The sequence below is a fragment of the Amia ocellicauda genome, chromosome 12, assembly GCF_036373705.1.
Source record: "Amia ocellicauda isolate fAmiCal2 chromosome 12, fAmiCal2.hap1, whole genome shotgun sequence".
Classification (NCBI taxonomy): domain Eukaryota; kingdom Metazoa; phylum Chordata; class Actinopteri; order Amiiformes; family Amiidae; genus Amia; species Amia ocellicauda.
The window spans coordinates 40,306,822-40,368,449 of NC_089861.1; the positions used below are offsets into that span (position 1 = coordinate 40,306,822).

Sequence of the window (61,628 nt, forward strand, 5' to 3'; positions counted from 1 at the left end):
ATTGCCTCCTGTCCGCCTCCTAAGTCCAAAAAGGAAGTTCGGCAGTTTTTGGGGTTTTCCGGGTATTATCGCCAGTTTCTGCCGGACTTTGCCACCCTGGCTTACCCCCTGACCGAAGTGACGCGAAAAGGTGCTCCAGATACGGTCCAGTGGACGGAGCAGTGCCAGGTGGCTTTCCAGGCGATTAAGGACCGCCTCTGCCAACACCCTTTTTTTAAATGCCTTGACTTCTCTCTCCCTTTCATTCTACAGACCGACGCCTGAGAAGTTGGAGTGGGCACGGTCCTGTCCCAGAGTGTTGGGGGTCAGGAACACCCCGTCCTCTATCTAAGCAAACAATTATCGCCCAGGAGCGTAAATATAGCACCATTGAAAAGGAGTGTCTCGCTATAAAGTGGGCTGTGCCCTGTTTATTTAATCCCTCTCCCTCCCCGACGGAAGCAGCTAACCGACAAGAAGGTGGACTGAGTCTATTACCCCTGTCTGCCCGGAGCACCCCGATTGTGGACACTTTTTGCTTTTGCTTTTGATTTTGTTTTTGTTTTGTATCTCCGCCCTTTTTTGACATACCTGAACAAAATAAAGCCCGGACACAACCGAAACCGGAGACTCTCCCTCTCTCTCTCCCCGTTATTTGTGTCCGGCTTTCACAGTAGGCTATTCAAGAAGGGGGGCTCAAAGATGGCCAGATATAAATTTATCTATTTTATTTTATTTTATTTATTGTGCTTTGTTGGCACAGTGTTTAATGTTCAGTCTTAAATACATATTTTTTAATTGTAGTTTTGTAATTGATTTTGTCTTTGAAAAGCAAGACAAAATAATAAAAAGCACATTTTAGATTATTTAATTTATGCAATGGTGAAAAAATTGTCAAATTAACTGAAATGTAAAAAACAACAAACAAAAAAAACTATCAAAACAATCTGATGCATTTAAAAGAACAATAACGGTCAATGCATTTGACAAATAAAAAAAACATCAAAACATTCAAAAACAGTGAAACCAGTGCTATTTAGAAATAATTAATACAATCATTTCCATAATTTCTTTACGTACTGTTGGAAATATACCATCTGGCCCAGGTGATTTGTTTGTTTTTAATTCTGCTAGTCCCTTTACTACCTCCTCCTCATTTATCCTGATCTCTCTTAGGGTTTGACTGGACTGGTTGTTAACCTGTGGCATGTTATCTGTTTTTTCTTTAGTAAAAACCTCAATATCGTCAGCTCAGCATACCTTAGTATAACTTAATATAAGCAACAGAGACGCTGCTGTGAAGGAGCGCAATAGTCTCTATAGCCACTCTGTCACAGCCACCTCAATAAATACATCAATTCATTAATCACTGTATTGACTTCAACCATTTAAACACATGTAATGTTTTGCTTTATGCTAGGGGTGGCTAACCCTGGTCCTGGATTTGAGCCCCCACCTCCCCAGGGATCTGTATTGGCAAACTGCTGAGCTGATGATATTGACTGCAAAGGGGAATCTCTCTGGAATGGTCCATTATACAGGGGAGCTAAAGACCTCCAGGAAAGCACTAACCTGTGGCCCTGGGGCCCTGGGGTTTGTCTGCCTAACGCTCGTCCTCTGTTCTTTGGGTCTGCACTGGTTCTGGTCCTATCTGACCAACCTGTTCTGAATAGGGCAGTGGTTCTCGACCTGCGGCCCGTCACACATGGAAGTGCGGCCCACGATATGACACCCACATTTAACACTACAAGCGCAGAGCCGGTCAATTTGACCGTTTTGGTTATTCAAATTTGAATTATACTGTGTTCCAAAATACACTGCGCATATACCCATTCGTGACTATTCCTAACTATATGTATTAAACATGCCTACAGCGTTTTAGCTGCATAAACATGAAAATAAATAAGTTATAAACACATTTACCTAGAATAGCCAAAATCGGGTTATTTTGACTGGTCATTTAAATACATAATAACTCAAATATAACACATAATCCTGCCTTCCCTTTACAATAGAGTCAGTCTGGCACTCAAGTGGCGATCTCTACCTGTCTACAATCTTTCATGTGCTTGAAAAACACATGCATTTGTACAGCATTACAGGTGTTTTCTTACAACTGTAGTAAGATTGAGTGGATACAGTGATTACCCGCAAATCAACATGGATTTGAAACGGAGATTGAAGAGAGCTCGTTTTGGAAATTGGACAAGTAAAATCATGTTCTGTGAAATTGCAGTGTCTCACCACACAATAAGATGAGTTACAACAACCTCAACTTGAACAGAATTGTAAAACTTTAAATAACGTGCTCAGGTAACCACAAAACATATGTTCTATGAACGTTTTGTGTAATGCGCATGTGCCAAAACCATCACGTCATGATGACATACTACTTTACCGGAGTTGAGAAATTTTTTGTATTAATTAGCATGGGATAAAGTTGCTGATCATGCAAGAAAAGATGAAGTAGCCCGCGTTTGAATGATTATAGATGGACTTTGTGGATTGCAAATTATGAAATTAATAGTCATTCTTCCTCAACTTTCATTACTTACAGTGGGGGAAAAAAGTATTTGATCCCCTGCTGATTTTGTACGTTTGCCCACTGACAAATAAATGATCAGTCTATAGTTTTAATGGTAGGTGTATTTTAGCAGTGAGAGACAGAATAACAACAAAAAAATCCAGAAAAATGCATTTCAAAAGTTATAAATTGATTTGCATGTTAATGAGGGAAATAAGTATTTGACCCCTTCGACTTAGTACTTGGTGGCAAAACCCTTGTTGGCAATCACAGAGGTCAGACGTTTCTTGTAGTTGGCCACCAGGTTTGCACACATCTCAGGAGGGATTTTGTCCCACTCCTCTTTGCAGATCCTCTCCAAGTCATTAAGGTTTCGAGGCTGACGTTTGGCAACTCGAACCTTCAGCTCCCTCCACAGATTTTCTATGGGATTAAGGTCTGGAGACTGGCTAGGCCACTCCTTGACCTTAATGTGCTTCTTTTTGAGCCACTCCTGTGTGTTTTGGGTCATTGTCATGCTGGAATACCCATCCACGACCCATTTTCAATGCCCTGGCTGAGGGAAGGAGGTTCTCACCCAAGATTTGACGGTACATGGCCCCGTCCATTATCCCTTTGATGCGGTGCAGTTGTCCTGTCCCCTTAGCAGAAAAACACCCCCAAAGCATAATGTTTCCACCTTCATGTTTGATGGTGGGGATGGTGTTCTTGAGGTCATAGGCAGCATTGCTCCTCCTCCAAACACGGCGAGTTGAGTTGATGCCAAAGAGCTCGATTTTGGTCTCATCTGACCACAACACTTTCACCCAGTTCTCCTCTGAATCATTCAGATGTTCATTGGCAAACTTTAGACGGGCCTGTACATGTGCTTTCTTGAGAAGGGGGACCTTGCGGGCGCTGCAGGATTTCAGTCCTTCATGGCGTAGTGTGTTACCAATTGTTTTCTTGGTGACTATGGTCCCAGCTGCCTTGAGATCATTAACAAGATCCTCCCGTGTAGTTCTGGGCTGATTCCTCACCGTTCTCATGATCATTGAAACTCCACGAGGTGAGATCTTGCATGGAGCCCCAGACCGAGGAAGACTGACAGTTATTTTGTGTTTCTTCCATTTGCGAATAATCGCACCAACTGTTGTCACCTTCTCACCAAGCTGCTTGGCGATGGTCTTGTAGCCCATTCCAGCCTTGTGTAGGTCTACAATCTTGTCCCTGACATCCTTGGACAGCTCTTTGGTCTTGGCCATGGTGGAGAGTTTGGAATCTGATTGATTGATTGCTTCTGTGGACAGGTGTCTTTTATACAGGTAACGAGCTGAGATTTAGGAGCGCTCCTAATGTCAGCTCATTACCTGTATAAAAGACACCTGGGAGCCAGAAATCTTGCTGATTGATAGGAGATCAAATACTTCTTTCCCTAATTAACATGCAAATCAATTTATAACTTTTTTGAAATGAGTTTTTCTGGATTTTTTTGTTGTTATTCTGTCTCTCACTGTTAAAATACACCTACCATTAAAATTATAGACTGATCATTTCTTTGTCAGTGGGCAAACGTACAAAATCAGCAGGGGATCAAATACTTTTTTCCCTCACTGTAAGTAATGAAAGTTGAGGAAGAATGACTATTTTGTCAATTAGACTTGGTTTATAGTTGTGAAAACTTGAAAAATTAAGTTCAATTAATATGTTTTTCAGTTGACTTAACTAAAAATTCTAAATGCTTATTAATTGATAGAGTACGTTGGCTCAATTTACTGCATGTTATTTCAACAGTGAGTGAACTTAACACTTCATGTTTGCTAAACTGAGTCAAAGCAACAAGATGACTTGACTAAGTCACGTTGCGTCAACAAATAATTTTTACAGTGTAGCGGTTACATTTATGATTTTAAGAAATGTGGCTTCATTTTTAGTAATAGGCTCTACTGAGTGTAGGTCCTTGTTTTGTGAAAGTATGCCTCAAAGCTAACCATATTGTGACTGCAGTTCACCATTGGTCGTTTGAAAATATCAAATAGCATGTGCTCTCTCTGGTTGGTTCCCTGACTAATTGAGGTAGAAAGCAGTCGTTTGCCCTCTAAAACATTTCTACTACTGCTTCTGTAGTCTCAACTGGGCTTTCCCAGTCAATGTTAGGAAATCTAAAACCCCATTATAACAGCCACTATAGCCCAATTGAAAAATCGTTTAAAGTGGTAATGTTATCTCTGAATAACTAGTTGTGTGCAAGTTTCTATCAGCTACTTTCAGAGAACAAAAGTAGTGAGGGAGTTCAAGGGTGACGATCTCGAGTCATTGTACATTTTCCCTGCATGCTTTGAAGACACGCGATACTCATAATACACAATACTTCAGGTCCAAGTTCAGAACCGGACAGCCGTCTTTAGACTCTTTAATAAAGGCAACCTAAATTAATCAGTGGGCCGTAAGTCTGGGTGTCAAATAAGCAACTGGGCCACAACAGGAGCGTAGCCATGGGTGGGCCTGGGTGGGCCTGGGTGGGCCATGGCCCACCTACTTACCTCTCAGGTCCACCCAATCAGAGAGTGTAAAATTTCTCCCGCGTGTTAAAAAAACATTATAAATACAAGATTCTGAAGCAATAACGTGTTTCGGAAAATCACAGGCTTTATTCCAAAGCATGGGGGCTGGTTCTTTTCAAGTCTAATGGTTACATTTTGGCTAAGTTGTGCACAAGCAGGTTATAACTGGCTGTGGTAAATGTTTTTTTACGTAGTGCATCACACCATGACAACTGAACAAATGTAGTTGTGAACGGAGTTCCTACAAATGGTGAAACAAAATTATTTGTTGAATTATTTCAAAAGACGAGAAGAGAACTATCAGAACAGCACATTACACAACCTGATAAATCACCAACTGCATCGGAAGAAACCAATATAAGCACTGCTTTGCATCCACAGGCCAGTGTTGAATTCGGTAAGGAAACATTTTACTGTCCCTCGGATTTATAAGGAATAGATGAGTCACCTACACGGCCAAAATTGCAGGCATTTGCTTTAATTTGTGTTAAAGTTTTTCATCACAGCGGTGGTATGAGAAGTATCGCTGGATGGAATACAGCATAGCCAGAAATGCAATTATCTGTAGATATGCAGGCATTTGTTCTGATTCCCACACCGAAGAAACATTCACTAAAAATGGTTTTAAAGATTTTAAGCATTTGAATCAGAGCCGTTCAAAACATGAAGCAAGCAACTGGTACTGTCCATCCGAAGGTTACAGACAAAGCCACACAGAAACATTTTTAATTGGTTAAATCGGGATTCCAGGAAGGCTTATTTGAGAGGAATTGTGATTAAAGCTGTGACTGACATTCTGATGTACTGCACAAAGCAGTGAATTCCAATCAGGGGTCTCAGAGAAGCTCTAAATAAAGGACATTTCTCTGAGCTATTTAAAGTAAACATGATAGTGAAATACAAACCTGTGTTGAAGAACTCCGCAAAAATGCAACACTATGAGCCCTGATACTCCAAAAGAGCTACTGCTTTACCATCACGCACACCTCATCACAGGGTACATTTCATGACCAGCATCAGTTCAGTATAGACCAGTGTCTCTATGGTTACCTTGTCCCAGTACAGACCAGTGTGTCTCTATGGCTATTATTATTATTGTTATTATTATTATTATTATTATTATTATTATTATTATTATTATTATTATTATTATTATTATTATTATTATTATTATTATTATTATTATTTCTTGGCAGATGCCCTTATCCAGTGCTATACAAATTGCAAGAATACAGTTAAGGCATCAAATATTACAAATACAAATTTACATTGTACAAAGCAATTCAAAATATAATACATTTTACAACTTCCAATTTACACAGGTAAGTACAGTAAGTGAGGTCATACATCCTGGAACGTAAAAGCTAAGTGCTGTCAAGATGTAAGGTCACAGGAAAGGGAGCAAGGGGGAAATCAATCAATAATACAAGTATTAGTAACACAAGAAGCATGATCAAATGCTGTGAAGTGCTATCTTCCAGGGAATAAAAGGACTAATACGTAATATTACTAATGGTTACCTATGTAGAAGCCCCAGTATAGAACAGTGTCTCTATGGTTACCTATGTAGAAGCCCTAGTATAGAACAGTGTGTCTCTATGGTTACCTAATCCCAGTATAGACCAGTGTGTCTCTATGGTTAGCTATATAGAAGCCCCAGTACAGAACAGTGTGTCTCTGTGTGTAGAGTCACAAACACACAGAGGGAATTCTAGATGGGCAGGAACCAGAACCCTTGGATGATCTAGAGCTAGAGAGGGAGGATTCCCCTGTTGTGAGACGCTCCTAGAGATATAACAAGGGTACACTTCCAGTAAGCTTAATAGAAGGGTATTTACAAAAAATATGCAGTGTATTGTCATTATAGATCACAGACCCCTTAAAAGGTATCCTGAAATTGCCTTGAATGTTTTGATATATAACCTGTATTAATTCAGCAGGTTTTCAACAGGGGGGATACTGTAAGGGATACTACTTTGTTCAGAATACGGTATTGTTACATTAAGAACACCAGAGAGGTCTAATGTAATGGATGGCTTCGCAAACCAACTGAATTACTGAATCGCCTAACCTGCTGTCCAATCGGAATGTAGCTTTCTCGAGAAAAAGGGTGGGCTGTAGTTCGGGAAGAGTAGTCGCCATGATTAGTTGAGTGAGCAAATTGGAGCTGTGTAGTGTGCAGAGGAAATAAACATGTTTTTTATATGAAAACAATGAACTTTGTTTTTGAACACTGGCCTGGAATTGTGTTTCTTTTCAAGTTTTTTTTTAGAAGAGACTGTTCTAGGTGCAAAGTGAACGGGACCCGTGTGACACGCAGTTAAGGAGAGCCCGCGTTGAACTAAGATGACTACAGTGAGATTTCCTGGACAAAGCTCGGGCAAAGGATAGCGCAGGGTGCACCTGCACCTGAGTTTTTGTCAAAAAGCATTGTGATCAGAGAAGGTAAAAAGGGAAAAACGCAAGTAAGCAGCAATAGCATTTTCTTTCTTTGAAGCATAGCATGACCATAGTTTTTCTATTGTATAAGTATCTTGGTGTAGGGGTGTCTCGCCTGTCCTGTACGATTCGGGAGGGTAGGAATAGTTTAGTTATCCTCTCTGTTTACTTTTTGTGTGCCCCATTACTATTAGTTCAGGTAGCCATTGTGAATTTAAATCTTGAACCCTACTTTGCCAAATTAGGTCACAGCTATACTTCGGTATGTAAAAAAATATATAACGCAGGATGGGCACATACCTCAAATTTGGGGGGTATAGGGACAAACTGTGTTGGGGGCACGAACTTAGATCCTTTAGTTTCTCATCCATCCAAGATATCTAGCTTAGAACCCCTACAACAGCAGGACATTTACTAACTCCTCGTTACATATGGTTACCTATGTAGAAGCCCCAGTATAGACCTGATGCTGATGAAGTGAGGTCCGGGGGAGCTGGGGGGCTGTGAAAGTGAGGTCCGGTGGGGTCCAGGTTTCCTTCTTTGTTACCATCACTTAAGTTTACAAAGTGATCAAACACAAAGGCTTCTCTGACATTGTGAAAGTGTTTGTCCAAATCAGTAGGCAGTGGGTCCTCAGCCAGTCCAGGTTCAATCACAAAATTAGGGTTCTCAGTAAGAGTCCAAATCAAAAACGCAAGCAATCCTTAATATATATATATATATTAACACAGTCAAAACCACCACAATCTTTCTACCCAACAAACAAGGAGAGCGAGGTAGGTCCTTATATAGTAAGTTTTAGAACAGTGGGTAATTTAAGATGGTTCTTGTGATATATCCTTCCCAACAAGAGCGCAGGACTAGGACAGTGTCTTGTATGAGTGTCTGTTAGGTGGATGAGGAACTCATTGGCTGAGATTCAGATAATTATTACAAAATAAATTTTTCAGCACTTCCAAATCTCACAGCCACTGCAAATCTCGCAGCTGCTGTTTTATTTTTTCAGCAGTTGCACTTCAGGGCCACCGTAAGAAAGAAACTAGGTGTAACTCAAGTAACAGAAAGGTTGAGTACTTGTATGGTTTAAACGGGTCCACTGTGCCATCCTTAATGGACAAGTTTTCGGTCCAGAAATGTACCAGCTGAATGTCTCCATCCTGCCATCGGCTCCAGTGCGTCTCTTCAGTTTTCTGTGTCATTGTGCCCGCACCGTGTGAGTTCACCCGTGCACATGTTGCAGCAAACTCTCCAGTGTAAATTCAATGTAAAGTGCTCCTTTACTTTCCACGGGTGAAGCTGTTGCCTCTCTCAAGGTGGTTTTTTCTAGTACCTGCGCCCCAGGTAGACCCAAGTAATCGACGATTAATTACATTTTAAGATTTTATTCGATTTTAATCAACTTTATCGCTAAGTCATTGGCAGCCCCGCTGTCGCTGAGTACTACTGTATCTGTAAGTGTGTTTTAATGACGAGGCGGCTAACGCCAGATGGTAGGTGATTGGATGTCGTACCAAATGTACCGCTGCAGCACTGGGTCATGAACGTCATTCACGGTTCTTGTAGTTTTCATTGCCTTCTCGGTTAATTGCAACAATCCACAACCGAACTACATTTCCCACATTTTCTAACGTAATAATGATTAGTGTAAGATATAATTATTAACAAAATCCTGTCAATGTAGTATTTACTTATAGAGTTCAAATATTGTATACGCACTGTGCGCCCAAATTGTATTTCACACTCGCACAACATTATTTTCACTCACAAATTCGAGCATAACGCTCACACTGTAGAGCCCTGGGTTACCTATGTAGTAGCCCCATATAGACCAGTGTGTCTCTATGGTTACCTATGTAGTGGCCCCAGTATAGACCAGTGTGTCTCCATGGTTACCTATGTAGTAGCCCCAGTATAGACTAGTGTGTCTCTATAGTTACCTATGTAGTAGCCCCAGTATAGACCAGTGTGTCTCTATGTTTACCTATGTAGTAGCCCCAGTATAGACCAGTGTGTCTCCATGGTTACCTATGTAGTAGACCCAGTATAGACCAGTGTGTCAGGAAAAGAAAATTGTTGAAAATATTGTCAATTTGTATTATTTAAAACTGTAACAAACTTTGTTATTTCTTATTTAATTTGCACTCACTGTCACTCAATGTTTTGTCAATTTGCTGCATCATTCAGGCTTCTAAATGTGCTGTATTTGAACAATACCACTTAAAACACATGAAATACAGAGTATTGAAATTCCAGCTGCCATTTGGCCTGAACTGTAATACTCATTATTAAGAAGTCACACACATTGAGTGACATTGCCTTCAAGAATCAAAACATTTCATAAACATGGAACCATCGATCTTCATCGATTTTTACCAATCATTGTTTCATTATCAATTCACATCTGATTCATATACTCCTGAGCATTCTGAGGCACAACGTGAAAAGTAAATTTTAAAATCAAAAGTCTGAGAGTAGAACATCAACTGGACTAGAATCTGAGCCCTCATTAAAACAACAATCCATTCAACAATAGGCTAGTCATAGGCAGGACCATACTGGACTAGACCCAAAGAGAAACAGTTCCCACTGACTAGTGACTGACTAATGCAAGCCAGCTTGACTACTGTATAATTAACAGACTTCTCACTACGTTTGACACAACATTTGGCACAATGTGACAATTATAAGTCTAACTCTATAATACAGTCCATCTAATAGACCAGAGACACACTGGTCTATACTGGGGCTTCTACATAGGTAACCATAGAGACACACTGTTCTACTACAGGGGTCGATCTTAACGCGAGCCCGCTTGCCAATGGCTAGTGCAGCTCGCTGCGGGCCAGTACAGATTCTCTAGAACTAGTCCGTGTGGCTAGTGCATATTATCTTACGTTTTACAGCTGTTACGATTTAAATCCTCAGATTTTTCCTCGGTGCGCTATTCGGTGCGCTAGTTTCACGAATGCGTGCAACTGACAATGTGCCAGCGGTTGCGTTCGGTTTGTGTCCTCCAGCCTAACTCCGGTAGTATTTTATATAGAAATGTACTGGAAACGATCGCTACTAGCGCACGTCAAGATGTAATCGAATGTACCACTTGCAGCAGACAACAGAGGCAGTCTGTGGAGTGACCAGAGCATCATTAAACGTGAGTATAACCCTAAAACAAAGCCAAAAGACAAGAAAACGTGTGTATCAATCCTTAAATACAGTTGCATAGACCATAAATAAGCTACGTTAAAATACAAGTAAACGTATAGAGTGATATTGTGCAGTTAGGGATGGGCCATTTGGTATTGGGGGGGGGGTACTGGATTAAACTGAAGAAACCTTGTACATAAATCCTTTAACACAGTTGCATACACCATAAATAAGCAACACCGTATTTAAGTCAATATATAAGCAAACATATATGATATAGATAGTGATATTATGGAGCTAGGGATGGGCCATTTGGTTTGTTGGGCGCTCACTATGGGTCGACCCTGGAGAGCTGTGGTGCAGGTGAGCGTTTCTCTCTCCTTATTTCCCTTTCTTCCTTTTCACTCTCGTCCTTTCTTGTGTTTGGTTTCAGCGCAGGGCACACACCCTGATTTCCAGTAACCATTCTGAACCATTTTATTTTATTTCTCCAGGTATGGTGAGGACAATGACACTTTTAAAGTGGAGAGTTTCCCCAGCAGCGGCGATGATGACAATAACTAAGGAAGTGACGAGTGCCACAGAGAAGGTGACGTCAGACTACCACTCGGGCTCCACCTCGGTCTAAGACAGCAGCACCTGGGATGCCCAGCACGCCCCCCCCGCCACCCCACACACACACAGTGTACCGGTACTGAGCCAGCACTGTCCCAAGTCCCCTGGATCCAGCGATAATATAGAGAGCACAGAATTCAAGTGAGAAAAGTAAATTCGGATAATTGTGAAAGTCTACAGAAGCCCCCGCACTGCGACTGTCTGTTTACTCTGATGGTGCTCAATTCATGTTGCCGTTCTAGACAAGCGGCCTGTGTCATTAATGCTGGCTGAACACGGCTGATCGTGGCACAGAGCGCCAGCAATTGTGAAAAGGCACATTAAATGGTTATGGTTCCTTTCATCGCTTAGCTGGCTTGCCCTGTGTGATAAATGTCTGAGCTTTTATCGAGATCATGTATTCTACAATTTATGACAGTTGAGCAATAACATATAAACTGTTTTGCAGGCGCCTGATTTTGTGTGCCAGCCTGTTCCAGCATGGCAGCAGCTACCCAGGAATAAGTGTGTTCTGTACATAGCGTAGTGCTTTGCCAAACATAGTGCATTGTTTCTCTGACAGCAGATGGTGAAAGTTATCTAATATGTAAACATTGGTACAGGATTAAGTTAGTAACTCAAAGGTGTTGCCCTTTGGGTCAGATTGCAACACAAGTGCAGGATACGCACTAAATTGCAGCCTAGTATATAATTTCCTGGGGGATTGTACACACCTGGGGCTTATACCAATCAATTAGCAACAAACAAATGATCCGGAGGTCCGATATAGAGCAGAGGAACAGCTTTCCAAAGCCCAGTGGGTCATAGGGAACATGTTGCCTTTGTGATTGAAAGATGCTTCTTAAATAATGCTCAATTTGCTCTGCTTGTGCAACCAATGCATATATTGTTAGAAAGTGAAATTGATACGCGGGATACTCATTTTGCTGCCCTTATCCTTGTAGAATTTGTAATTCGTGTTCAGATCCTTTATGGAGAAAAAAATATGACATTCAATGTGCATCAATTTACTCCTCTGGCCTCAAATGTCAATAATTGGGGAGCCCTGTGAGCACATTCTGCTTCTTATTTTGAAAATGGAAATGGAAAGCTTGTTAAGCTGTTGAGGTGCACCACTACACAGTTCATATGTTTATGCTGTCAAAGACTCTCCATTTAGCAATCTACACAACATTACTGAGAGGGTATCGAATTTCTGTAGCAAATTAACTGAACCACCAGTTTTTTTTTAAAAAGGAAAATTAATAAAATCGTCTTGAATGGTTCAAAAACTGTACTCCTTGGTTTAAGTACATTTGAAGAAAGAAAAGAATGAAATTATTAGAAGGGAAACCACAAAACTTGAGACAGGGGTGACAGGTAGCGGTGATCTGGGGAATCCATGCAGCAGGTCCGACAACGAGACACTTGGCACCGGCAGCACATGCTTCAGTGCTCTGGGAGTGTTTACAGCCTGTGAGTTTAACACTTCATGACCGACAGCTGCCCTTCATGCCAACACAATACACATCAACAATGACTTTCATCACCATGTTCATCTGGACACTCTGCACTCAGGGTGGGAATTATTTTGATTTTATTATTTCCATTTTGTATGTATTTCTTTGTAATATCTAAACAGGCACACATCAAACTCATAGACCAAATCAGATTGTTTTCATGTATATTACATATATATGTAAGCATTATTTTTATTCTTCGTTTCCAGAATCCAGCGGACAGTATACTGTGACTCAGACTCCATCAGTGAAATCTGTTCAGCCAGGAGAGACACTCACTGTGACCTGTAAACCCAGCAGTGCAGTGTATATTAACAACATCCTACACTGAGACCAACAGAAAACTGATTTATTTTGCCACTACCCGTCAGTCTGGGATCCCCATTATAGTGTTGGGCTGTGGTGAATGAGGGCCCAGAGTGTGAGCCATCTCTGAGTGACTGTGCTACACTGCTCCACAATATCACAATATGTACTGCTGGTCATAGCAATACAACAATAACAATACCCTGCACACAACACATGCCCTTAATAAGCTCCTTCTCTGTCAGAGGGCAGCCTGAGACACGTCTTGGAATCCAGCATGACTTCACTATTGACAAATAGTACATAGATTAAAAAAAAAAAGTTTCTACCTACTTTAGTCAGCTAATGTGTCACCTCACCCCTTTCTAGAAAATAAAATGATATTTGTTACATCAGTAATACTTGCATATCATATGAAAGAGGGAGACTGGGACACAGATTAATCTGATTAGACATTAGTATTAAACTGGGATCTCTGACAGGGGTAAAAATAGAAGAAAACCAGGAAAGTGTCCCACCCCTATCAAGTCCCACCTGTGTTCACAGCTCCCAACGCATCTAACTTTCTGTGACAGGATTTGGATGAAGGAAGCTGCTCTGCATACCTGTCCTCCCCGAGGTAACTGGATTTAAACTGCATTTTAGGTAACTTTTGTTTAATCATGCTGACAATGGATTTTATGTATTTTTTTCTTTGTTTTTATCCATCTTTAAACTATTGTTATATTATGATTTGTAACGTACAATAGTTTTAAAAGTCATCTGTCTAATTGCCACTTGGTGAACGGGTAGTTGGGGTTTCTTATTTGAATGGTTTCTTTTTTGGAGTTGAGTTGTTACAATGATCACGATTTGTTTTCACATTTAGAGTTTGGTTTGTAGTGTGGTTTATTTGTTTATTTTACTTCACTAACCCCAGTTCACCTGTGGCATTTAAGATGAATAATTATTGAATCGTTTATTGCATATCCTGCTTTTATTCTTGGATTTTTGCTTGTAATAAACTGTTAAACATTTTGTACAATTTATTCCGGTCTCTGCTTACTTTTATTTGATTAAAAAGATCTTGTAGGGGGAAACCTGAGTTGTGCGCATTATATCTAAAACTATTTGGGCGAAACGAGTGGCATGGTCAGTAATTTAGCCAAGGGTAGAGTGTACACATCAGCCACCTGGTTACAATTATTATAATGCACAAGACAATATGAATTATTGTGAAAAAAAAAATATATAGAGAGAGTCTGCCCATGATGACATCTGTCTAGGTCACTCACAGCAATAATTGCCCTCATAGAAATCTTGCACAGCGTCAGGGGTGGCGGCGGGGTATGGCTTGGTTAGGCTACAGCCCCACTTTAGCACCACCATGGAACAACCAAGAATATCACCGAGCAGAATAAGTGCCAGCCAGTTCCATTTGTGTCACTGCGTCATTGCTGCGTGAGCATGCAGTGTAGTGATGCAGCGCATCACACATTACACTGATCTGAGTCAAATTAGTTAACGCTAGCTAGCTATGTAAGTTGGTAAATTGGAACATTGTTAGCATTATTATGGATCGATCCAACCACGACAACCGGCAGATTGTGCTCCTTTGAAAACGTAAATGCCGAGTTTGAATATATTTTAAATAATAGGGTCGATTTGGAAACTGTGCTGACTTTGTCGTGTTTTGTGTGGCCTCGGCGGCCACCTCTTGTGCTCCGTTAATTACTGTAGCGCTCTCTCTCTCTCTATCTGTCTCTCTCTGTGTCTCTCTATATCTTTCTTTGTGTGCGTCTGTGTGAGGGGAGTGTGATGCGTGATGTACAATCCGCTGGGTTTGCCAGACAATGTGAACGACTTTAAATAGCATGCATAATAATTATTGCCTGAACTCAGTAGTAGTGACCGTCCATGTCTGTTGCTCTCGATGTAATTTTGCGTGTGAAAAAAGGAGTCAGTGCAATCGTCTAACCCAGTGGTTTTCAAACCGGTCCTGGAGTACCCCCTGCCCTGCTGGTTTTTGTTCCAACTGCAGCGTACATTTTGTTGTCTCAAATTTGCATAGTAGTTATGCTAATCAAATATAATTTTGCTTAGCAACACGAGTTGCTTGATTAGCAACTTAAATTGGTCTACCAATTATCAAAAGTGGTGATTATTTGTTCTCACACAAACCCGCAGCGCAGCCAAGTACTCGGATATGGGCGTGTCTGGTGTAATTGGAAAGCTACAGCCCTGCCCTGTATGAGTGACAGACCCGCTGGCCAATGAGGGACGGGATTCGGGTAACAGGGCACGGAGTGCGGGCCGCCTCTCGGGCGTCACAATAAAATAAAAAAAATACGCGTATCTTAAAGGGGAGGTACCTCAGCATTGCTTATACGCATTTTCGATGCTTGATTTGGGACGGAAAAACGTATTTTAATGCATCGCAGAATCAGCGAATTGATGAAGAAAATACATCGCAAATGGAGGTGAATTTGTCTCACATTTTGCGATGTGAACCCTGACAAAATGTTCACTGCAACTGAGGTCTTAAATTGCTTAATTGAATCCTTAATTGACCTAACAAAGCAATATACCATTCAATTAAGTAATTAAAACCTAAATTGGAACAAAAACCAGCAGGGCAGGGGGTACTCCAGGACCGGTTTGAAAACCCATGATCTAACCCATAGCAGCCTAATGCGTGGTATTTCTAGCTACTGGGAAGGGTGCTATTTTATTGTGTATGTATTCACACTGAAATTCAGACGTTGCATTACGGGTTCGCCATCCCTGCCATAGTGTGTGTGTGTGTGTGTGTGTCAGTCCGACAGAGCAGAGCAGCGGCTGCAGCTGCGTGATTTCCAATGACACCGACACGTTCAAAAGAACCGTAACGTCGGAGCTCATCAATACTACAGTCTTTAATCATTTAGCACCGGGGCCCGTTTAATACCGGGTTGGTACACAGCCCTTCTCATGGCCAGTGAAGCAGTGTTTTTTTTTCTTATCTAGTGAAGTGAATGTGCTAACGTTACTTAAAGGTTAAGCTTTCTAGCTGACGTTTTATTTGCGAGTCTACCAGCTCCTCACTTTTGCCATGTTCAGCTTCGCCTATCATACCTGGTGTTCATGCCTTGCAAGAAATGTGGCCATTGCCTCTCTGCTTCTTTCGATTCCTTTTCCTCTCTGTCCCCTGATTTTTGCCTTTGGTGAGGCATTTTGACTCGCTAGTCAGTTTCCGCTTTGCTGAGCTGCAAAATGCACATCAGTGTGTTCCGCACATCTGACTGGCCAAGTGTTTCGACCGCACCATTTTCACAATAACAGCGGGGGAGTGGGGTATCAGATGTCCCGCTGCGTGAGGCTTCCTCTAGTTCAACTGCGTGTTGAGCTTTCTTTTCATACTTTCCCTACCATGGAAGATACTCTCAAAAAGTGGATACAAAATATTTGGTGTGAGCAGTTCAGCATAACCCCTCATACTATCGTCTGCAGTCGCCACTTTCAAGAGGAAGATATGAGTGAGCCTAAGCTCCAGGCTAAACGGTCCCGAATTAATAAATTGCACAGTTTACTGTACAACCATGATAATAAGAAATCAATTCTGTACAACATGAAAAACAGGACAAAAATCATTTCACTGATTCTAGGATTTTGAAAATGGGGCGGGGGCCATAAGGAGGCCATGATTATTACAGAGAGGTCTGCTAGGGGGGTCTGGGGGCATGCTTTTAAAATTGGTTTTAAAAACTCAGTTTGTAAGTCAAGATTGAAGCAAATTACAAGGATAAGCTGGGCTATTCATAACAATCCAGCATTAATGTACCACCATATTTGCTACCATTTGCTAGTGACAAATGTATTTTAAAATGAACACAATAGACAACGGTGATGCCTTCTTGCCATGAACACAAGACAATACAGACAACTTTTCCACCCGCCTCACCCCCAAAAGTGCTTCAATATGGACACATTCCTTGAGCATGTGTTCAGTGCAAGAGGGAATGGTATTAGTGAACAAAATAGGGTCCCCTTAATATGCAAAAATAAAGAAAATGCCTGACTGGAGAGAATGGGTACACAACTCCCCCCAACATCACTAGAATGCATCTTTAACACTGTATGTTAAGAAGTACCTTTTACAACAAAGTGTTGTAACGTCAAACAAGTATTTACATGCAAAACAAAATCTATGTATTAATGTCTGAACAATAAGTTATGAGTGTAACATTCAATCCCTGGACCCTTATGTAACATTATATACTGTGCAAATATATACAAATAGGTCAAATAAAAAACAGCACTTATTTGTTCAATACATGGCAAAAAGGTGCTAAAATGATTTACCAAGAAAAGAACACAAAAACTTGTGAGCTAAAACATATTTTTTTAAAAATCAATAACAAACAATAAATAACATTAACGATTAGTATTATTTTTACTAAAAAGAAAATCATATTTGTTTTAGTTAATATGATTAATGTATATAAAAAGTATTTACTTTGAAAAACCACACTATTAAATGAAAATACATTTTAACACTATAACAAGGTAATATAGTACAAATATAACTGAAGAAACAGTAACAGCTAAACACTCAAAGATAGAGGAGGAGCAACCTCCTCTGCCTCTGTGGACCAGCCTCCTCTGATGTATGGTAACCCTAAACTAGCTATCACCATTCATCAAATTGTCAGTGTCATAGCAGAAATAAAATCCAGCACAGCAAGAGTATTTCAATGGTCAACTTACTGCGCACTGTCTGGTCCTGAGACTGACCTGCAGTGCGCATTGGAGAGCAGAGCGCAGCAGCAGGTGTGTTTGATCCAGAACTGCTCTCTCGCACCTCTATGCACCAGCCTCCTCTGGTATGTAGGTAGGTAGCAGTGGCCACACTGAACACAGGGCCCGATCTGTAATCAATGTATACCAGTGATGGCACCAGTGACTTTTCTAGTCTTAAACCCCCCCCACCAAGAATTGGGTCTGAGTTCATGGTCATTATGCTTGTACATTAGTGTATGCGTACAGTTACAATTTACAGTATCCTTGTATGTGCTCGCTTTGCTTTATGGAATGATGTTCGTTGCTTTATTGTTGTGTGTTTCAGATGATCATTTTATCATTTTCAGAGTTAACATAACTATAGATTCAGCAATAATTTGGTGTTCATATGTGTGTAGTGTTATCGCTATTCAATATAGTGTGCCCAGTGTGCATAATGAGAAACATGTTCAGCTCATCTGCTCTGATGTTATGGATATCAAATATGTCAACCCTCCACAGACACACACACACAGAGACACAGACACAGACGCACTAATAGGGACAAATTTTACTCCCTCAATAAACAGGCGGACAAGGAATAATCAGGACCTGATTTAACTGAAATAATACCAAAAAAGTTTATTGAGCTACAACGAAGCGCTCCGGAGATGGTCACTGGGCAAGACACATCTAAAGTTTTTCTAAAGAACTTGCTATCATATACAAGAGGACTCCCTTTGGTTTCTGGGCAACTAGATGATGGTAATGAGGTACCTCAAACTTTAACACACACGTCTCCTGTGTCTTACATTATGTTCTTTCTATGTCCTTGGATGAAAATGTTTTTCTAAAAATCACCTGCACAGAACTACTGTACCTGTCCTCTCCGGAGCCATACACAAAGCTTAAATTCATATATGGGTTACACAATCTTGCTGCAACAATGGTGGGAATATAATATATTTGGCACTCAGACAGGGCACTGTCCCACATCACACACAGAGACACACACACACAAGCACAGACACACACAGACAGCCAGACAGACAAAGACAGTGTGCTTGACAAATACTTCCCCTCACAGTCAAGTCAACATGAGCCGCATTATCTAAAAGAAGAACCCATCATTTCCTTTTGTGTCAATATCAGCGAGACAGGGATTAAAAAACACATCTGAAAATGCTACTTCTACAAGCACGCTGAGATGCCCCGTCATCAGTAGGCGTGCAGAACAGTATGGTGACAAATGTCTTGCGTGGCTCTGTGGCGCAATGGATAGCGCGTTGGACTTCTAGTGAAAAGGGCAGTGGTCATTCAAAGGTTGTGGGTTCGAGTCCCACCAGAGTCAGTGCTCACTTCATGAAACTTAGAGCTTGCTGGGCTTCCTCGTGACAGCCAGAGGTATCTTGCAGTCAAGTGCCTCGCTGATGCCTTCACTTCTTACTTTTCTGGAATGCCAACTTTGTCCCAAATCCTTGCTTGACTATCAAGACCTCATACGCTGCTTCTTTTCCTAGCCACTGTCACTGTACCAGTCCCCCTCCGTGTCAGTTGCATCTCCGGGAACAGCTGGATCAGGTGGCCTTGTACTTAAGGCCATGGACTACTAAGCCGTTGTATTTTGCACCCGTGGCTTTCTATCCCACCATCGTTGTGGGCATTCCTTGTTTGACATTTCTTGACGACTGACGCCGTGTACGTCCAATGGACAGTTCCAAGATTCGCAAGACAGAGCTACTTGTGCATTATTGCCCGCTTAACCTGGCTGCCTCTCGAGTGAGCAAAGCCATTTTACCAAATAGAAGAACCCATCATTTCCATCCGTCTCAAAATCAGCGAGACAGGGATTTAAAAAACACAACTGTAAATGCTACTTGTCAAATCACGCTGAGACGCCCGGTCATCTGCAGGCATGCAGAAGAGTATCTTCGTCGTACAGTTTTGTGGTTCTGTGCCACAATGGATAGTGTGCTGGACTTCTAGTGACACACACACACACACACACACACACACACACACACACACACACAGACACTACAATTCAATATTCAATGTGCAAACAAGTTTAGCCAGAAGAAACAGAACTCTTTCAATCAATAAATCATGAATATACATTACAAATCGATTCAGAATATGCATAATACAATGTAAAAGCCAGACACAGGGATGGAGAGAATCTCTGGTTCCGTTGGTGTCCGGGCTTTATTGTGGTTCACAGGGTAAACGGGACAAAATACAAGGGGTAAAAACAACCAAAACGAAACATCCACACAAAACAGGGTGCTCCGGGCAGTCAGGGTTGGGAGTGTCAGTCCTCCTTCTCAGCGGGTTAGCTGCCTCCATCTGGGAAGGAGAGGGATTAAATAGAGAAGGCACAGCTGCCACTGACGTCACAATCGCCTCGGTGCTCATTGCCCGCAACCGTGAGTCCACAGCCTGTTAGCGAGGGAGTGACAACACAGCTGTGGCACATGAGCACCTCATCAGCAGACGTCAGCAGCAGCCGTGCCGTGACAGACAGCGGCCTGTCACATACAATTGTATATTTCCTGCGTTCCGTTCCTGCACTCTCTCATTCACCCATTCTAGCTGAGGCAGCCAGTGAGCCCACACACGTGCTATCCCTTCCTCTTCCTCTCACTTCACTGCTATATCAGCGATGACATCATAGAAATCTCTCACCTGACAGCAATGACATTACAGAGCACATACATTATGTCTCTCGCCACACTGTCAGTGTTGACTTTCTCGCTCAGTATGCCAGCTCTCCCGGAAACACTGCAATACGTGGATGAGTTTGTACCATTTTTGGATGCTCTACCCTGCTGGGGCGGAGCTGTGATCCAGCTGAAAAGCAGGTCAGGCATGTGGGCACCTGGGCAGCGAAAGATGTATTCGTAATGAAGAGAAACCCAGGTCCAACCCTCCGGTCCAGCCACAGACAGCCACAGAAGTAGTATAGATGGCGGCATCACTTATTTTGACAGCTGGAAGTCCCACCCTCCCTATGAACCTTTGAACGGGAACTCCTCTCTCCTTCCCAGCACCCCCCTTGGGTTACCATTTGACCCTCCCTTGTCAGCCATCTTGGATGATATCGGCTATTTTGGATGTCAGCCATCTTGGCTGATATCGGCCATTTGTAAGGTCATAGGTCATCTGGTAAGATGGTAGCCATTTTGTTAGGGTGACATCCATCATGGTGAGTGTCCAAGTGCACCTCACCCTGCTGGTGTGGAGATGTAACGTTTAATAGCGTAAACTGTGTTTTTAAGGTTATATTGTTTTCATGATACTGTGTTGGAAAATTAAGAAATAAGAAAATGAAAGTTTTATATATTTTAGGTTGTAATGTTTTATGATACTGTTTAAGTAAATAAAAAGAATAAGAAAAGTTATATATATATATATATATAGGTTATATTGTTTTATGAAACTGTTTTGGTAAATTAAAAAATAAGAAACATTTTAAATATATATATATATATATATATATATATATATATATATATATATAAGTTTATATAGAGAATAAGAAAATAGAAGTTTTAAATACATATATATATATATATATATATATATATATATATATATATATATATATAAGATTATATTGTTTTATGATACTATTTTAGTAAATAAAAAGAATAAGAAAAGTTATATATATATATTAGGTTATATTGTTTTATGAAACTGTTTTAGTAAATAAAAAAATAAGAAAAGTTTTAAATATATATATATATATATTTAAGGTTATATAGAGAATAAGATAATAAAAGTTTTATATTTTATTTTAGGTTAAAATGTTTTATGATTTGTTTTAGTAAATTAAAAAATAAGAAAAATAAAAGTTTTATATATATACAAGATTATATTGTATACATTTAAGAAAATAAACGTTTTATATATATTTAAGGTTACAATGTTTTATGATACTGTTTTAGTAAATTAAAAAGAAATATGAATATTTACTCAGAGTGGGATTTGAACCCACATGTGTTTTTAGTTTATATGTTTTATGATTAGGCTTAGGATGATACTGTGTTTGCAAAATAAAAAGGTAAGAAAAAATCAATTAAGAAATGTATAGACTTACATATATTGCATGTCATTACATATATATTTAAGCAAACACAGATAAACACACATACCTATAATCTCTTTAGTTTATATTTATCAATAGACAATAGAGAACAACAGTGAAATGTATAGAATTATATCTGTACATTTTGACCAGCACTGTACTTATTATATTTGTTACATTAGTGAATGCTCAAACGTAGCCTTAACATGTATCATATTTAAGAATATACTGCATTTCATTCAATTACACACACACACACACACACACACAAACATATATATATATCTTGTTAGGTTTTATTTATCAATAGACACTAAAGACATGCACACCACTTTTCTTAGAGAGACACAGTGAAGCACTATTTGTGAATACTCATATGTAATAAATAATATATGTATATATGATTTGTTTGTGCTTTAATGTATAGAATTAATAAAATACACACACACACACACACACACACACAATGGTGACTTTTATTGTGACAAACAAGCATTTTACAACATGGAACATAGTCAGAAGTAGAAAAAGATACTCCATGAAATGTTTTATAGATACTTGTAATCATTAATTTCTTGTTCACAACACCAACATTGGACAGAAAGAAACACTGACCTGTACAGAGTAATGTCATTTCCAGCATATTCCATATATATTCTATTCAGTCTTTCACTCTTGGCTTCTTTTTCAAAGTTATACCAGGTTCTGGTGACAAAGTACATCAGGTATCTATTGTAAATAAAGTGAGAAACACTTAAGTTTCTATTCCTTTGGAAATACCTTATTTTTCAAACCTACAAATACATGGTGACAACTGCAAGCATGACACACATACAAAACACAGAAATAGGGACCACATTGCAAGGATATAATAAGCACAAATAGTATTTTACTGCAAATTTTAAGTTTTGTAAAATTATTTATATAACTTCTAGGAGTAATCTGCAAACTACATAGTGAAAATGCAATCAGTCTTCAGGAAACACACACAGCAGACTGAAATAAGCACAACGTCATATTTATATGAACCAAAACTGCATTCTACTAAACCCTGAAACTCTGAAAAATCACTACAAACTCTGTGTTTTGTAAAATGGCTTATTTCACAGACACAGAAACAAATAGGCTCACCCTCAACATATTCCAACACTTGTTATGATGTAAACTTAAAGGTTTACCAGTAGTACAGGGGTATTATTAATCTATTCATGCAACTTTTAGACACTTGTCTACTACAGAGCTAACAACTGCATTGATAGCGGGTAGCAGGGCTTTGACAATGCTGTGCGGTGGGGTTTAAAATGACTTTGTAGGCCAGGGCTTCAAAACCTTACCCCATTTTAACATTTTCATATTAGCCTCCAACCCCTAAAATACTAAGACATGTTTTTTTGTATCATATGTATCATGTTGTATTACTATGTACATTAATGTGGTTTATAATTTTGATTTAATTTGACATAATTTTATCATATTTTTAATTACAAATTCATATATATAAATAACAAATACTATATAATAATAGTCATAATAATGCAAAAACATATTAAGCAATCATATTTTTACTTACAAAATAATATATATAAAATAACAATATCGAGCGTGGTATTGACGGTATGGAGAGACCCCGTTCCTCCTCCTCCCGTCCCCGCAATCAAGGACATATATATGACCAGGTCAGAGTTGTTGATGGTTGCATAGTGAATACACAGAGGGCACTTTGTGTTTCTCTCCAAACCAGCAGCCAAACCGATCATGCTGGATGATGTTGCAGACAGAATAACGTTCACCACGGTGCCTCCACACTCTTTCACGAATACCAATCGAGCTGCACGGTGCTGGGCTGTGAGCACAGGTCCCACTAGAGGATGACGGGCCCTCGTGCCACCCTCATAGAGTCTGTTTCTGACAGTTTAGTCAGAAACATGCACACCAGTAGACTGCTGGAGGTCATTTTGGAGGGCTCAGGCAATGCTCCTCCTGTTCCTCCTCGCACAAAAAAGCAGATACTGGTCCTTCTGGTTCTTCTGATAGCACGGATGAATGTGCCATACTGGAGGAGCTGGACTACCTGTGCAACCTGAATGGGCTGCAAGGAGCACCTCATAATTCCAGTAGTGACAAGGACACTAGCAAAAGGCAAAACTAGAGAAGAATCAGTCAGGAAGCATAAGGAGAGAGCAATCGTCTGTGGCCACTACCTGCAAAACCATTCCCTTTTTGGGGTTGTCTTGCTGTTGCCTATCTCCGGTGCACCTGCTGTCACTTTCATTTGCACCAAAACAAGAGACAGTGATTCACAACCGCTTAGGCTTCCTAACTGTACAGATTAATATGCCTGAACTGTAACTGACTTGGTATTATGCTGTGATGATTACTTGTTCCCTTATTTTTTTGAGAGGTGTATTATAGAAGATAGCCTTGAGAATGCGGCCACAGAATTGCGGGAATCCGTGACTTTCAACACTTATGCAACCGAGTCGAGGTGACCAACAGCTCAATGTCTGGTTGGCACCATGGCTTAGATGTGCCATTCATGAAACTTGCGTTGATTCTTGAAGCCACTGGCATTGCTTCCCTCTCCAAGTCTGTGTAATAAGGAATTGGCAGGAGCCCACGAGTTGAAACTATCAGAGGACAGAATGCAAATGAAGTGTTCTGAGAAAAGCAAAGCGGCGAAAGGACATTTTCCCGTGTGCATGTAGATGGCCGACTTTGACACGGCTTGATGAAGTCTTGTGGATCCTACCACTGCTTAAGTGCACTACTACGCTTGCCTTCAGGGAGTTTCATGTCAAACATTCAAAAAACAGGACTCCAACTAGACGGATGAGCACCTACGATCGGTCTTGGCCGATGTGGGGATCGAACCCAAGACCTTGGCGTTATTAGCACCACGCTCTAACCAACTGAGCTAACCGGCCATCAAAAGGAGTCTCTCTGCCAGGCATTTCCTCATGTTTATGTAATTTGGCTGCAAAATGCATTACACACAAGTGTGAAAAGAACACTTTTGCAATTCCTAGCATTGGTGATGCTATAAATCAATCTGTCAGTAGTGGGATTTGAACCCACGCCTCCATCAGGAGACCAGAAAACCCTTCTACACTCTTCAAGGGAACAACACCTTAAGTCTGGCAAATTAGACCACTCGGCCATTCTGAGAGGATGTATACGTCCACCGCGAGATTATATACTGATCAAGAAAACTGCGGGAACACTTAAATCACACATCGGATCTCCGTGATCAAAATCTAGGAAACCTCAAGATCTTCACCGTACATTGCATAATTCATAACTCTCCCACCTCCATGCTTTTGAGACTGTACTGGGAGACACAGCAAACTTTCTTCAGACGGCACGTATGGATGTGCCATACTGGAGGAGCTGGACTACCTGTGCAACCTGAATGGGCTGCAGGGAGCACCTCATAATTCCAGTAGTGACAAGGACACTAGCAAAAGGCAAAACTAGAGAAGAATCAGTCAGGAAGGATAAGGAGAGAGCAATCGTCTGTGGCCACCACCTGCAAAACCATTCCCTTTTTGGGGTTGTCTTGCTGTTGCCTATCTCCGGTGCACCTGCTGTCACTTTCATTTGCACCAAAACAAGAGACAGTGATTCACAACCGCTTAGGCTTCCTAACTGTACAGATTAATATGCCTGAACTGTAACTGACTTGGTATTATGCTGTGATGATTACTTGTTCCCTTATTTTTTTGAGAGGTGTATTATAGAAGATAGCCTTGAGAATGCGGCCACAGAATTGCGGGAATCCGTGACTTTCAACACTTATGCAACCGAGTCGAGGTGACCAACAGCTCAATGTCTGGTTGGCACCATGGCTTAGATGTGCCATTCATGAAACTTGCGTTGATTCTTGAAGCCACTGGCATTGCTTCCCTCTCCAAGTCTGTGTAATAAGGAATTGGCAGGAGCCCACGAGTTGAAACTATCAGAGGACAGAATGCAAATGAAGTGTTCTGAGAAAAGCAAAGCGGCGAAAGGACATTTTCCCGTGTGCATGTAGATGGCCGACTTTGACACGGCTTGATGAAGTCTTGTGGATCCTACCACTGCTTAAGTGCACTACTACGCTTGCCTTCAGGGAGTTTCATGTCAAACATTCAAAAAACAGGACTCGAACTAGACGGATGAGCACCTACGATCGGTCTTGGCCGATGTGGGGATCGAACCCAAGACCTTGGCGTTATTAGCACCACGCTCTAACCAACTGAGCTAACCGGCCATCAAAAGGAGTCTCTCTGCCAGGCATTTCCTCATGTTTATGTAATTTGGCTGCAAAATGCATTACACACAAGTGTGAAAAGAACACTTTTGCAATTCCTAGCATTGGTGATGCTATAAATCAATCTGTCAGAAGTGGGATTTGAACACACACCTCCATCAGGAGACCAGAAAACCCTTCTACACTCTTCAAGGGAACAACACCTTAAGTCTGGCAAATTAGACCACTCGGCCATTCTGAGAGGATGTATACGTCCACCGGGAGATTATATACTGATCAAGAAAACTGCGGGAACTCTTAAATCACACATCGGATCTCCGTGATCGAAGTCTAGGAAACCTCAAGATCTTCACCGTACATTGCATAATTCGTAACTCTCCCACCTCCATGCTTTTGAGACTGTACTGGGAGACACAGCAAACTTTCTTCAGACGGCACGTATGGATGTGCCATATTGGAGGAGCTGGACTACCTGTGCAACCTGAATGGGCTGCAGGGAGCGCCTCATAATACCAGTAGTGACAAGGACACTAGCAAAAGGCAAAACTAGAGAAGAATCAGTCAGGAAGGATAAGGAGAGAGCAATCGTCTGTGGCCACCACCTGCAAAACCATTCCCTTTTTGGGGTTGTCTTGCAGTTGCCTCTCTCCGGTGCACCTGCTGTCACTTTAATTTGCACCAAAAAAGGAGAGAGTGATTCACCACCGCTTTGGATTCTTAACTGTACAGATTGATATGCCTGAAGTGTAATTGACTTGGTGTTATGCTGTGATGATTACTTGTTCCCTTATTTTTTTGAGAGGTGTATTATAGAAGATAGCCTTGAGAATGAGGCCACAGAATTGCGGGAATCCGTGACTTTCAACACTTATGCAACCGAGTCGAGGTGACCAACAGCTTAGTGTCAGAAAATAAAAGAACACTTTTGCAATTCCTAGCATTGGTCATGCTATAAATCAGTCTGTCAGAAGTGGTATTTGAACCCACGCCTCCATCAGGAGACCAGAAAACTCTTCTACACTCTTCGAGAAAACAACTGCATTTCCGTCCTTGCACTCTCTCATTAATCCAATCTTGCCCAGTCAGCGAGAGAAGCCATGTACATGCTTTGCCTTCCTCTCCCTCTCCCTTCACTGCCAGTTCAGCGATGACATCTCAGAACTCTCTCACAGCTGACTTCTATGACATCACAGAGTGCATCAATTCCGTGGCTTCTCATCTGTCGCCACACCGTCAGGGTTGACTTTCTCACTCACTATGCCAAGCTTTCTCGGAAACACTGGAATACGTGGATGAGTTTGTACCACTTTTGGAGGTTTTGCCCACCTGGGGCGAGGCTGTGATCCAGCTGAAAAGCAATTCGGGCATGTGGGCAGCGAAAGATGTATCTGTGATGAAGAGAAACCCAGGTCGATGATGTTTCCAATCAGCCCCATCGGTCCAGCCACAGACACACACACAGACAGCCACAAGCACAGACTGCCACAGACACACAGACAGCCACAGATAGACAGACAAACACACAGACAGTGTGCCTGACAAAAACTTTCCCTCACAGTCAAGTCAACATGAGTCGTATTATCTAAAAGAAGAACCCATCATTTCCTTTCATCTCTATATCAGAGAGAGCGATTAAAAAAACACATCTGTAAATGCTACTTGTACAAGCACGCTGAGATGCCCCATCATCAGTAGGCATGCTCTGTGGCGCAATGGATAGCGCGTTGGACTTTTAGTGAAAAGGGCAGTGGTCATTCAATGGTTGTGGGATCGAGTACCACCGGAGTCAGTGCTCACTTCATGACCCGGAGGCTTTTCTTACCATCTTCAAGCGCACTGCCCGGTGTTGCGACTGGCCGGAGTCGGAGTGGGCGGTACGCCTGGCTCCCCTGCCACCCGAGTGCTTCGTCCCGAGGATGCCCTAGACTACAAAAGTCTGAGGGACAGTGTCCTGGACCGGGTCGGTCTGACGTCGGACGGCCAGCGCCGAAAGCTCAGAAGCCTCCGGTTCGAACCTGGCTCCCGGTGCCTGCCACCGCTGGCTCAAGCCACGGAAGTTGCCGACCTGGTGGCCTTGGAGCAGTTCATCTGCCATCTCCCACGTCCAACCTGAAGGCTGGCACCAGGCTGGCAGAGAACCATCATTGCCCGGGACGATGCCACCTTCTGATGCCCGACGGCGGGCACCCTCCCTTCCATTCCCAAGACCCCCTCTGACCCGACTGTCCTGGATACCAGCATGTTGCCAAACACCACACCTAAACATGTTTCTCCCCTACCCACTTCCCCTTCTCGCCTTGCCTGTCCCAAAAACAAATCTGCCTCCTTAGCTCCTTCTTTTTCTCTCTCCCCCGGCAGTGTGTGGTCCCCTGGAAAAACCACGGTGACGTTGCGGGCAGCCTGGACATCGCCCGGCCGGGTGCTCGCTAGTGAAAACTATCTATCTAATATTAAGGATCATAGGCTCTCATCTGATTTGGCTGGGGCAGGTCACCTGTGTCGTGACAAGACCTTAAGCCGGATAATGGACCGATTCTTCTGGCCAGGCATCAAAAAGGAGGTAGAAAGATGGTGTGCTGCCTGTCCGGAGTGCCAGAAGACCAATGCCAGTGCAGTACCGTGGGCTCCGCTGGTACCGCTGCCTCTCATGGAGATACCATTTGAGCGCATTGGGATGGATTTGATCGGTCCGTTGGAGAAAAGCTCCGCGGGGTATCAATTTGTGCTGGTCATAGTAGACTATGCCACTCGGTACCAGGAAGCAATTCGTCTACGGACAATGTCAGCGACTAGGATCGCCGAGGAGCTGTTTAAGGTCTTCACTCGGGTGGGGATCCCAAAGGAAATCCTGACAGATCAGGGCTCTCCATTCATGTCACGCGTGATGCGAGACCTCTGTAGGCTGCTGGGGATAAAGTCCATCAGGACCTCAATCTATCATCCCCAGACAGACGCCCTAGTGGAGCTCTTTAATAAAACCCTAAAGAACATGATCTGTAAGTTTGTGAGCACAGACGCTTGGGACTGGGACAAGTTATTGCCACCCCTGCTGTTCGCTGTACGCGAGGTGCCCCAGACGTCCACTGGCTTCTCTCCCTTCGAGCTGCTGTACGGGAGGCGGCTGAGGGGCATCCTCGACTTAATAAAGGAGGACTGGGAGGCGACCGCCCCCTCCCAGACCTCTATGGTACAGCACATCCTGGACCTGAGAGATCGGCTATCGGCACTGGGGAAACTTGCACAGTTGCATCTCTTACAGGCCCAGGAGCGACAACAGCGCATGTACAACAGGAGAGCCCGGTTACGATCGTTCACCCAAGGACAAGGTACTGGTGTTATTCCCAAATTCAACATCTAAACTGCTGGCTAAGTGGCAGGGACCCTTTTTGGTCACACGCCGCTTAGGGGATGTTGATTATGAGGTGTGTCGCCCAGATCGTCGGAGGTAAAAGCAGATCTATCATCTGAACATGCTGAAGAAGTGGCGAGAGCAGGAAGCATTGGGTGCTTTTAGTTCCCCCCACAATAAAGAGTCTGAAGCCGCTGTTTCTGAGGTTCGCACTGAACTCAATTTAACAAACGCCCATTTAACAAACGCCCAGAAACAGCACGTTTGCTCTTTATTGTGCCGCTTCCAGCATGTCTTTTCTCACCGACCCGTGCTCACACCTCTCATTGAACACCACATCCACACAGCACTGGACCACTGCGTGCGTGTCAAACCCTATCGCACCCCCTATTACAAAAAGTAGGCTGTCAATGAAGAGGTGCAGAAGATGTTGGAGCTGGGAGTCATTGAAAAGTCACAATCGGAATGGTGTAGCCCTATAGTATTGGTGCCAAAGCCTGACGGCAGCACTAGATTCTGCGTTGATTATAGGGAGCTCAATGCAGTGTCTAGGTTTGATGCCTATCCGATGCCCCGTGTGGATGAGTTGCTGGATCGGCTGGGCGCTGCTCACGGAAAACCCGGGCAAGTGAACAGTTGGGAGGAGGGAGACCAAGTATCTGGGGTACCTCTTAGGAGGGGGGCAGGTACGGCCAGTCGTTGACAAGGTGACCGCTATTGCCTCCTGTCCGCCTCCTAAGTCCAAAAAGGAAGTTCGGCAGTTTTTGGGGTTTTCCGGGTATTATCGCCAGTTTCTGCCGGACTTTGCCACCCTGGCTTACCCCCTGACCGAACTGATGCGAAAAGGTGCTCCAGATACGGTCCAGTGGACGGAGCAGTGCCAGGTGGCTTTCCAGGTGATTAAGGACCGCCTCTGCCAACACCCTTTTTTTAAATGCCTTGACTTCTCTCTCCCTTTCATTCTACAGACCGACGCCTGAGAAGTTGGAGTGGGCACGGTCCTGTCCCAGAGTGTTGGGGGTCAGGAACACCCCGTCCTCTATCTAAGCAAACAATTATCGCCCAGGAGCGTAAATATAGCACCATTGAAAAGGAGTGTCTCGCTATAAAGTGGGCTGTGCCCTGTTTATTTAATCCCTCTCCCTCCCCGACGGAAGCAGCTAACCGACAAGAAGGTGGACTGAGTCTATTACCCCTGTCTGCCCGGAGCACCCCGATTGTGGACACTTTTTGCTTTTGCTTTTGATTTTGTTTTTGTTTTGTATCTCCGCCCTTTTTTGACATACCTGAACAAAATAAAGCCCGGACACAACCGAAACCGGAGACTCTCCCTCTCTCTCTCCCCGTTATTTGTGTCCGGCTTTCACAGTAGGCTATTCAAGAAGGGGGGCTCAAAGATGGCCAGATATAAATTTATCTATTTTATTTTATTTTATTTATTGTGCTTTGTTGGCACAGTGTTTAATGTTCAGTCTTAAATACATATTTTTTAATTGTAGTTTTGTAATTGATTTTGTCTTTGAAAAGCAAGACAAAATAATAAAAAGCACATTTTAGATTATTTAATTTATGCAATGGTGAAAAAATTGTCAAATTAACTGAAATGTAAAAAACAACAAACAAAAAAAACTATCAAAACAATCTGATGCATTTAAAAGAACAATAACGGTCAATGCATTTGAAAAATAAAAAAAACATCAAAACATTCAAAAACAGTGAAACCAGTGCTATTTAGAAATAATTAATACAATCATTTCCATAATTTCTTTACGTACTGTTGGAAATATACCATCTGGCCCAGGTGATTTGTTTGTTTTTAATTCTGCTAGTCCCTTTACTACCTCCTCCTCATTTATCCTGATCTCTCTTAGGGTTTGACTGGACTGGTTGTTAACCTGTGGCATGTTATCTGTTTTTTCTTTAGTAAAAACCTCAATATCGTCAGCTCAGCATACCTTAGTATAACTTAATATAAGCAACAGAGACGCTGCTGTGAAGGAGCGCAATAGTCTCTATAGCCACTCTGTCACAGCCACCTCAATAAATACATCAATTCATTAATCACTGTATTGACTTCAACCATTTAAACACATGTAATGTTTTGCTTTATGCTAGGGGTGGCTAACCCTGGTCCTGGATTTGAGCCCCCACCTCCCCAGGGATCTGTATTGGCAAACTGCTGAGCTGATGATATTGACTGCAAAGGGGAATCTCTCTGGAATGGTCCATTATACAGGGGAGCTAAAGACCTCCAGGAAAGCACTAACCTGTGGCCCTGGGGCCCTGGGGTTTGTCTGCCTAACGCTCGTCCTCTGTTCTTTGGGTCTGCACTGGTTCTGGTCCTATCTGATCAACCTGTTCTGAATAGGGCAGTGGTTCTCGACCTGCGGCCCGTCACACATGGAAGTGCGGCCCACGATATGACACCCACATTTAACACTACAAGCGCAGAGCCGGTCAATTTGACCGTTTTGGTTATTCAAATTTGAATTATACTGTGTTCCAAAATACACGGCGCATATACCCATTCGTGACTATTCCTAACTATATGTATTAAACATGCCTACAGCGTTTTAGCTGCATAAACATGAAAATAAATAAGTTATAAACACATTTACCTAGAATAGCCAAAATCGGGTTATTTTGACTGGTCATTTAAATACATAATAACTCAAATATAACACATAATCCTGCCTTCCCTTTACAATAGAGTCAGTCTGGCACTCAAGTGGTGATCTCTACCTGTCTACAATCTTTCATGTGCTTGAAAAACACATGCATTTGTACAGCATTACAGGTGTTTTCTTACAACTGTAGTAAGATTGAGTGGATACAGTGATTACCCGCAAATCAACATGGATTTGAAACGGAGATTGAAGAGAGCTCGTTTTGGAAATTGGACAAGTAAAATCATGTTCTGTGAAATTGCAGTGTCTCACCACACAATAAGATGAGTTACAACAACCTCAACTTGAACAGAATTGTAAAACTTTAAATAACGTGCTCAGGTAACCACAAAACATATGTTCTATGAACGTTTTGTGTAATGCGCATGTGCCAAAACCATCACGTCATGATGACATACTACTTTACCGGAGTTGAAATTTTTTTTGTATTAATTAGCATGGGATAAAGTTGCTGATCATGCAAGAAAAGATGAAGTAGCCCGCGTTTGAATGATTATAGATGGACTTTGTGGATTGCAAATAATGAAATTAATAGTCATTCTTCCTCAACTTTCATTACTTACAGTGGGGGAAAAAAGTATTTGATCCCCTGCTGATTTTGTACGTTTGCCCACTGACAAATAAATGATCAGTCTATAGTTTTAATGGTAGGTGTATTTTAGCAGTGAGAGACAGAATAACAACAAAAAAATCCAGAAAAATGCATTTCAAAAGTTATAAATTGATTTGCATGTTAATGAGGGAAATAAGTATTTGACCCCTTCGACTTAGTACTTGGTGGCAAAACCCTTGTTGGCAATCACAGAGGTCAGACGTTTCTTGTAGTTGGCCACCAGGTTTGCACACATCTCAGGAGGGATTTTGTCCACTCCTCTTTGCAGATCCTCTCCAAGTCATTAAGGTTTCGAGGCTGACGTTTGGCAACTCGAACCTTCAGCTCCCTCCACAGATTTTCTATGGGATTAAGGTCTGGAGACTGGCTAGGCCACTCCTTGACCTTAATGTGCTTCTTTTTGAGCCACTCCTGTGTGTTTTGGGTCATTGTCATGCTGGAATACCCATCCACGACCCATTTTCAATGCCCTGGCTGAGGGAAGGAGGTTCTCACCCAAGATTTGATGGTACATGGCCCCGTCCATTATCCCTTTGATGCGGTGCAGTTGTCCTGTCCCCTTAGCAGAAAAACACCCCCAAAGCATAATGTTTCCACCTCCATGTTTGATGGTGGGGATGGTGTTCTTGAGGTCATAGGCAGCATTGCTCCTCCTCCAAACACGGCGAGTTGAGTTGATGCCAAAGAGCTCGATTTTGGTCTCATCTGACCACAACACTTTCACCCAGTTCTCCTCTGAATCATTCAGATGTTCATTGGCAAACTTTAGATGGGCCTGTACATGTGCTTTCTTGAGAAGGGGGATCTTGCGGGCGCTGCAGGATTTCAGTCCTTCATGGCGTAGTGTGTTACCAATTGTTTTCTTGGTGACTATGGTCCCAGCTGCCTTGAGATCATTAACAAGATCCTCCCGTGTAGTTCTGGGCTGATTCCTCACCGTTCTCATGATCATTGAAACTCCACGAGGTGAGATCTTGCATGGAGCCCCAGACCGAGGAAGACTGACAGTTATTTTGTGTTTCTTCCATTTGCGAATAATCGCACCAACTGTTGTCACCTTCTCACCAAGCTGTTTGGCGATGGTCTTGTAGCCCATTCCAGCCTTGTGTAGGTCTACAATCTTGTCCCTGACATCCTTGGACAGCTCTTTGGTCTTTGCCATGGTGGAGAGTTTGGAATCTGATTGATTGATTGCTTCTGTGGACAGGTGTCTTTTATACAGGTAACGAGCTGAGATTTAGGAGCGCTCCTAATGTCAGCTCATTACCTGTATAAAAGACACCTGGGAGCCAGAAATCTTGCTGATTGATAGGAGATCAAATACTTCTTTCCCTAATTAACATGCAAATCAATTTATAACTTTTTTGAAATGAGTTTTTCTGGATTTTTTTGTTGTTATTCTGTCTCTCACTGTTAAAATACACCTACCATTAAAATTATAGACTGATCATTTCTTTGTCAGTGGGCAAACGTACAAAATCAGCAGGGGATCAAATACTTTTTTCCCTCACTGTAAGTAATGAAAGTTGAGGAAGAATTACTATTTTGTCAATTAGACTTGGTTTATAGTTGTGAAAACTTGAAAAATTAAGTTCAATTAATATGTTTTTCAGTTGACTTAACTAAAAATTCTAAATGCTTATTAATTGATAGAGTACGTTGGCTCAATTTACTGCATGTTATTTCAACAGTGAGTGAACTTAACACTTCATGTTTGCTAAACTGAGTCAAAGCAACAAGATGACTTGACTAAGTCACGTTGCGTCAACAAATAATTTTTACAGTGTAGCGGTTACATTTATGATTTGAAGAAATGTGGCTTCATTTTTAGTAAGAGGCTCAACTGAGTGTAGGTCCTTGTTTTGTGAAAGTATGCCTCAAAGCTAACCATATTGTGACTGCAGTTCACCATTGGTCGTTTGAAAATATCAAATAGCATGTGCTCTCTCTGGTTGGTTCCCTGACTAATTGAGGTAGAAAGCAGTCGTTTGCCCTCTAAAACATTTCTACTACTGCTTCTGTAGTCTCAACTGGGCTTTCCCAGTCAATGTTAGGAAATCTAAAACCCCATTATAACAGCCACTATAGCCCAATTCAAAAATCGTTTAAAGTGGTAATGTTATCTCTGAATAACTAGTTGTGTGCAAGTTTCTATCAGCTACTTTCTGAGAACAAAAGTAGTGAGGGAGTTCAAGGGTGACGATCTCGAGTCATTGTACATTTTCCCTGCATGCTTTGAAGACACGCGATACTTATACTACACAATACTTCAGGTCCAAGTTCAGAACCGGACAGCCGTCTTTAGACTCTTTAATAAAGGCAACCTAAATTAATCAGTGGGCCGTAAGTCTGGGTGTCAAATAAGCACCTGGGCCACAACAGGAGCGTAGCCATGGGTGGGCCTGGGTGGGCCTGGTTGGGCCATGGCCCACCTACTTACCTCTCAGGTCCACCCAATCAGAGAGTGTAAAATTTCTCCCGCGTGTTAAAAAAACATTATAAATACAAGATTCTGAAGCAATAACGTGTTTCGGAAAATCACAGGCTTTATTCCAAAGCATGGGGGCTGGTTCTTTTCAAGTCTAATGGTTACATTTTGGCTAAGTTATGCACAAGCAGGTTATAACTGGCTGTGGTAAATGTTTTTTTACGTAGTGCATCACACCATGACAACTGAACAAATGTAGTTGTGAACGGAGTTCCTACAAATGGTGAAACAAAATTATTTGTTGAATTATTTCAAAAGACGAGAAGAGAACTATCAGAACAGCACATTACACAACCTGATAAATCACCAACTGCATCGGAAGAAACCAATATAAGCACTGCTTTGCATCCACAGGCCAGTGTTGAATTCGGTAAGGAAACATTTTACTGTCCCTCGGATTTATAAGGAATAGATGAGTCACCTACACGGCCAAAATTGCAGGCATTTGCTTTAATTTGTGTTAAATCCCAAAGTTTTTCATCACAGCGGTGGTATGAGAAGTATCGCTGGATGGAATACAGCATAGCCAGAAATGCAATTATCTGTAGATATGCAGGCATTTGTTCTGATTCCCACACCGAAGAAACATTCACTAAAAATGGTTTTAAAGATTTTAAGCATTTGAATCAGAGCCGTTCAAAACATGAAGCAAGCAATTGGTACTGTCCATCCGAAGGTTACAGACAAAGCCACACAGAAACATTTTTAATCGGTTAAATCGGGATTCCAGGAAGGCTTATTTGAGAGGAATTGTGATTAAAGCTGTGACTGACATTCTGATGTACTGCACAAAGCAGTGAATTCCAATCAGGGGTCTCAGAGAAGCTCTAAATAAAGGACATTTCTCTGAGCTATTTAAAGTAAACATGATAGTGAAATACAAACCTGTGTTGAAGAACTCCGCAAAAATGCAACACTATGAGCCCTGATACTCCAAAAGAGCTACTGCTTTACCATCACGCACACCTCATCACAGGGTACATTTCATGACCAGCATCAGTTCAGTATAGACCAGTGTCTCTATGGTTACCTTGTCCCAGTACAGACAAGTGTGTCTCTATGGCTATTATTATTATTATTATTATTATTATTATTATTATTATTATTATTATTATTATTATTATTATTTCTTGGCAGATGCCCTTATCCAGTGCTATACAAATTGCAAGAATACAGTTAAGGCATCAAATATTACAAATACAAATTTACATTGTACAAAGCAATTCAAAATATAATACATTTTACAACTTCCAATTTACACAGGTAAGTACAGTAAGTTAGGTCATACATCCTGGAACGTAAAAGCTAAGTGCTGTCAAGATGTAAGGTCACAGTCAAGGGTTACGGGAAAGGGAGCAAGGGGGAAATCAATCAATAATACAAGTATTAGTAACACAAGAAGCATGATCAAATGCTGTGAAGTGCTATCTTCCAGGGAATAAAAGGACTAATACGTAAAATTACTAATGGTTACCTATGTAGAAGCCCCAGTATAGAACAGTGTCTCTATGGTTACCTATGTAGAAGCCCCAGTATAGAACAGTGTGTCTCTATGGTTACGTAATCCCAGTATAGACCAGTGTGTCTCTATGGTTAGCTATATAGAAGCCCCAGTACAGAACAGTGCGTCTCTGTGTGTAGAGTCACAAACACACAGAGGGAATTCTAGATGGGCAGGAACCAGAACCCTTGGATGATCTAGAGCTAGAGAGGGAGGATTCCCCTGTTGTGAGACGCTCCTAGAGATATAACAAGGGTACACTTCCAGTAAGCTTAATAGAAGGGTATTTACAAAAAATATGCAGTGTATTGTCATTATAGATCACAGACCCCTTAAAAGGTATCCTGAAATTGCCTTGAATGTTTTGATATATAACCTGTATTAATTCAGCAGGTTTTCAACAGGGGGGATACTGTAAGGGATACTACTTTGTTCAGAATACGGTATTGTTACATTAAGAACACCAGAGAGGTCTAATGTAATGGATGGCTTCGCAAACCAACTGAATTACTGAATCGCCTAACCTGCTGTCCAATCGGAATGTAGCTTTCTCGAGAAAAAGGGTGGGCTGTAGTTCGGGAAGAGTAGTCGCCATGATTAGTTGAGTGTGCAAATTGGAGCTGTGTAGTGTGCAGAGGAAATAAACATGTTTTTTATATGAAAACAATGAACTTTGTTTTTGAACACTGGCCTGGAATTGTGTATCTTTTCAAGTTTTTTTTTAGAAGAGACTGTTCTAGGTGCAAAGTGAACGGGACCCGTGTGACACGCAGTTAAGGAGAGCCCGCGTTGAACTAAGATGACTACAGTGAGATTTCCTGGACAAAGCTCGGGCAAAGGATAGCGCAGGGTACACCTGCACCTGTGTTTTTGTCAAAAAGCATTGTGATCAGAGAAGGTAAAAAGGGAAAAACGCAAGTAAGCAGCAATAGCATTTTCTTTCTTTGAAGCATAGCATGACCATAGTTTTTCTATTGTATAAGTATCTTGGTGTAGGGGTGTCTCGCCTGTCCTGTAAGATTCGGGAGGGTAGGAATAGTTTAGTTATCCTCTCTGTTTACTTTTTGTGTGCCCCATTACTGTTAGTTCAGGTAGCCATTGTGAATTTAAATCTTGAACCCTACTTTGCCAAATTAGGTCACAGCTATACTTCGGTATGTAAAAAAATATATAACGCAGGATGGGCACATACCTCAAATTTGGGGGGTATAGGGACAAACTGTGTTGGGGGCGCGGACTTAGATCCTTTAGTTTCTCATCCATCCAAGATATCTAGCTTAGAACCCCTACAACAGCAGGACATTTATTAACTCCTCGTTACATATGGTTACCTATGCAGAAGCCCCAGTATAGACCTGATGCTGATGAAGTGAGGTCCGGGGGAGCTGGGGGGCTGCGAAAGTGAGGTCCGGTGGGGTCCAGGTTTCCTTCTTTGTTACCATCACTTAAGTTTACAAAGTGATCAAACACAAAGGCTTCTCTGACATTGTGAAAGTGTTTGTCCAAATCAGTAGGCAGTGGGTCCTCAGCCAGTCCAGGTTCAATCACAAAATTAGGGTTCTCAGTAAGAGTCCAAATCAAAAACGCAAGCAATCCTTAAAATATATATATATATATATTAACACAGTCAAAACCACCACAATCTTTCTACCCAACAAACAAGGAGAGCGAGGTAGGTCCTTATATAGTAAGTTTTAGAACAGTGGGTAATTTAAGATGGTTCTTGTGATATATCCTTCCCAACAAGAGCGCAGGACTAGGACACTGTCTTGTATGAGTGTCTGTTAGGTGGATGAGGAACTCATTGGCTGAGATTCAGATAATTATTACAAAATAAATTTTTCAGCACTTCCAAATCTCACAGCCACTGCAAATCTCGCAGCTGCTGTTTTATTTTTTCAGCAGTTGCACTTCAGGGCCACCGTAAGAAAGAAACTAGGTGTAACTCAAGTAACAGAAAGGTTGAGTACTTGTATGGTTTAAACGGGTCCACTGTGCCATCCTTAATGGACAAGTTTTCGGTCCAGAAATGTACCAGCTGAATGTCTCCATCCTGCCATCGGCTCCAATGCGTCTCTTCAGTTTTCTGTGTCATTGTGCCCGCACCGTGTGAGTTCACCCGTGCACATGTTGCAGCAAACTCTCCAGTGTAAATTCAATGTAAAGTGCTCCTTTACTTTCCACGGGTGAAGCTGTTGCCTCTCTCAAGGTTTTTTCTAGTAGCTGCGCCCCAGGTAGACCCAAGTAATCGACGATTAATTACATTTTAAGATTTTATTCGATTTTAATCAACTTTATCGCTAAGTCGTTGGCAGCCCCGCTGTCGCTGAGTACTACTGTATCTGTAAGTGTGTTTTAATGACGAGGCGGCTAACGCCAGATGGTAGGTGATTGGATGTCGTACCAAATGTACCGCTGCAGCACTGGGTCATGAACGTCATTCACGGTTCTTGTAGTTTTCATTGCCTTCTCGGTTAATTGCGACAATCCACAACCGAACTACATTTCCCACATTTTCTAACGTAATAATGATTAGTGTAAGATATAATTATTATCAAAATCCTGTCAATGTAGTATTTACTTATAGAGTTCAAATATTGTATATGCACTGTGCGCCCAAATTGTATTTCACACTCGCACAACATTATTTTCACTCACAAATTCGAGCATAACGCTCACACTGTAGAGCCCTGGGTTACCTATGTAGTAGCCCCATATAGACCAGTGTGTCTCTATGGTTACCTATGTAGTGGCCCCAGTATAGACCAGTGTGTCTCTATGTTTACCTATGTAGTAGCCCCAGTATAGACCAGTGTGTCTCCATGGTTACCTATGTAGTAGACCCAGTATAGACCAGTGTGTCAGGAAAAGAAAATTGTTGAAAATATTGTCAATTTGTATTATTTAAAACTGTAACAAACTTTGTTATTTCTTATTTAATTTGCACTCACTGTCACTCAATGTTTTGTCAATTTGCTGCATCATTCAGGCTTCTAAATGTGCTGTATTTGAACAATACCACTTAAAACACATGAAATACAGAGTATTCAAATTCCAGCTGCCATTTGGCCTGAACTGTAATACTCATTATTAAGAAGTCACACACATTGAGTGACATTGCCTTCAAGAATCAAAACATTTCATAAACATGGAACCATCGATCTTCATCGATTTTTACCAATCATTGTTTCATTCTCAATTCACATCTGATTCATATACTCCTGAGCATTCTGAGGCACAACGTGAAAAGTACATTTTAAAATCAAAAGTCTGAGAGTAGAACATCAACTGGACTAGAATCTCAGCCCTCATTAAAACAACAATCCATTCAACAATAGACTAGTCATAGGCAGGACCATACTGGACTAGACCCAAAGAGAAACAGTTCCCACTGACTAGTGACTGACTAATGCAAGCCAGCTTGACTACTGTATAATTAACAGACTTCTCACTACGTTTGACACAACATTTGGCACAATGTGACAATTATAAGTCTAACTCTATAATACAGTCCATCTAATAGACCAGAGACACACTGGTCTATACTGGGGCTTCTACATAGGTAACCATAGAGACACACTGTTCTACTACAGGGGTCGATCTTAACGCGAGCCCGCTTGCCAATGGCTAGTGCAGCTCGCTGCGGGCCAGTACAGATTCTCTAGAACTAGTCCGTGTGGCTAGTGCATATTATCTTACGTTTTACAGCTGTTACGATTTAAATCCTCAGATTTTTCCTCGGTGCGCTATTCGGTGCGCTAGTTTCACGAATGCGTGCAACTGACAATGTGCCAGCGGTTGCGTTCGGTTTGTGTCCTCCAGCCTAACTCCGGTAGTATTTTATATAGAAATGTACTGGAAACGATCGCTACTAGCGCACGTCAAGATGTAATCGAATGTACCACTTGCAGCAGACAACAGAGGCAGTCTGTGGAGTGACCAGAGCATCATTAAACGTGAGTATAATCCTAAAACAAAGCCAAAAGACAAGAAAATGTGTGTATCAATCCTTAAATACAGTTGTATAAACCATAAATAAGCTACGTTAAAATACAAGTAAACGTATAGAGTGATATTGTGCAGTTAGGGATGGGCCATTTGGTATAGGGGGGGGGTACTGGATTAAACTGAAGAAACCTTGTACATAAATCCTTTAACACAGTTGCATACACCATAAATAAGCAACACCGTATTTAAGTCAATATATAAGCAAACATATATGATATAGATAGTGATATTATGGAGCTAGGGATGGGCCATTTGGTTTGTTGGGCGCTCACTATGGGTCGACCCTGGAGAGCTGTGGTGCAGGTGAGCGTTTCTCTCTCCTTATTTCCCTTTCTTCCTTTTCACTCTCGTCCTTTATTGTGTTTGGTTTCAGCGCAGGGCACACACCCTGATTTCCAGTAACCATTCTGAACCGTTTTATTTTATTTCTCCAGGTATGGTGAGGACAATGACACTTTTAAAGTGGAGAGTTTCCCCAGCAGCGGCGATGATGACAATAACTAAGGAAGTGACGAGTGCCACAGAGAAGGTGACGTCAGACTACCACTCGGGCTCCACCTCGGTCTAAGACAGCAGCACCTGGGATGCCCAGCACGCCCCCCCCGCCACCCCACACACACACATACACACACACACACACACACACACAGTGTACCGGTACTGAGCCAGCACTGTCCCCAGTCCCCTGGATCCAGCGATAATATAGAGAGCACAGAATTCAAGTGAGAAAAGTAAATTCGGATAATTGTGAAAGTCTACAGAAGCCCCCGCACTGCGACTGTCTGTTTACTCTGATGGTGCTCAATTCATGTTGCCGTTCTAGACAAGTGGCCTGTGTCATTAATGCTGGCTGAACACGGCTGAGCGCCAGCAATTGTGAAAAGGCACATTAAATGGTTATGGTTCCTTTCATCGCTTAGCTGGCTTGCCCTGTGTGATAAATGTCTGAGCTTTTATCGAGATCATGTATTCTACAATTTATGACAGTTGAGCAATAACATATAAACTGTTTTGCAGGCGCCTGATTTTGTGTGCCAGCCTGTTCCAGCATGGCAGCAGCTACCCAGGAATAAGTGTGTTCTGTACATAGCGTAGTGCTTTGCCAAACATAGTGCATTGTTTCTCTGACAGCAGATGGTGAAAGTTATCTAATATGTAAACATTGGTACAGGATTAAGTTAGTAACTCAAAGGTGTTGCCCTTTGGGTCAGATTGCAACACAAGTGCAGGATACGCACTAAATTGCAGCCTAGTATATAATTTCCTGGGGGATTGTACACACCTGGGGCTTATACCAATCAATTAGCAACAAACAAATGATCCGGAGGTCCGATATAGAGCAGAGGAACAGCTTTCCAAAGCCCAGTGGGTCATAGGGAACATGTTGCCTTTGTGATTGAAAGATGCTTCTTAAATAATGCTCAATTTGCTCTGCTTGTGCAACCAATGCATATATTGTTAGAAAGTGAAATTGATACGCGGGATACTCATTTTGCTGCCCTTATCCTTGTAGAATTTGTAATTCGTGTTCAGATCCTTTATGGAGAAAAAAATATGACATTCAATGTGCATCAATTTACTCCTCTGGCCTCAAATGTCAATAATTGGGGAGCCCTGTGAGCACATTCTGCTTCTTATTTTGAAAATGGAAATGGAAAGCTTGTTAAGCTGTTGAGGTGCACCACTACACAGTTAATATGTTTATGCTGTCAAAGACTCTCCATTTAGCAATCTACACAACATTACTGAGAGGGTATCGAATTTCTGTAGCAAATTAACTGAACCACCAGTTTTTTTTTAAAAAGGAAAATTAATAAAATCATCTTGAATGATTCAAAAACTGTACTCCTTGGTTTAAGTACATTTGAAGAAAGAAAAGAATGAAATTATTAGAAGGGAAACCACAAAACTTGAGACAGGGGTGACAGGTAGCGGTGATCTGGGGAATCCATGCAGCAGGTCCGACAACGAGACACTTGGCACCGGCAGCACATGCTTCAGTGCTCTGGGAGTGTTTACAGCCTGTGAGTTTAACACTTCATGACCGACAGCTGCCCTTCATGCCAACACAATACACATCAACAATGACTTTCATCACCATGTTCATCTGGACACTCTGCACTCAGGGTGGGAATTATTTTGATTTTATTATTTCCATTTTGTATGTATTTCTTTGTAATATCTAAACAGGCACACATCAAACTCACAGACCAAATCAGATTGTTTTCATGTATATTACATATATATGTAAGCATTATTTTTATTCTTCGTTTCCAGAATCCAGCGGACAGTATACTGTGACTCAGACTCCATCAGTGAAATCTGTTCAGCCAGGAGAGACACTCACTGTGACCTGTAAACCCAGCAGTGCAGTGTATTTTAACAACATCCTACACTGAGACCAACAGAAAACTGATTTATTTTGCCACTACCCGTCAGTCTGGGATCCCCATTATAGTGTTGGGCTGTGGTGAATGAGGGCCCAGAGTGTGAGCCATCTCTGAGTGACTGTGCTACACTGCTCCACAATATCACAATATGTACTGCTGGTCATAGCAATACAACAATAACAATACCCTGCACACAACACATGCCCTTAATAAGCTCCTTCTCTGTCAGAGGGCAGCCTGAGACATGTCTTGGAATCCAGCATGACTTCACTATTGACAAATAGTACATAGATTAAAAAAAAAAAGTTTCTACCTACTTTAGTCAGCTAATGTGTCACCTCACCCCTTTCTAGAAAATAAAATGATATTTGTTACATCAGTAATACTTGCATATCATATGAAAGAGGGAGACTGGGACACAGATTAATCTGATTAGACATTAGTATTAAACTGGGATCTCTGACAGGGGTAAAAATAGAAGAAAACCAGGAAAGTGTCCCACCCCTATCAAGTCCCACCTGTGTTCACAGCTCCCAACTCATCTAACTTTCTGTGACAGGATTTGGATGAAGGAAGCTGCTCTGCATACCTGTCCTCCCCGAGGTAACTGGATTTAAACTGCATTTTAGGTAACTTTTGTTTAATCATGCTGACAATGGATTTTATGTATTTTTTTCTTTGTTTTTATCCATCTTTAAACTATTGTTATATTATGATTTGTAACGTACAATAGTTTTAAAAGTCATCTGTCTAATTGCCACTTGGTGAACGGGTAGTTGGGGTTTCTTATTTGAATGGTTTCTTTTTTGGAGTTGAGTTGTTACAATGATCACGATTTGTTTTCACATTTAGAGTTTGGTTTGTAGTGTGGTTTATTTGTTTATTTTACTTCACTAACCCCAGTTCGCCTGTGGCATTTAAGATGAATAATTATTGAATAGTTTATTGCATATCCTGCTTTTATTCTTGGATTTTTGCTTGTAATAAACTGTTAAACATTTTGTACAATTTATTCCGGTCTCTGCTTACTTTTATTTGATTAAAAAGATCTTGTAGGGGGAAACCTGAGTTGTGCGCATTATATCTAAAACTATTTGGGCGAAACGAGTGGCATGGTCAGTAATTTAGCCAAGGGTAGAGTGTACACATCAGCCACCTGGTTACAATTATTATGATGCACAAGACAATATGAATTATTGTGAAAAAAATATATATAGAGAGAGTCTGCCCATGATGACATCTGTCTAGGTCACTCACAGCAATAATTGCCCTCATAGAAATCTTGCACAGCGTCAGGGGTGGCGGCGGGGTATGGCTTGGTTAGGCTACAGCCCCACTTTAGCACCACCATGGAACAACCAAGAATATCACCGAGCAGAATAAGTGCCAGCCAGTTCCATTTGTGTCACTGCGTCATTGCTGCGTGAAACTGCGGGCGTTAGCATGCAGTGTAGTGATGCAGCGCATCACACATTACACTGATCTGAGTAAAATTAGTTAACGCTAGCTAGCTATGTAAGTTGGTAAATTGGAACATTGTTAGCATTATTATGGATCGATCCAACCACGACAACCGGCAGATTGTGCTCCTTTGAAAACGTAAATGCCGAGTTTGAATATATTTTAAATAATAGGGTCGATTTGGAAACTGTGCTGACTTTGTCGTGTTTTGTGTGGCCTCGGCGGCCACCTCTTGTGCTCCGTTAATTACTGTAGCGCTCTCTCTCTCCCTATCTGTCTCTCTCTGTGTCTCTCTATATCTTTCTTTGTGTGCGTCTGTGTGAGGGGAGTGTGATGCGTGATGTACAATCCGCTGGGTTTGCCAGACAATGTGAACGACTTTAAATAGCATGCATAGTAATTATTGCCTGAACTCAGTAGTAGTGACCGTCCATGTCTGTTGCTCTCGATGTAATTTTGCGTGTGAAAAAAGGAGTCAGTGCAATCGTCTAACCCAGTGGTTTTCAAACCGGTCCTGGAGTACCCCCTGCCCTGCTGGTTTTTGTTCCAACTGCAGCGTACATTTTGTTGTCTCAAATTTGCATAGTAGTTATGCTAATCAAATATAATTTTGCTTAGCAACACGAGTTGCTTGATTAGCAACTTAAATTGGTCTACCAATTATCAAAAGTGGTGATTATTTGTTCTCACACAAACCCACAGCGCAGCCAAGTACTCGGATATGGGCGTGTCTGGTGTAATTGGAAAGCTACAGCCCTGCCCTGTATGAGTGACAGACCCGCTGGCCAATGAGGGACGGGATTCGGGTAACAGGGCACGGAGTACGGGCCGCCTCTCGGGCGTCACAATAAAATAAAAAAAATACGCGTATCTTAAAGGGGAGGTACCTCAGCATTGCTTATACGCATTTTCGATGCTTGATTTGGGACGGAAAAACGTATTTTAATGCATCGCAGAATCAGCGAATCGATGAAGAAAATACATCGCAAATGGAGGTGAATTTGTCTCACATTTTGCGATGTGAACCCTGACAAAATGTTCACTGCAACTGAGGTCTTAAATTGCTTAATTGAATCCTTAATTGACCTAACAAAGCAATATACCATTCAATTAAGTAATTAAAACCTAAATTGGAACAAAAACCAGCAGGGCAGGGGGTACTCCAGGACCGGTTTGAAAACCCATGATCTAACCCATAGCAGCCTATTGCGTGGTATTTCTAGCTACTGGGAAAGGTGCTATTTTATTGTGTATGTATTCACACTGAAATTCAGACGTTGCATTACGGGTTCGCCATCCCTGCCATAGTGTGTGTGTGTGTGTGTGTGTGTGTGTGTGTGTGTGTGTGTGTGTCAGTCCGACACGCAGCGGCTGCAGCTGCGTGATTTCCAATGACACCGACACGTTCAAAAGAACCGTAACGTCGGAGCTCATCAATACTACAGTCTTTAATCATTTAGCACCGGGGCCCGTTTAATACCGGGTTGGTACACAGCCCTTCTCATGGCCAGTGAAGCAGTGTTTTTTTTTCTTATCTAGTGAAGTGAATGTGCTAACGTTACTTAAAGGTTAAGCTTTCTAGCTGACGTTTTATTTGCGAGTCTACCAGCTCCTCACTTTTGCCATGTTCAGCTTCGCCTATCATACCTGGTGTTCATGCTTTGCAAGAAATATGGCCATTGCCTCTCTGCTTCTTTCGATTCCTTTTCCTCTCTGTCCCCTGATTTTTGCCTTTGGTGAGGCATTTTGACTCGCTAGTCAGTTTCCGCTTTGCTGAGCTGCAAAATGCACATCAGTGTGTTCCGCACATCTGACTGGCCAAGTGTTTCGACCGCACCATTTTCACAATAACAGCGGGGGAGTGGGGTATCAGATGTCCCACTGCGTGAGGCTTCCTCTAGTTCAACTGCGTGTTGAGCTTTCTTTTCATACTTTCCCTACCATGGAAGATACTCTCAAAAAGTGGATACAAAATATTTGGTGTGAGCAGTTCAGCATAACCCCTCATACTATCGTCTGCAGTCGCCACTTTCAAGAGGAAGATTTGAGTGAGCCTAAGCTCCAGGCTAAACGGTCCCGAATTAATAAATTGGACAGTTTACTGTACAACCATGATAATAAGAAATCAATTCTGTACAACATGAAAAACAGGACAAAAATCATTTCACTGATTCTAGGATTTTGAAAATGGGGCGGGGGCCATAAGGAGGCCATGATTATTACAGAGAGGTCTGCTAGGGGGGTCTGGGGGCATGCTTTTAAAATTGGTTTTAAAAACTCAGTTTGTAAGTCAAGATTGAAGCAAATTACAAGGATAAGCTGGGCTATTCATAACAATCCAGCATTAATGTACCACCATATTTGCTACCATTTGCTAGTGACAAATGTATTTTAAAATGAACACAATAGACAACGGTGATGCCTTCTTGCCATGAACACAAGACAATACAGACAACTTTTCCACCCGCCTCACCCCCAAAAGTGCTTCAATATGGACACATTCCTTGAGCATGTGTTCAGTGCAAGAGGGAATGGTATTAGTGAACAAAATAGGGTCCCCTTAATATGCAAAAATAAAGAAAATGCCTGACTGGAGAGAATGGGTACACAACTCCCCCCAACATCACTAGAATGCATCTTTAACACTGTATGTTAAGAAGTACCTTTTACAACAAAGTGTTATGACGTCAAACAAGTATTTACATGCAAAACAAAATCTATGTATTAATGTCTGAACAATAAGTTATGAGTGTAACATTCAATCCCTGGACCCTTATGTAACATTATATACTGTGCAAATATATACAAATAGGTCAAATAAAAAACAGCACTTATTTGTTCAATACATGGCAAAAAGGTGCTAAAATGATTTACCAAGAAAAGAACACAAAAACTTGTGAGCTAAAACATATTTTTTTAACAATCAATAACAAACAATAAATAACATTAACGATTAGTATTATTTTTACTAAAAAGAAAATCATATTTGTTTTAGTTAATATGATTAATGTATATAAAAAGTATTTACTTTGAAAAACCACACTATTAAATGAAAATACATTTTAACACTATAACAAGGTAATATAGTACAAATATAACTGAAGAAACAGTAACAGCTAAACACTCAAAGATAGAGGAGGAGCAACCTCCTCTGCCTCTGTGGACCAGCCTCCTCTGATGTATGGTAACCCTAAACTAGCTATCACCATTCATCAAATTGTCAGTGTCATAGCAGAAATAAAATCCAGCACAGCAAGAGTATTTCAATGGTCAACTTACTGCGCACTGTCTGGTCCTGAGACTGACCTGCAGTGCGCATTGGAGAGCAGAGCGCAGCAGCAGGTGTGTTTGATCCAGAACTGCTCTCTCGCACCTCTATGCACCAGCCTCCTCTGGTATGTAGGTAGGTAGCAGTGGCCACACTGAACACAGGGCCCGATCTGTAATCAATGTATACCAGTGATGGCACCAGTGACTTTTCTAGTCTTAAACCCCCCCCACCAAGAATTGGGTCTGAGTTCATGGTCATTGTGCTTGTACATTAGTGTATGCGTACAGTTACAATTTACAGTATCCTTGTATGTGCTCGCTTTGCTTTGTGGAATGATGTTCGTTGCTTTATTGTTGTGTGTTTCAGATGATCATTTTATCATTTTCAGAGTTAACATAACTATAGATTCAGCAATAATTTGGTGTTCATATGTGTGTAGTGTTATCGCTATTCAATATAGTGTGCCCAGTGTGCATAATGAGAAACATGTTCAGCTCATCTGCTCTGATGTTATGGATATCAAAAATGTCAACCCTCCACAGACACACACACACAGAGACACAGACACAGACGCACTAATAGGGACAAATTTTACTCCCTCAATAAACAGGCGGACAAGGAATAATCAGGACCTGATTTAACTGAAATAATACCAAAAAAGTTTATTGAGCTACAACGAAGCGCTCCGGAGATGGTCACTGGGCAAGACACATCTAAAGTTTTTCTAAAGAACTTGCTATCATATACAAGAGGACTCCCTTTGGTTTCTGGGCAACTAGATGATGGTAATGAGGTACCTCAAATTTTAACACACACGTCTCCTGTGTCTTACATTATGTTCTTTCTATGTCCTTGGATGAAAATGTTTTTCTAAAAATCACCTGCACAGAACTACTGTACCTGTCCTCTCCGGAGCCATACACAAAGCTTAAATTCATATATGGGTTACACAATCTTGCTGCAACAATGGTGGGAATAAAATATATTTGGCACTCAGACAGGGCACTGTCCCACATCACACACAGAGACACACACACACAAGCACAGACACACACAGACAGCCAGACAGACACAGACAGTGTGCTTGACAAATACTTCCCCTCACAGTCAAGTCAACATGAGCCGCATTATCTAAAAGAAGAACCCATCATTTCCTTTTGTGTCAATATCAGCGAGACAGGGATTAAAAAACACATCTGAAAATGCTACTTATACAAGCACGCTGAGATGCCCCGTCATCAGTAGGCGTGCAGAACAGTATGGTGACAAATGTCTTGTGTGGCTCTGTGGCGCAATGGATAGCGCGTTGGACTTCTAGTGAAAAGGGCAGTGGTCATTCAAAGGTTGTGGGTTCGAGTCCCACCAGAGTCAGTGCTCACTTCATGAAACTTAGAGCTTGCTGGGCTTCCTCGTGACAGCCAGAGGTATCTTGCAGTCAAGTGCCTCGCTGATGCCTTCACTTCTTACTTTTCTGGAATGCCAACTTTGTCCCAAATCCTTGCTTGACTATCAAGACCTCATACGCTGCTTCTTTTCCTAGCCACTGTCACTGTACCAGTCCCCCTCCGTGTCAGTTGCATCTCCGGGAACAGCTGGATCAGGTGGCCTTGTACTTAAGGCCATGGACTACTAAGCCGTTGTGTTTTGCACCCGTGGCTTTCTATCCCACCATCGTTGTGGGCATTCCTTGTTTGACATTTCTTGACGACTGACGCCGTGTACGTCCAATGGACAGTTCCAAGATTCGCAAGACAGAGCTACTTGTGCATTATTGCCCGCTTAACCTGGCTGCCTCTCGAGTGAGCAAAGCCATTTTACCAAATAGAAGAACCCATCATTTCCATCCGTCTCAAAATCAGCGAGACAGGGATTTAAAAAACACAACTGTAAATGCTACTTCTCAAATCACGCTGAGACGCCCGGTCATCTGCAGGCATGCAGAAGAGTATCTTCGTCGTACAGTTTTGTGGTTCTGTGCCACAATGGATAGTGTGCTGGACTTCTAGTGACACACACACACACACACACACACACACACAGACACTACAATTCAATATTCAATGTGCAAACAAGTTTAGCCAGAAGAAACAGAACTCTTTCAATCAATAAATCATGAATATACATTACAAATCGATTCAGAATATGCATAATACAATGTAAAAGCCAGACACAGGGATGGAGAGAATCTCTGGTTCCGTTGGTGTCCGGGCTTTATTGTGGTTCACAGGGTAAACGGGACAAAATACAAGGGGTAAAAACAACCAAAACGAAACATCCACACAAAACAGGGTGCTCCGGGCAGTCAGGGTTGGGAGTGTCAGTCCTCCTTCTCAGCGGGTTAGCTGCCTCCATCTGGGAAGGAGAGGGATTAAATAGAGAAGGCACAGCTGCCACTGACGTCACAATCGCCTCGGTGCTCATTGCCCGCAACCGTGAGTCCACAGCCTGTTAGCGAGGGAGTGACAACACAGCTGTGGCACATGAGCACCTCATCAGCAGACGTCAGCAGCAGCCGTGCCGTGACAGACAGCGGCCTGTCACATACAATTGTATATTTCCTGCGTTCCGTTCCTGCACTCTCTCATTCACCCATTCTAGCTGAGGCAGCCAGTGAGCCCACACACGTGCTATCCCTTCCTCTTCCTCTCACTTCACTGCTATATCAGCGATGACATCATAGAAATCTCTCACCTGACAGCAATGACATTACAGAGCACATACATTATGTCTCTCGCCACACTGTCAGTGTTGACTTTCTCGCTCAGTATGCCAGCTCTCCCGGAAACACTGCAATACGTGGATGAGTTTGTACCATTTTTGGATGCTCTACCCTGCTGGGGCGGAGCTGTGATCCAGCTGAAAAGCAGGTCAGGCATGTGGGCACCTGGGCAGCGAAAGATGTATTCGTAATGAAGAGAAACCCAGGTCCAACCCTCCGGTCCAGCCACAGACAGCCACAGAAGTAGTATAGATGGCGGCATCACTTATTTTGACAGCTGGAAGTCCCGCCCTCCCTATGAACCTTTGAACGGGAACTCCTCTCTCCTTCCCAGCACCCCCCTTGGGTTACCATTTGACCCTCCCTTGTCAGCCATCTTGGATGATATCGGCTATTTTGGATGTCAGCCATCTTGGCTGATATCGGCCATTTGTAAGGTCATAGGTCATCTGGTAAGATGGTAGCCATTTTGTTAGGGTGACATCCATCATGGTGAGTGTCCAAGTGCACCTCACCCTGCTGGTGTGGAGATGTAACGTTTAATAGCGTAAACTGTGTTTTTAAGGTTATATTGTTTTCATGATACTGTGTTGGAAAATTAAGAAATAAGAAAATAAAAGTTTTATATATTTTAGGTTATAATGTTTTATGATACTGTTTAAGTAAATAAAAAGAATAAGAAAAGTTATATATATATATATAGGTTATATTGTTTTATGAAACTGTTTTGGTAAATTAAAAAATAAGAAACATTTTAAATATATATATATATATATATATATATATATATATATAAGTTTATATAGAGAATAAGAAAATAGAAGTTTTAAATACATACATATATATATATATATATATATATATATATATATATATATATATATATATATATATATAAGATTATATTGTTTTATGATAATGTTTTAGTAAATAAAAAGAATAAGAAAAGTTATATATATATATTAGGTTATATTGTTTTATGAAACTGTTTTAGTAAATTAAAAAATAAGAAAAGTTTTAAATATATATATATATATTTAAGGTTATATAGAGAATAAGATAATAAAAGTTTTATATTTTATTTTAGGTTAAAATGTTTTATGATTTGTTTTACTAAATTAAAAAATTTAAAAAATAAAAGTTTTATATATATACAAGATTATATTGTATACATTTAAGAAAAAAAAAAAGTTGTAAATACACATATATATTTTATTTTAGATTATGTTTGATTATACTGTTTTAGTAAATTAAAAAATAAGAAAAATAAACATTTTATATATATTTAAGGTTACAATGTTTTATGATACTGTTTTAGTAAATTAAAAAGAAATATGAATATTTACTCAGAGTGGGATTTGAACCCACATGTGTTTTTAGTTTATATGTTTTATGATTAGGCTTAGGATGATACTGTGTTTGCAAAATAAAAAGGTAAGAAAAAATCAATTAAGAAATGTATAGACTTACATATATTGCATGTCATTACATATATATTTTAGCAAACACAGATAAACACACATACCTATATCTCTTTAGTTTATATTTATCAATAGACAATAGAGAACAACAGTGAAATGTATAGAATTATATCTGTACATTTTGACCAGCACTGTACTTATTATATTTGTTACATTAGTGAATGCTCAAACGTAGCCTTAACATGTATCATATTTAAGAATATACTGCATTTCATTCCATTACACACACACACACACACACACAAACATATATATATATCTTGTTAGGTTTTATTTATCAATAGACACTAAAGACATGCACACCACTTTTCTTAGAGAGACACAGTGAAGCACTATTTGTGAATACTCATATGTAATAAATAATATATGTATATATGATTTGTTTGTGCTTTAATGTATAGAATTAATAAAATACACACACACACACACACACACACACACACAATGGTGACTTTTATTGTGACAAACAAGCATTTTACAACATGGAACATAGTCAGAAGTAGAAAAAGATACTCCATGAAATGTTTTATAGATACTTGTAATCATTAATTTCTTGTTCACAACACCAACATTGGACAGAAAGAAACACTGACCTGTACAGGGAAATGTCATTTCCAGCATATTCCATATATATTCTATTCAGTCTTTCACTCTTGGCTTCTTTTTCAAAGTTATACCAGGTTCTGGTGACAAAGTACATCAGGTATCTATTGTAAATAAAGTGAGAAACACTTAAGTTTCTATTCCTTTGGAAATACCTTATTTTTCAAACCTACAAATACATGGTGACAACTGCAAGCATGACACACATACAAAACACAGAAATAGGGACCACATTGCAAGGATATAATAAGCACAAATGGTATTTTACTGCAAATTTTAAGTTTTGTAAAATTATTTATATAACTTCTAGGAGTAATCTGCAAACTACATAGTGAAAATGCAATCAGTCTTCAGGAAACACACACAGCAGACTGAAATAAGCACAACGACATATTTATATGAACCAAAACTGCATTCTACTAAACCCTGAAACTCTGAAAAATCACTACAAACTCTGTGTTTTGTAAAATGGCTTATTTCACAGACACAGAAACAAATAGGCTCACCCTCAACATATTCCAACACTTGTTATGATGTAAACTTAAAGGTTTACCAGTAGTACAGGGGTATTATTAATCTATTCATGCAACTTTTAGACACTTGTCTAATACAGAGCTAACAACTGCATTGATAGCGGGTAGCAGGGCTTTGACAATGCTGTGCGGTGGGGTTTAAAATGACTTTGTAGGCCAGGGCTTCAAAACCTTACCCCATTTTAACATTTTCAAATTAGCCTCCAACCCCTAAAATACTAAGACATGTTTTTTTGTATCATATGTATCATGTTGTATTACTATGTACATTAATGTGGTTTATAATTTTGATTTAATTTGACATAATTTTATCATATTTTTAATTACAAATTCATATATATAAATAATAAATACTATATAATAATAGTCATAATAATGCAAAAACATATTAAGCAATCATATTTTTACTTACAAAATAATATATATAAAATAACAATATCGAGCGTGGTATTGACGGTATGGAGAGACCCCGTTCCTCCTCCTCCCGTCCCCGCTGCTGTGCCACGTGTGGCCACCGCATGCTACCGGCTTGGAGTGGTGACGTGATCTGCCCCCTCTGTCAGGGACCGGACCCGCGGGGTCCTAGTCACGTCCTGAAAGACAGGGGGCGAGATGCTGCACCAAGATGGACCAGATCTGTGCCCTACTGGCTGCTCAAGGTTTATTTAGCCGCCCTCTCCTCATGTCATGTCAGGATTGATGGCGAGCCTCCGGACCCTCATTTTTTAGCAGCGCAGTTTCTGAAAGGTGCACGTAGGCAGAGGCCTACCCACGCTCCTTCTTTGCCCGCATGGCGCCTTAATGTAGTGCTGGACACGCTTTCTAAGGCCCCATTTGAGCCCTTGCAGTCATATGACTTAAGGTTTGCGTCACTGAAGACGGCGTTTTTGCTGGCAATCACGTCAGCGAGTCACATGCCCTGTCTGTTCACCCTGTGTGTGTCCGTTTTGCAGGAGATGGTTCCAGGGTTACACTTTGACCTAATCCTGCATTCCTCCCGAAGGTGCTGTCTCCTTTCCATATCAACAGGCCTATTGAGTTGATGGCTTTCCATCCTCCACCCTTCTCTTCGGAGGAGGAGAGTAGGCTACACCTGTTGACCTGCTGCGGGCTCTCAGGTGCTATTTGAAGCGCACCAAGGACATTCGATGTTCGGACCAATTGTTTGTGGCCGGGCGCTATCAAAGCAGCGCCTCTCGCACTGGATTGTGGACACCATTACCACGGCTTATGAGTCAACTGGAGCCCCAGTGCCTGAACACCTGGTGGCCTACTCGACTCAAGGTGTAGCCACGTCGTGGGCCCTTTTTCCAAGGCGCCCCACTGGCAGACATCTGTGCGGCTGCGAGTTGGGTCTTGCCGCACACCTTTGTTCGGTTGTACAGGCTGGACGTGACGGGCCCAGTTCCTTCTATTGGGAATCCGGTGTTGGCTTCAGCTGAGTCGCAGTAGCCTGTTAGGCACTGGCTCCTGGCTTTTCTATCCCTGTCTGCCCCTGTTGAGCATGCTTGGGAAAAGCAATGCAGAACCCTTATCCCTTCCTACCGGACTGTGACTTGTATACAGTTCATTCTATAGGTGGGAGTGCATGTGTTTTTTACACGTGTACCCCGCCATTGTACATAGTTCCTTTGTCAGCAGGCCTTGGCCCCTCCCTAGCTATACTAGCTGTGCTGAGGGCCGCTGCTGCTGTATTCAGCAGTAGGCTTTGAGTTTGCTCTTGTGCCCCGCTGTGTATATAGTTCATTTATTGACATCATTAGAGCATCTGTTGCCGCTAGCTTCCGCAGTGGGTATCCTGCTCCTGTGTCATGTGTGTGGTGCATGAACTGGCTCCTGCGCCCCGCAGTGTATATAGTTCTTTAGAATATACAGTTGAGCTTGTCCGCTCCTTATTAAGTTTAGAATGGACAACTGCTCCTGTTGTTAGCGAGGGCACTCGTGCTTCGCTATGTATATAGTTCCTTTGCCAGCAGTCTGTGGCCCCGCCCTAGCTATGCTAGTGCTGAGGCCACTGCTGCGGTGTCCAGCGGAAGGCACTTGAGTTGGTTCTTGTTGGTCCACTGTGTATATAGTTCCATTATTCGTAATTGAACAATCCAGCAGTGGCTATCTAGTCTGGGTAGCCCGCTGTATGTTGAGCACGGGCTCAACGGACTGCGACCTGTGCTTATATGGTGTGGTCTGGGTATTGGCCCTGCTCCTAGCCCTGCTAGTAGAGCAGGAGACTGCTATTACTAGGCTTCATGGTAGGCACAAGGTCTTGTTGCCTGTGGATACACCATTGCTTATTTCTTCCCAGTTCAGCGTGACTGTGGTCTTCGCGTCTGAGCAGCCCAGATGTGGCCCAAGGGGCCCCTGTGGTTCTATCATAGAGTTGGTACGGCTCCTAGTAGGTTCGCCTCGGGGCAGGCTCTCTTACCAGCTCGCTGCCTCCTCCCTTGCGACGGTTTGGTTATACTGTAACACCTCCCCCTTGGGCAGTGCTTCTGACTCGAAAGATAACGATAGGTTGCGTATGAAACCCCGGTTATCTGAGAAAACAAGCACTGCCCAAGGGTTGCAAGCTCGCGCGGGAGTTCAAGCTCCCGGCAAAAAGAGGAAGTCCTTGTGCAGACGTCACCTTTTATACAAACAGGAAGTGGAAGGGTCCTGTTTGAGTGACGGGCACAAGGGCCAATGGCAGCTTTGATAGACAAAAGTCTTCGATGCGTTCCAGCGATGCACGCTGAAAACCCCTCCCCCTTGGGCAGTCCTTCTTTTCTCAGATAACCGGGGTTGCATATGCAACCTATCGTTCTTTGTCTATGGTTAAATCCCTCTCACTTTGTAACTTTTACTAGTAAGTCAAATTGAGATTTTAAAAGTTGGTACATGTGAGTCAGAGCCAAGAAGGTTGAATTCAGACTGTAGGTTGTTTATGTACATGGGTAAATTACTTTTGCTAGCCTAGTATAGTACTATATACCAATGCTTTATTGTCCTTCAGGCTAAATCATTTTGTATACCAAACAATGGTGAGTGACATATTCTGAGTAATGTACTTAAACTAGTGCTAATCATGCTCTGAAACCAACCCATAGAGAACAAGGTGAAAACTGGAATTAATGGCAAAGCACAGCCATAAACAGTCAACATAATCAAGCCCAGTTAGAAATATAGATGTCTAATTATTTTGAGCACTAATCTTACATTTCATAAAGAAAAGCATTTAATTCTTAGCAATTGTTAGGTGTATGCTGTATGTATTCCAGTTAGTTCACTGTAATGACAGAAATGAGAAGTTCATTTCTTTAGCACACTCACGGAAAACCATTTATTTTTAAACAGTTACTAGATAGCCAGTTTAGGCCTTCATCTTAGTTATTTCTAATAGCAAGAGTGCTTAAAATTATTAATTGAATTATATATCTTTGTTCCCCCTTTTTCTTACTGCTCTCATAAAATAACATTTTATTCAAGCAATAACAGGGTAGCCTAAATATACAACATATCTTAAAGTACAAGGCATCTGAAAGCTGTGTATGGTCTCAATGCATTTGATGCGGAGGATTAATTCAACTGAAAATGGTCAAAACTGTGGACTTTTATTGAATGTTAAATTTGACAGTGTTCTCTCTTAAGGACCTGTTGCCTGTGGGACGTTGCTGCTTTGGTTGTGTCCAGTGCCATTTCAGATAAGAGAGGCTCTGCAGGACAAGCAGGACAGAAACCCGTCTCACAGACACTCTGCCTGCTCTGCATCTCCATTTCCCCTCTCCACCGCACACAGCTGAACGTTATTCTGAATCTTACACAGAGCGCTCAGCTTCTGACACTGATGGCAACATGGGGCCTGGCTCCGAGCCTGAGGAAAACCATGAGGTAATTCAAACTTATTTAATTTCTATACTGTGAAATGTCAGATTGAAAGTGGTTTCTGTTCTTAATGTTTGTATTGTTTATGTATTTCATGTATTTTTGTACAGTTTTGTGTTGACGAGTCCTACATCAACATGAATGTGAATTTTAATGTGAAGAGCACGTGTCATGCTCTGTAATGCAAGGGAGCAATGAGGGGCTGTAGAGACACTCATAAGAGTAGCAAGAGCACTTTTTTATGAACTACTAATTTGTTATATTTTAATAGAATATGAAATGTAGTAGAAAGTTGTATCAGATCAGACCACTGGACAGAAACACCCCACCAAGACTGAGTTTTCATGTTTCTGCACATGTCACCTACAAACTGTTGACAGAGTGGATGAGGGTCTACAGCAGAGGTTCCCCATCCTGAGGTTGTGACAAAGTCAGGGTGAGTTTTGTTTAATATGTTTTTAAATTATTATTATTATTATTATTATTATTATTATTATTATTAAATTATTATATTGTTATTTTAAATATATTATTCTGTAAGTAAAAATATGATTGCTTAATATGTTTTTGCATTATTATTACTATTATTATATAGTATTTGTTATTTATATATATGAATTTGTAATTAAAAATATGATAAAATTATGTCAAATTAAATCAAAATTATAAACCACATTAATGTACATAGTATAACAACATGATACATATGATACAAAAAACATGTCTTAGTATTTTAGGGGTTGGAGGCTAATTTGAAAATGTTACAATGGGGTAAGGTTTTAAAGCCCTGGCCTACAAAGTCATTTTAAACCCCACCGCACAGCATTGTCAAAGCCCTGCTACCCGCTATCAATGCAGTTGTTAGCTCTGTATTAGACAAGTGTCTAAAAGTTGCATGAATAGATTAATAATACCCCTGTACTACTGGTAAACCTTTAAGTTTACATCATAATTTTTGTAAGTGTTGGAATATGTTGAGGGTGAGCCTATTTGTTTCTGTGTCTGTGAAATAAGCCATTTTACAAAACATAGAGTTTGTAGTGATTTTTCAGAGTTTCAGGGTTTAGTAGAATGCAGTTTTGGTTCATATAAATATGACGTTGTGCTTATTTCAGTCTGCTGTGTGTGTTTCCTGAAGACTGACTGCATTTTCACTATGTAGTTTGCAGATTACTCCTAGAAGTTACATAAATAATTTTACAAAACTTAAAATTTGCAGTAAAATACCATTTGTGCTTATTATATCCTTGCAGTGTGGTCCCTATTTCTGTGTTTTGTATGTGTGTCATGCTTGCAGTTGTCACCATGTATTTGTAGGTTTGAAAAATAAGGTATTTCCAAAGGAATAGAAACTTAAGAGTTTCTCACTTTATTTACAATAGATACCTGATGTACTTTGTCGCCAGAACCTGGTATAACTTTGAAAAAGAAGCCAAGAGTGAAAGACTGAATAGAATATATATGGAATATGCTGGAAATGACATTACTCCGTACAGGTCAGTGTTTCTTTCTGTCCAATGTTGGTGTTGTGAACCAGAAATTAATGATTACAAGTATCTATACAACATTTCATGGAGTATCTTTTTCTACTTCTGACTATGTTCCATGTTGTAAAATGCTTGATTGCCACAATAAAAGTCACCATTGTGTGTGTGTATTTTATTAATTCTATACATTTGAGCACAAACAAATCATATATACATATATTATTTATTACATATGAGTATTCACAAATAGTGCTTCACTGTGTCTCTCTAAGAAAAGTGGTGTGCATGTCTTTAGTGTCTATTGATAAATAAAACCTAACAAGATATATATATGTTTGTGTGTGTGTGTGTAATGGAATGAAATGCAGTATATTCTTAAATATGATACATGTTAAGGCTACGTTTGAGCATTCACTAATGTAACAAATATAATAAGTACAGTGCTGGTCAAAATGAACAGATATAATTCTATATATTTCACTGTTGTTCTCTATTGTCTATTGATAAATATAAACTAAAGAGATATAGGTATGTGTGTTTATCTGTGTTTGCTTAAATATATATGTAATGACATGCAATATATGTAAGTCTATACATTTCTTAATCGATTTTTTCTTACCTTTTTATTTTGCAAACACAGTATCATCCTAACCCTAATCATAAAACATATAAACTAAAAACACATGTGGGTTCAAATCCCACTCTGGGTAAATATTAATTTTTCTTTTTAATTTACTAAAACAGTATCATAAAACAGTGTAACCTTAAATATATATAAAACGTTTATTTTTCTTATTTTTTAATTTACTAAAACAGTATAATCAAACATAATCTAAAATAAAATATATATGTGTATATACAACTTTTATTTTTCTTATTTTTTAATTTACTAAAACAAATCATAAAACATTATAACCTAAAATAAAATATAAAACTTTTCTTTTCTTATACTCTTTTTATTTACTAAAACAGTATCATAAAACAATATAACCTATTGATTATATATATATATATCTGTATTTAAAACTTTTATTCTCTTTTTATTTACTTAAACAGTATCATAAAACAATATAACCTTAAAAACACAGTTTATGCTATTAAACATTACACCTCCACACCAGCAGTGTGAGGTGCCCTTGGACATTCACCATGATGGATGTCACCCTAACAAAATGGCTACCATCTTACCAGATGACCTATGACCTTACAAATGGCCGATATCAGTCAAAATGGCCGATATCATCCAAGATGGCTGACAAGGGAGGGTCAAATGGTAACCCAGGGGGGTGCTGGGAAGGAGAGAGGAGTTCCGGTTCAATGGTACATAAGGAGGCAGGGTCAAAGAGTAACCCAGGGGGGTGCTGGGAAGGAGAGAGGAGTTCCAGTTCAAAGGTACATAGGGAGGGCGGGACTTCCGGCTGTCAAAATAAGTGATGCTGCCATCTATACTACTCACAGACACAGTTAGCCACAGCCACGGCTTCTTCCAATTCTTGTCAGTGTTCCAGATTCGATGTTTTTTTTCTTCAGTGACGTTGTAAACACGCACGTGGGGAGCACATCAAAACCCAGTTTTGTGATTCAGTTACAGAAACAACTGACACAGCGGAGCAGTAGGGGTTGTAACATTTTTTGGTCCAAGGTCTGGACCACAGCGACTGAGTGGTCCGGACCTCGGCACTGTGGTCCACGGAGTGGTCCCGATCACGTAACGCAAATTGGGATGGGTTTTTGTTTAGTTTTTTTGGACACACCGTATAAAACCCATTTACTGTCAAATATATTATCGACATATCCAAACTACAAACATAATGATCATAAATGTACAATATTAATAGTATAATTCTCATTTGTAACATAGCCGATAGCTGATTTCTTTTTTAATCTTATCTATCAGACAATTTGTAGGAAGCTGTGCTAACGTTACTCTGAAAAATGCGCTTACATTGAGCAACTTTGTCATTCTGAATGAAATTATTCAAGTTATCAATTTTTCCTCATCATGACTGAAGAGAAAAGATAGCTTATTTAGAATCTTATCTTTAATTTAATGTCAGCCTATTTACATGTCCTCTGTTTGCGCTCTGCCAAGAAATGTTTTATCAACTTTTTTGGTTAAACCATATCTTCCTTATTTTATCACTGTGAGATCTAGCAACATTAAAAACAAAAGCATAGGTTGTTTTGTTTATGTATGGTTAACATTGTAATAGTTGGTATTTTAAAGAGAGATTATAAGAGATGTATTAACGTATTGATCATCTGATGCCCTTTGTCTTTTCTTGAAGAATAATGTCATTATGAAGAAGATAAAACTTTTTTTTTTTAAACACCTCCCCCCAGCAGGATTTGGGTCGCCTCCGCACTGTTTCTGCTGAAACAAAAAAACAAGTGTCAATCTCTGCAGGAATCTACTCCGGCTCCCCCTTCTGGTGATGAAGAGGAACCCGAGTCCAAGATGCTTCCAACCAGCCCTCAGGCGCTCCCTTCGGCTGTAGGTCACGCTCCAGGGGGCCGGGGGAGTTAAGAGGGTGTCACTGGACGGGGACGACAAACGCCTCCAGTGACAGACGGACGCACACAGAGAGAGAAAGAGACAGAGAGAGAGAGTTGCACTTCCTCCTGCAATGCAATAAATATGCCCAAAATAAGGGACACATTCCTTAACAAAATAATGAATGCCACCCTACCTTTGACAAAACTGAGAAAAAATAAAAATGGTCAGTCCTCCTGGAGGAGGGACACACAGCCTCCCTGGCTGCCCAATATGTCACCGCCTGCCACAGCCTGAGGGGCACAGTGACACATGAGCACCAGCTGTAAATAAAATGTAAATACTCATTTGTAATGCATGTCATTGTATTTCCAAAAAGGAATCTGTAAACACTAAACCTATTTTCTTTAGTTCTATGTATTAAAGATCATTTATAGTTTATTACATTTTGTTTTTCTGTACTTTTATACATCTTATTGTGATTTTGGCAGGACACTGTCTGTCACGGCATGGCTGCTGCTGACGCACACTAATTAGGTGCTCATGTGTTGCAGCCGTGTTGT

General features: G+C 41.0%; 4 non-coding genes across 4 annotated transcripts; 2 read left to right on the forward strand and 2 right to left on the reverse strand.

Annotated features, from left to right (window-relative positions):
• Window positions 1–19,046: 19,046 nt before the first annotated feature.
• Window positions 19,047–19,137, forward strand: trnar-ucu (transfer RNA arginine (anticodon UCU)). The gene is given in 2 exon segments: window positions 19,047–19,083; window positions 19,102–19,137. It is a non-coding gene; the product is annotated as a tRNA-Arg (tRNA).
• Window positions 19,138–24,723: 5,586 nt separating this feature from the next.
• trnai-aau (transfer RNA isoleucine (anticodon AAU)) lies at window positions 24,724–24,797 on the reverse strand. The gene has a single exon. It is a non-coding gene; the product is annotated as a tRNA-Ile (tRNA).
• Window positions 24,798–26,048: 1,251 nt separating this feature from the next.
• On the reverse strand, window positions 26,049–26,122 carry trnai-aau (transfer RNA isoleucine (anticodon AAU)). The gene has a single exon. It is a non-coding gene; the product is annotated as a tRNA-Ile (tRNA).
• A 23,048-nt stretch (window positions 26,123–49,170) lies between these two features.
• On the forward strand, window positions 49,171–49,261 carry trnar-ucu (transfer RNA arginine (anticodon UCU)). The gene is given in 2 exon segments: window positions 49,171–49,207; window positions 49,226–49,261. It is a non-coding gene; the product is annotated as a tRNA-Arg (tRNA).
• Window positions 49,262–61,628: the final 12,367 nt, after the last annotated feature.